General features: G+C 36.3%; 5 protein-coding genes across 6 annotated transcripts; 2 read left to right on the top strand and 3 right to left on the bottom strand.

Moving 5' to 3' along the window:
* The first annotated feature begins 572 nt into the window (after positions 1-572).
* On the top strand, positions 573-2,401 carry LOC140781942 (uncharacterized). The gene is made up of 3 exons (XM_073128254.1): positions 573-929; positions 1,104-1,397; positions 2,048-2,401. Exons 1-3 carry the CDS (start codon positions 573-575, stop codon positions 2,399-2,401), a joined length of 1,005 nt encoding a protein of 334 aa, XP_072984355.1.
* A 9,082-nt stretch (positions 2,402-11,483) lies between these two features.
* Positions 11,484-13,845, bottom strand: LOC140782358 (beta-1,2-xylosyltransferease XAX1-like). The gene is made up of 4 exons (XM_073128881.1): positions 13,376-13,845; positions 13,204-13,278; positions 12,995-13,117; positions 11,484-12,887 (listed from the first exon to the last, which is right to left on the bottom strand). Exons 1-4 carry the CDS (start codon positions 13,569-13,571, stop codon positions 11,701-11,703), a joined length of 1,581 nt encoding a protein of 526 aa, XP_072984982.1. The 5' UTR covers positions 13,572-13,845; the 3' UTR covers positions 11,484-11,700.
* Positions 13,846-16,249: 2,404 nt separating this feature from the next.
* On the bottom strand, positions 16,250-18,910 carry LOC140782487 (beta-1,2-xylosyltransferase XYXT1-like). Its single transcript, XM_073129074.1, has 5 exons — positions 18,410-18,910; positions 18,264-18,320; positions 18,022-18,159; positions 17,721-17,834; positions 16,250-17,622 (listed from the first exon to the last, which is right to left on the bottom strand). Exons 1-5 carry the CDS (start codon positions 18,552-18,554, stop codon positions 16,445-16,447), a joined length of 1,632 nt encoding a protein of 543 aa, XP_072985175.1. The 5' UTR covers positions 18,555-18,910; the 3' UTR covers positions 16,250-16,444.
* Positions 18,911-20,578: 1,668 nt separating this feature from the next.
* Positions 20,579-24,201, bottom strand: LOC140781740 (beta-1,2-xylosyltransferase XYXT1-like). The gene is made up of 4 exons (XM_073127904.1): positions 23,824-24,201; positions 23,563-23,658; positions 22,017-22,166; positions 20,579-21,920 (listed from the first exon to the last, which is right to left on the bottom strand). The coding sequence occupies exons 1-4, from the start codon at positions 23,960-23,962 to the stop codon at positions 20,770-20,772; spliced, it is 1,536 nt and encodes a 511-aa protein (XP_072984005.1). The 5' UTR covers positions 23,963-24,201; the 3' UTR covers positions 20,579-20,769.
* A 37,627-nt stretch (positions 24,202-61,828) lies between these two features.
* LOC140782127 (beta-1,2-xylosyltransferase XYXT1-like) lies at positions 61,829-66,273 on the top strand. 2 transcript variants are annotated; one of them, XM_073128530.1, is made up of 3 exons: positions 61,829-62,017; positions 62,155-62,232; positions 64,765-66,273. In XM_073128530.1, exons 1-3 carry the CDS (start codon positions 61,879-61,881, stop codon positions 66,153-66,155), a joined length of 1,608 nt encoding a protein of 535 aa, XP_072984631.1. In that variant the 5' UTR covers positions 61,829-61,878; the 3' UTR covers positions 66,156-66,273. The 2 variants fall into 2 exon arrangements, with proteins under 2 accessions (XP_072984631.1, XP_072984630.1); XM_073128529.1 differs by having other exon boundaries at positions 64,750-66,273.
* Positions 66,274-71,376: the final 5,103 nt, after the last annotated feature.

The following is a 71,376-nucleotide window of genomic DNA, read 5'->3' as shown; positions in this document are numbered from 1 at the left end:
ATGTTAATGGGAGACAAATGACATTCACTGTAGAATGAGACTACATAAATTTCATAGATCTGTTGGATTATATTTTTGATCAAACAAAGATGGATAGGCAAGTTGCCTTACGTATATGTTATAGGAGACCGGGTCCAAGGGAAGCATATAATACGGTATTTTCAGATCATGATGTTCTTAGAATGATTGATTTATGTAAATCTGAAGATCATATTGATATGTTTGTAGTTGGTACTGAGATCCGTGGCATAAATTCATCAAAAGCCTTAGGAGAAGGACCTTCAAAGTCAGTGGCAAACAATCCAAATATATCTCTGGATAATGTTGGAGATGATGCTGGAGATAATGTTGAAGATAATGTTGGAGAAACAGATATTGTAGGTATTTTGGGAGATGATGTTGAATTTCCCACAAGTGCTTCAGAATTCTCTACTAGTAGTGATAGTGATGAAGATGCTGCCATAAACGAGGAAGAAGTTAATAATATTTTATCTTCTGAGGATGATGTTGAATAATTTAGAATCCACACATATGAGCGAGAGGCGGAGGATTCATCACTTGCTGCAGGGAGCATGTTTGACAATGTTTACATGTTTAGGGATGCCCTTAGAGACTATGCAATCAAACACCATTTTCAAATGATCTATCTTCATAATGAGAAGCATAGGGTAATTGTTAAATGTGCCAAAGAAGAGTGTTCTTGGAGATTGCATGCTTCAATTGTATATGGTGGCACACTAATTCAGGTAAAAACAGTGAAAGGGGAGCATACATGTGAGGCTGTCAATATTTGTGGAAATAAGATGGCCAAAGCTAGTTGGATATGCAACAAGATAATTGATTGGATTAGGGTTGAGCCAGACATTTCTACTAAAGTTATCAAGGCTCGTTTAAATGATGCATATCAAGTTGAGCTCGGGTATTGGAAAGTATGGAGGGGAAGAGAGATGGCTTTGGAGAAAATATATGAAAATATAGAAAAATCATTTCAGTTTTTTCCTGCACTACAAAAAGAGTTAAATGAAAGAAACTCGGGCAGTATAATCAAACTTCATGTTGATAATTTAGACGGATCATTTGTCAAATTTTTTGTATGTTTCAAGGCATGTTCAGATGGGTTTAAGGCAGGTTGCAGGCCATATCTTGGACTTGATGGTTGCCACTTAAAGGGAAAGTATTTTGGTGATTTATTGGCTGCAACAGCATGGGATGCAAACTATGGGATATTTCTAGTGGCATTTGCAATAGTAAATATTGAAAGTGGGTATACATGGAGGTGGTTTTTGGAATGCTTAAAAGAAGGTATTGGAAATATAGAGAATCTCACATTCATGTCGGATCGTCAAAAAAGATTAGATGTTGATGTCAATGGGGTGTTTCCAGGAGTGGAGCATAGAGTGTGCTTTAAACATTTTTATGAGAACTTTAGGTGAAAGTTCACTGGTAAGGTATACAATAAGCCTATGTGTGAGGCTGCTAAAGCCTATGTCTCTCCAGTTTGGGAGGATTGCATGAAATTACTAGAAGATTTATCCCAACCAACTAGAGATTGGGTGAAAGCTCAAAATGAAGGTATACTGCATGTGAAGCCAAAGTTTAGTGATGTATTGATATTGTTTTATTACTATTATGATGTATTAACCTTTTTAGAAGTTTACTTCACTCACTATTATGATGTATCTAACTTCTTCATTTTATCGTAGACTTGGATAAGGAGAGAGTATCAAGAGGGTGCCAAAGTCCACTACTATACTAACTGCGGTGCAGAGTCATTTAATAAGTTTATTTTAGAGGATCGAGCAAAGTCATATATTGATCTTATAGACAGCATCAGAAAGAAACTAATGGTTAAGATGGACCACCGCAGAAGGCATGCTGAGATGTGGCATGACAAACTAACACCAGTATTAGCTAAATATGTTCAATGGGTGAGTAAAGAGGCTAGTGGTGTTGGTAGCATCTTTCGATCTGGAAATGAGGAAGCAGAAGTGTAAGGGGCAAATGAGAGATGCACTGTTAAATTGGATGAACAAACATGCTCTTGTAGAAATGTGGGTTTCGTTGTATTCATGCTGCTGCAGTTATTCTATCTTTTCGTCGAAAAGTGGTTGATTATGTCAATGATTATTTCACTGTTGAAAGATATATGCTAACTTATAAAGGAAAAATAGCAGCATTGCCAGATAAAAAGTATTGGAAAAGACCCACAAATGATTTAATTGTCAATGCTCCTAAGAGAGGTCGACCTAGGGGAAGACCAAGAAAAAAGAGGACAAGAGGTGTTAATGAGGAGCGGATGCCAAATGGGGTGATGAAGCCAGTCAAAAGTTGTGGACGTTGTGGTGGGAAAGGCCACAACAAGCGAAGTTGTAAAGAGTCAATAGGACAAGGGCAAGGGTAAGGGCAAGGGCAAGGGCAAGGGCAAGTAGCTGAAAATTTTACAAATATTAATATTAGACAGAGTAGAAGGAGAGGTACAAGGGAAACTTCATCCATTCTACTTCTTGTGTCAAGTAATTGACTGGCTAATGAGATACCCAACTAATTCATCACAAAGAAAGTTTACTATCAGGCTGTGTAATTTGGCTAGTAAATTGGAGGTCTCATATGAACATTGTCATTGCAAAGTCATAACTTTCAGCACTAAGATCATGTATCCAAAGAATATACCAAGTAAGTTTATAGCCACTAGAGGTCTCATATGAAAATAATGTCATTGTAAAGTCATAACTTTCAGCAGTAAGATCATGTATCCAAAGAATATATCGAGTAGATTTATAAAGTTCAGTTTAGTTATTATAAAGTTCAGTTTAGTTATTGTAAAGTTCAGTTTAGTTTTGTATGTTTAGTTTAGTTTTGATAGTAGTTGTTTAGTTCAGGTTTTTGCACAAAACTACTATCAACTACAACAACAACAACTACTATCAATAGTTAGTTTTACAATAGCAACAACTGCTATCAATTTACAAATTTTATTCAAAACACAAAAATTTTCAAATTGATACATAACACAATCATCAGTTGATTTCACTAAGATTGTCATTGATACATTACTCATCAATTATTTACACTAAGATTGCCACATATACACTTAATACTATTACACCAAGGCAAATGCACATAAAGAGCCATCCCATCTTCTTCTCTAGCATATCCATCTTCAACTCAATTCTAGTTAGCTGGTATTTCAGATCTATCGGGCGAAAATTGACATCGTCGCACCATGCGAAATAATCGCAACGATCATCCTGCATTGAGACTGTTAATACTTCAATCAAACATCAGTAGAATATCAATTAAATTGCAAATCATATCTTATGTCCAGGGCAAGAGTAAAATCTTCTATTTTTGTTCTTCGTATTAGAAACTCGAATTTTGCAAACACCCCTACCACAAGGGAAACTAAAATTTTCGCCCACATCATTGCAACTCAAATTTGAGCTCATTGATGATGACATTAATCCTCTTGGGAGCTACATAAAAAGTAAATTGAGCTCATTAATTATCTAATAGCTATGCCATTTCTGAAATCCATACTTTAACATTTCGAATAGGATGTAGGTTTAGGATTTGATCAGTGAAATTGTTGTAAAAACTAAAACCCAAGCTGTGCCATTTTCAAAAATCGAAGCTATGCCATTTTCCAAATCTAAAGCGAAATCTAAAAAAATATCAAACCCAAGATAGAGGAGGAGAAGAGAGAGTTGTTAGAAGAGAAAATCCTACCTTTTCTTGATGGGAAGAAGCTATAGGGTTCTGCCCTAAAAAAGAGGAAGAGAGAAGAAGTAGAAATATGGAGGAAGAAGAAGAAGTATAAGGGTATTTTCATCATTTAAGAAAACTAATTATAAATTTGACGGAATATTCTCATCTACCCAAACAGTGTTAGTTAAAATCTAATCCATGATGTTTTTTGCAAATATTAATTGAATCATAGGGCTCGATCTGCAAATAGTGAAAACGTAGGGTGTAAATACAAATTTAGCTAAAAGGCAGAGTGTTATATACAAATTTCTCTCAAAAAAATATAGAAATTAGAAACTAGCAGAAAGCAAACTACAAGTGCGTCAAGTCTAAAATCATTCAAATACAATTTGAACAAAACTTACAGTATTTGAGAATTTATTCATCGGCAAAAAGATAGTAATGGTGCAAAAAGAAAACAAAAGAAATTATAGACCTTAAACAAACAAAATGTGTATAAACCAATGATTGTGAATTAGAAGTATCTTTACTATATCATACTAACCCGAAGTTTTCCCGATCGTCCAGATCTGAGAGGAGGCATAGCAAGAGAATTCATGCATCCCTCCATCAAATTATTACTGCATGTGCTGTTTATTACAGAACCCTGAATGAAAAACATTAAGTTATTAACTTATTATATCTCAAATTAAAAAAAATCACATAATTTGGCTATTAGGTATTCAAATCCATAATTTAAATGGATATGAATGATAGTACCTGACTAGTGGAGTGGAGGGAGGGCTGGTGGAGGAGGGAGGACCTATGGAGGGAGGGCCGGTGGAGGAGGGCTGAGCTCGACGAGGGAGGGCCGAAGGAGGGAGGGTGATGATGGCGATGATGGATTTTAGATAGAGGCGGCGGGCGGTGAGGGTGGTGATGGCGATGTGGATCGAGGACCCGTGGAGTGAGGCTGGTGGAGGAGAGCCGAGCTCAACGAGGGAGGGCCAGAGGAGGGAGGGCGGTGATGGCGATGATGGATTTTAGATGGAGGCGGCAGGTAGTGAGGGCAGTGATGGCGATGTGGATGGAGGACCCGTGGAATAAGGCCGATGGAGGAGAGCCGAGCTTGACGAGGGAGGGCCGGAGGAGGGAGGGCGGTGATGGCGATGATGGATTTTAGATGGAGGCGATGGGCGGTGATGGCGATGATGGATTTTAGATGGAGGCGATGGGCGGTGATGGAGATGTGGATCGAGGAGATTTAGGGGAGATGGTGAGTAGATGAGAGATAGAGGGTAGGGTTTAGTTGGGTATTTATCAAGTGGGTAAATAGATATTCGTTATCCGAATCTGTATCCGATAAAATTAACTATACCCGTATCCGTATCTGGATTCGAATTTTTTTGTAAAAGGCTATCCGTATCCGGATCCGGATTCAGACATTTTTGTAAATGGCTATCCGTATCCGTATCTGAATCTGGATCGGATAGAATTTTCCTATCCTTATCCGATCCGATCCTGATCGGATAGCGAGTCGGGTCAGACTTAATCCGACCCATTTTCACCCCTACATGTCCATCTATGCCATTATCATTGAGGGTCTACCTATCATTGATTAGAGAGTGTGCAACATCTTAGGCAACAAGAAAATTATCTTGGTTATTCCTACCCACCACGAATGACATCTCCTCTGTCCCGACAAAATTAAGAAGTCGTGGTTTCAACCTGCCAACCAGAACTTTGGTTGTTATCTTATAGGCAACATTACATAGGGAAATAACTCAGTAGTCTTTGACATGAGTGGAATTTTCTTTACACAATATATGCATGGCACCCTACAAGAACATAAGCATGGCACCCTACAAGAAAAAATAAGCAACAATATCACACAAGCTCCTACTCATCATATTCCAATATTACTTGTCCAACTTGACTTGCAAACTATCCAAGCCCAGAGCCTTGCTTTGGGCAAGCTCCAAAAGGCAGCTTTGATCTCCTCACAAAAATTAATGCATGCAAGCTATAACTGCAAATTTATGTAATGACAAGTTGGTGGGTGCAAAACAATCTATAATATAGTGTACAATCTAGTCTTAATGTTAAATCAAGATATATGATTTATGAAAGAATGCTCATGTGAAGAAGAAAACTAAAATCAAGTCAATATAGTGTGGTACATACTCGGGCACAAAATTTGCAGTGAGTCTATCTATAATTCAAAATTGGTTACCCTCCTAGTAAGTCTGGTGCGTACCTATCAGTCTAATAAGAAAATAGAAACTTCTCATGGGATTTTCCTAGTACAAAATAGAGATGTTCCTCATCTATATTTAAGTGAACTAAAGACATAGGGAAAGGCATCCATCCAAGAGAGAATGCAAGGCAATTCAAGTTTAACTTAAAAGAGTTTTCTAATTCTCTTTAGGAACTTAATTTTCTATTATTGATTGAGGAGAGGTGGATTCTCGCCGTCGGTCGCCTCGTGTAGCTAGGCTTCCCCTCAGCAGGCTTTTGCTTGTCGAGGGGAGCATGTAGCCAGCCTGAGTGTCGGTGAGGAAGGAAAGGGGGTGTTTGTAGCTCGGGCTAGGTGTAGCCAGCCTAAGTGCCGGGTCGGGTTAGGTATAGCCCAACCTGAGTAATTACCCTCTGATTATCCCTTTAAACTACTTAAATCATTTTTAATTATTTTTAGTGCTGGTAATCGTGAGCCTTAATTAATCATGTATCTTCTTTAGCTAATAGAGTGTTCGCTACATTAATTATTTAATAAATTAATTTTAATGAATTAGACTATGGTTTGAGAGTGCCGTTACGAATAACACATAATAGGAACTAGCTCTGATTGGATATTAACATTTGCTTATTATAATTGTTGATTAATTCAATTTTATCAAATGAGTTGATGGTCTATGTGTATTTATATTAATTGCTCATATCGGAGAATTAATACAGATCACTGTAGAAAAATAATATTAAGCAAGTTGCATTATTTAACGAAGCTTATAAATTAAATGTTGTCTCTACAATCTTCTCTAAATTTGATAATAGCGATTTGGGCGATAATTTGAGTAGAATATTTTATTTTATGTTTAATAACACGTCAGGCCTTGGTATAGCTATGCCAACTCTACCTGATTAATAAAGATAGGAAATTGTGAGATGGACCTACCCAAGCTTGTAATAAACGTCTGTAAGATTATTTAGTTAATTAGTTATATGAATATTGTGCTTATATTTTTTATTTACTTTCCTTATTGAGATGGACTCCGTATCATACGAGGATAATACCACGGCGTAGTTGCAGCTAGTATTAAAAAAACAATTCGGGAAAGTGAAACGCCTATAATCTAGCAATAGTGTAGAGAATAAAATAACTTACTTTATGACATCATCACATTCATAACATGCATGTGCATACATTTTTCTTACCATTATTATTGCACGTCATGTATGATAATTTTATATTGTTGTTCGATAAGATTTCGCATTTCATAATTTCTACTCATATTTATTAGGCATGAACATATGTGTTAGCACGCGAAATATGATAATGACGTGCATTACATTATGCTTGTGTTGTATAATATTATGTCACTTGCACATGTGCACAACCATAAAGGGGGTGACCACTGCATCTCGATAACACCCGATACCTCCCCAGCCAGAGTTAGGGGCGAGGGATACTATTATACTTATACACATATTATGGCCCATGCCTGAGGTCTTAGTTTGTTGATCACAGACAATCAGGTAGTTGTTTCGTCGGGTGATAAATAATTTACTATCGACTATGAGAGTATTTAAGATACTATTATATCTTAAATACCCTTTAGAGAGAATGGTAGGATGATGTAGATCTAGCAGTACCGGATGATGTAGGATGAGGGCATCTATGAGCGATGGCTCATGATTTCAGCACACTGGTACGATGATGTGGAGCAGAGGGCTCGGATGGTAGTATCGGTATGCAATATTGACCTATATTATGGGCTTACGACTGAGATCTTTAGTCTACGGTGGCGAACAATTAGTCATATTGTTTACCGGGTGATGGGCTCAGATTCTACCGCTAGGATCTACCCTCCCTTGGGGGTATGCATGTGGTCAGTTGTGAGATGATATTGTGGCTTGAGGGCATAGCTCTACTAAAACCTAAGTTACAGACTTGATAGTATGAGAGGATGCATGTTATGTAGTGTAGTATTGACATGGCCTCTAGGCGGAGCTCAATGCGAGCTCGAGTTTGGCATGCATGGTAGGTTATCGATTACTAATACATGTGCACATTTGATGAGCATGGCGAATATGTGGTACTAATGTATTCTATTTGATCATGATGCGCATATTCATATTTACATATTGTTGGATTTTATATTGCACCACTTTTAAACTATAGTAGTGGATACTTGCTGGGCTTTATGCTCACCATCGTCTGGTGAAATTATTTTCAAATTAGTAGATGGCCCTAAGCCCGTGAAGGATCTGGCGAAGACTGGCTTTTAGTCTTCTAATTCTTATTTTTATTCTATTCATATAAATTAAGCTAGATGGCTTGTAGCTCCTACGTGGTTTTGACTTATATTTTTATGGATATGTATTTTGGGCTTATTGTGGCTTTGGTGGTATGGGCTTCTTTATCGATTTTATTTATAAAAATATGGATTTTTCGTTTGTATATTATATTAAAACATTTCACGTTGGTTCTACCCACACGAGGGGTTCATGTATTTATTAAATCATATAGCTCAATTTATAAATAATAAAAATATAAAATATAAACTATAATTTCTTTAAAAAAAAAGAAGCAAAGTGTTACAATGCAAAGTTCCTCAATTTATATCCTGCCATCTCATGCGGTGGAGCAGTTTGTATGCACAAGTCCTCTTTTTCATGGAAATTAGAGCAGTTTGTATCCACCCCTACTTTGCTCGAGAAAGAGTAGAATAGCGTTGATCTTGGCATCTTGTTCACGGCCACAAGTCCGGAAGTGGGAATCTTTTGCAGCCACAAAATGCTAATTTACCCTCCTCAGATAAGAACAAAGCTTCTTGCGTAATTGCTGCAATTATTCAGGACGCATATCATTGACTCTGATCGCTCTGAGATACAAGCAAGCATTTGGTGTCACAGCATGGGAATATGAGAGAATAAGATTATGCTCCCTCTGTCGGTTATCTACCAAAAAGATTGGCTTCCAGTGGGACTAACATTCCATTACTACAAAGTGCAAGGTTATTTTCTTCCTATCACTTTCATAGCATTGTTTTGGAAGCTTTTTATTATAAGGCTAAGAGCTTTTTATGTGATGGTCCAAGAGTGCAAATATGTCACAAAGAGGGATGCTTCCTGCAAAAAGAAGATTAGCGCAAAACATGAATAGGAAAGAATTTATTGGTGCAGTCATGCAGTTGGTTTATATAAAATGTATGAAGTTGCAAAAGAACAAAACTCATGGATTAATCAACAAATTACTTTCCTAATTGAGAAGTAAACACTTTTTTTTTTTTCTTTTTGGCACTGGAAACATCAATCATCCACTACAGCTCGACAAAGAGAATCCAACATGTTCTTCCACGCAACTTTTTTTTTATTTTAAATTTTTAAATAAAAGTCTTCCATGCAACTTAATTAGAACAACTTTTGACTCTTTAAAATAAATAAAAAGCTTCTCCAATTGGGATGGAGGTTTGCTGAGAGGAATATGACAGCCTACTAAAAAACTATTGCCTTATATCATCTCATTTAACTTTGTGATACTTTTATTTTCTCTGGCTAATATATATCTCTCTGATAGTATTGATGAAAAAGTATTCATCTTATCCTTAATTTCTTTTTTCTTTTTCTTTCTTCTAATTCAGATAAAATAGTTCCTGAAGTTCTAGAACTAATGATCAATATGCTACCATAAATAGGTCAAGAGGGCATAGATAGAATTAATTATTCCTTGTTCTCATGTTGTGATGTTAACACTGCACTTGCATGGCTGCCACTCTTTCTTGGATCCATCAATCATACAAACTCTAAAATAATTAGCTCCTGATAAAATAATTAGCATGGCTACAAAGAGGTGAACAAGTAAAGCCACAACACAAGACAAAGTCCCTTCAATCATAGCAATCCAAAGTTTAATTTATGGCCTTAAAACTTTGGGCAAAGTACCAACTTGGCCATGTGAGAATCCAAGTGATAATTAAATGAGACGCAGATAGTCAGATACCCTGCTACCCTTCTTCATTTTTTATTGTAGGGTAAATTGGTAAACTCCTTTTTGTGCATCAAAATCCGTGATCTTTACTTATTAATACTAATTCACATTAACTACCACAACAAATTCCGCCTAAGGTAAAGTTTTGACGAGATTTTGACCAAACTTGCTCTCTTCTAAATATTATAATACCCAAAATGATATTTTTCACTGTAATTATTCGGAAAATAATAAATTTATCAACATTTTATCTAAGAAAAGAAAAGGCTAATAAGTTGTCAACAAAATTACCATTTTATTTTGTTAATTTACAGATATAAATACTAAATTTTCTATTTAAAAATAAATAAAATTTTAATAAGATCAGTGTTTTAGTGACAGCTTTAGGTCTGAAAGACTGAAACACTCACTTTGGTATTAAATTTAGGGAATAGTTTGAGAGAGGGGTAGTCTGGTAAAAAACTCAACTTCGGACTACTATCAATGGTGTATATATATATATATATATTTTTTTTATTTTTTTTTTATTTTTTTTATTATAAGAAACTTCCAAACGGCAGTGGCACGTCCCAAGAAGGGTTTATTATATGTTGGAAGTTAATGCAGGACACAACCATGCATTGGGAACATAATGGGCTGCTAGCCACGTTTCGTTTATCGTCTTAATCATATTTAACTTTGTTTCTTTTTTTGTCACTATGGATATTAAAATATGCTTAGGAGAAATTAATTCGCATTTATTTTATAAAAAACAAGACCACCAAATGAGAAGTTAGATCAAAACATAGAAGAAAGTATTGTTATAAATGAAGGTACTAAAACTGGTGGTATTTTTATATATATTAATTTGATGTTAGCTATGGCATGTGCATATGCATGTGCATGTCCATGTCTATTTCCATGTGCATGTTTACAAGGAGAGGGTAAAATTTCCATTGACTTAGTACACGTTTAATTACAAAATATTGTTCCCATTTATACTATGTAAAATGATTCTAAGTTCTAGGTCAATCCAGTTTAGGTGCATTGCTGAATGACCGTTGAGCGTAATTAACAATCTCGATCACGTTTAATGTTAAATATAAAGAATCATAAGATTAGAGTGAGTACGATCGTATTTTATACTGTAAAAAAGAAAAAGAAAAGATTTTTAAAAAATTCTTTTAATATGGTTGGTAAGATGAGTTTGTTGCATTCTGACGAAGTAAAGTAGTTATTAAGTAGGTAGGGATGGAGACTAGCTACCTCTCTCGTCTAACCATTAGAAATACAACCTGGAAGACCAGCTCTAAAAGTGCTGACACCAATAGGAAGTGCTATACTTGTATTTGACTCTAATTACGTTTGTTATAGAGCACACTAGTGAATGATTGAAACAAAAGAATGGATCTTGATTCCTCCCAATGCACCGAGTTATATTCTACTTGTACTTTTGGGGATTAATGGCGTATTTGGCAAATTGGCGTTTAGTAAATTAGAAGCAAAGGGGAGGCATAATATAACAGCATTAATTCAATAGGTAGAAGAGGGAGGAGATGAACTCGTGAAGCTTACATTAACTTTACGGATGCCAACATAAAGAAATTAAAGAGACATCCAAACCTCCATCTTTTATGGATTTGATCTAAATAATGATGATGATAATAATAATACGGTTTTTAAGAAACTTTCGAAATGGCCGGGCACCCATCCAGCCGGGGGAAAAATTTTTGAGTAAAATGAGTGCTCGATCGTATCAAACAACAAATAATTAAACAACGAGAGAGATGATCCAACTCGATCAATCTATGTACTGCTACTACGTACTACTACTCCTGGAGAAGATTGAGAGCTTCAAGAAGAGAAGGCTTAAACCGCCACAGGTTGATCTTCACATCCTGCTTCATAATCGTATCGGCTATCGCCGTCCACCCTTGGCCATGGACGGCTAACGGATTGGTGAACAAGAGGTGGTCTTTTGGGTACTTTTCGATGAGAGTGCTCTCCTCCTTCTCGATGTAGTACTCCACGTACCGCAGCTTCATGTCCCTCGCCGGTTGCCCGTAAAAATTCGTGGCCATCCAGTCCATCTTCCCCCACGGAACAATCTGGATCATGACGGCCTGAGTCGGTAGGAAGATTTGGTTGGTAATCCCGGCGCCGTGCACGGCGAGCATCGCGTCGGCGGAGTTCACGAGCTTTGCGAACTGAGCCACGTCGCCGCCGGCCTCCGACACCACCACCTCGAAGCCGAGTTCCTCGGACACGGCGATGACCTCGTTGAGGTTTAGTAGCTTCCTCGTTCCGGTCCGCGAGATGATCAGCATCCGCGGCTTCTTAGCCGGCTGAAGGCCGAGGGCCACCGGAGAATCTCTGGGTAGCCCGTAGGCGCCGCGGAGGAATCTGGTGAAGTCGACCATGGAATAGTTCCTAGGATTCCTTGTGGCGTGCGGGTAGATGATGAGGTCGCGGTCTCTTATTAAGCCCAGGAATGCATGGGGGAAGCAATGCACACGGTCGTCGGAATCGAAGTTGATCACCTCGTAGTTCGAGAGCTTCTTTAGTACGGGGGAGTACTTTTGGATCCACCAAGGCTTGTAGTTGGTGACGAAGTACTGCACTTCTCCTTTAAAGTGGGAGGAGGTGAGGAACAGGGGGATGAGCACGTCCGCCATGTCGTGGAAAAAGTTGCCGGTATAGCCCGCCACCGAGAAGATCACGGCGGGGACGTTGTAGTTTACGGCGCAGACGGGGGCTTCGGCGGCGCCGGCCGGCACCGTTTTCAAGACGACCTCGTGGACGCCCGGCAGGAGGAAGTTGTCCTTCCGGGCGTACGGCCGGACGCGACGCTCTGGTTGGCCGTCGCCAGGGCTTTTCGGCTCGACGAAGAAGACCGAGGATGTTTTCGGGCTGATTCGGACTTCGCCGGTCATCTCGCAGACGACCGGCCGGGCGTAGGGGAAGCCTTCGTCTACACTGTTCTCATCACAAGTGAGCTTGTTCTCCAACTTCTCGTCTGTATTAAAATTAAATTAAAAAGAAAAGGAATGAATTCTAGGTAAATTAAACATCTTTATCTTGCAAAAAATTAGTCTAAACTTAATGCAAAGATTGTTTCTTCACCTAATTGCGGAATATCCTTTTTCTCTAATTCGTTTGAGGAGATCTCTTCCATTTTGACGAAGTCATTCCTCTCCGCAAGATCCGTTATAGTCTCTTCCTCTTCTGAATTCACCTTGGTCTCAACTGTTCCATAGAAGACGAAACCAATTATTGGAACAATTCAAATCACAAAATTTATACTAGTTCTCAATCGCATGAACAATTCCAACCTCGCGACTCAAGATTCGATGTCGTATCATTCTTCGGAACGATTAAAGTCTCCGACAAGGTTATTGTGCTACTAGCTGAATAAAGAACGAGAATTGTAAGAAGAAATCAGGATCAACAAGAAAGAGAAGAGTCATGAATAAGGAGTTCAGGGGAGGGAAAAAAAAAACTCACCAAAAACAGGGGAATAGATGGTGAAGAGCTTTGCCAGAGAGATATAGGTGAGCAAAACAAAGCAACACCCTGCAACCAATCCAAGGCCAAGCTTCTTGGGCTCAATCTTGCTTAAATTCTTCACCAATTTGCCGTCATACCTCGATTTCCTCTCCCCGGATGTCTTTGGAACTCGCGCGTAAGCAGTAGAAGACATACTTTGCAGCAGAGGAATGCTCAGGGGGGGAGGGAGAGGGAGAGGGAGGGGGAGAGAGAAGACAAACTAACCGCCTACTCCGCATTCATTTGTAGCTCATTACTCCTCACCAATCTCATATTATTCAATACATACCATATAACTAGATTAAACCTTCCCTCCCTGCCCCCCCGCCAACCTTTTGACTCTTCTAATTTACAAGACTAATTACTCCTCCATAATCCCTCTAAATTACTTTGGTAATTCTATTATTTTAAGAAGTCATAGAAGACTTAAAGAGTTGGCCACTTGGACACTCTACCTCGGCTGCAGCTCCTCTCCAAGGCTGAGCTGGAAAATATATTCTATCCTGGGGTGTTAGTTGAGAGGGAAAAGAATAATAATAATAGTAATACTAACAATAATAATTGAACTGGTATCTATCTATCCATCTACAATGGTGGGCCTAGCACAAGGAAGATGTCAAAGAACAAGTGGTTTGGGATTACAAGGGAAAAAGAACAAATATCTCATGAGCAACTAATGAGAGAGATTAATTTGAGCATATATCACTGTCTACGGGAAATGGTCTATTCTGGTGGTAGGGAGGGGTGAAGTCATGGCCTCAACTGCACCACTTTGAAGCCCATCAGTTTTAAATAAATTGACACCTCACCTTCCATGAGAGCAATCGGCCATGTTCGATTAGGTGATGGGTGCAAAGTGGTGAAGGATTGGAAGTTTATACGAGAGTTATGGAGTATTGGGGTTGTAAGAAAAATGAGAAAAAGAAGGGGGCAAATGGATTTGGTCAAACAAGGCGAAATTTCGCTTGGAAAACCGTGTACTGGGTGGGTGTTTTCGTGACAGTATGAATAAAAATTCATTCTAGATGTTAATAAATTTGTTAGAGTGAAATCAAATGGATAAGAATGGAGTTTCTTGGATGCTGGGTCTGAAGACACCACGACTTTGCCCGAGAGTATTTTTTTTTTTTAAAAAAAAAAAAGTTGACCGTTACATCCTTGGAAGGGGTTCCTCTATAGCTCAGGTTGTAGGAACTTAATTGCTAGATTTACCACACTGGTCCTATTGGAATCCCTTTTGGTGGAACTTGATTGATTTGGAATTCTATTTTCTTCAATTTGTTGTTTAGAAATGAGGAGTGATGTGAATTTAATTGATTTCATTGGATTTGGATGGATTCCAAACGACAAGATCGGATAAATTTCATTATTTATCGAAAGATAGAATTCATTCATTTTTAACTGAAATCAATTTATTTATCATAGAGAGTTAATTAGTTCTTTTGTCTCACCTATAAATAGTCTATATGCTGCTCATTATTTATCAAAGTTAAAAAAATATATTAGTCTAATAAAAACTAGTTTGGTTATTGAATTGAAGCTTCTCTTAGAAGCACAAAAAGGCAAGGTTTCTTGTACAAGCTATGGGCTATGTATTTTTCTTTTGTTAAAGATACTATTGATAAAGTTTATGCGTTACTAAAGATGATGTCTTCTCTTCAACTACAATACTAAAAAGTTCCGGAAGAATATAAAGTGTCGGCGAAAATGATCAAAGAGAGTAGAAAAAACTACACCATGAACTATATATTTCTTCTATTTAGCACACCTTTCGTTCTTATAATGATAAATATAATGCTGAAAATGGAGTTACTTTGCTTATAAAAAATATTTCTATAAAGTTTTCGATCACGATATGATCCACATCAAATCAGATGAAACATCATCTCAGACATTTCTTGATCCAGTCATCCAACACAGCTAAGCTTTTTTAAGTTTTAAGTTGTTATGCATATCAAAGCATGCTTTGGTTATGGTCCTGGCCAATGCTGGTAGAGATTCCAAAGAGGGCCAAACAATTGAAATTTCCAGCTTTTAAAGTTGACAACTTTCTCTTTATATATATATATATATATATATATATATATATATATATATTACAAAAAGCCTGTAGCCATAACTTCATCCGCTTAATAAACAATATAAATGGAGAAGATTTTAACACAAGCTTCATACTTAGTTACGCCAGTCGAAAACACGGTCATGCAAAGTTTTGGAAGACCGGAGATGATAATCTCCAACAAAGAATCCTATGCTGCTAACTCTCACCTAATCCTATCTAAGATCTTGCCAGTTCTAGGCAAGATTCTCCTAATTAGTAGCCTGCCGTAGATCATGACATGCCAAACTAATCTGAAATCTCCTTGATTAAGTCAAAGCTTCTTTACTACATTCTAGTTCCTCCTACTTGATCACTTAGAATTGAAGCATCTTCTGTCACTTAATTGGCTGCTGAAAATTCTGATTCAGAGCTGCCAGAAGTGTTAATCTTAGAATTCCAAGTCCAGATCCAGATATGAAGGCCAGATGATATACAATCATCAGTAGCAACTTCAATGGTCTAATGTGATTGTAAGTGTGACTAGAATTAGCTGAGTTATATTTTCTTCTGATAAGCTGCCAATTTGCTTCAAAATATCATCCATATTTGCTTTACAAATTAACAAGAAGATATTCTTGTGTTCTTTTTCTCTGCGAAAAAAATTGTGATCAATATTCCTCCAAAAAGATGAAAAAAGAAACAAAACACACATACCTGCTGAAAATTGCTTTCCAGCTTTGAGTGGGGGGAAAGGAGATAAAACAATAACATATATAAATAACCCCAAACTATAGCCCTCAAGGATTGCATCTCATATAAATCTTCCTGACCAATGTGAGTATTTGACATCGTAAGGATCAAGTGCTTGTCTGTTACTGACTATACAGTACAAGAAGGAATCACAGTGAAAAAAAAAAAAAAATCAGATGAACAAAATTTGAAAAGAACAGGCAAAACAATCCTACAATTAACCATTCCTCCATGCTCTATTGGAGATTCTCAAGTGCTTTCAGGAGGACAGGTGCAAACCTTCTTGTATCAATCTTGATGTCTTGCTTTCCTAGGTAAAACTCCCCCACTTTTTCCCAACCACTTTGGTGAATTGCAGCTGGATCCTTGATGATAGGATGATCTTTTCCAAACATATCCATCAGTGTGCTCTCCTCTGCACTTATGCTATACTCCAAGTACCGCAACTGCATGTCAATGGCAGGGTCTCCAAAATCCATCTTAGCCATGTGCTCCAACTTACCGTAAGGGACTACTTGGATCATCACAGCATTCGTCGGCAGGAAGACGCAGTTCGTAAGCCCAGCTCCATGCACACCTATCATCACGTCGCATGAGTTCACAATCTTCGCAAATTCAGAAATTTCTGCATCAAACTTGGCATCTGAAACTATCACTTCGAAGCCCAACCTTTCTGCAGACTGAACAATCTCTGGAACATTAGTGAACCTACGACTGAGAGCTCTTGCTACTATCAAAAGCTTTGGCTTCCTGCCAGGATTCTCTCTCAGCTTAATTGGATATTCTCTATCCAGTGAGAAGGTGGTCCTTAAGAATTTTCTGAAATCAACCATAGAGTAGCCTTTTGGAGTTCTTGAAGGATCAATGCTGAACTCCTTATGGATCGGTATGCCGACGATCACATGTGGGTAACAACGGATCTGACTGTCTTTATCGAAATCGATTATTTCATAGCGTGACAACTTCTTGAGGATCGTACTATACTTGCCCATCCACCAAGACTGGATGTTGGTTATGAGAAACTGGACTTCGCCATTGAATTGATGAGAATCCACAAAGAGAGGGATCAACACATCAGTAAAGTCATGCCAGTAATTCCCCGTGAGCCCCCCGAGGGCAAAAACAACTGCAGGAATGTGATTCTTAATTGAACAAGGAGGAGCTTCATGGGGACCCCTCAGTAATTTTACAGTAACTTCCTTAAAGTCTGGCAAGTATTTGCGAGAATAAGGCTTAATTTTCCATTCATGAGCATCTGAATCACTTATCTGATTTGGAGGTACTAACAACACCGCAGAAGAGGTTCCGATTGTTCGAACATCACCTTTTATATCACAGATATCAGATTTGGGGTCTGATGTATCGCAAATTGGCTTTGTTTCAGGTGCTCGATAAAAGTTCTCAGTTCTTCCACCTACATAGAGAGACAAGTAAGCCTTACTTGTACTGCAGTTGAATACATTTAGTTGCAAAAAAGATCTAGATCAAATTGCAGAGAAGAAAACAACATACCAAATTGCCCAAAATCGACCGCGTCTTTCTTCGGAGTATCATCTTTCATCAGTCGGGTAGTTTCTTGTTGGAAATTCTTGCTTTCATCCTTTTCCTGTCCATTTCTTTCAAATCCTACCATCGAAAAGAAGAAAGTATTTTAAGTTAGTCACTGCTAGATATGATCATCTCCTCTGAAACCGACTAGGAGCAGTGAATACTAATATTTGTATCATTAATCATTCAATCTTTCTGCAATAATCCAGAATTGGGTGCGTTCTGAGTTGTTAATCTAACAAGCTATAAAATAGTTTTCTCTCACCTAATTCTTGAGTGTCATCAAATTTCACAGGTGGATCATTTTCCTTCACTCTGATCACTTCTTCCTTATTGGAAGGCTTTGATTTGATGCCGGCATCATCAGTTCTTGGCTTGTTGTCGTGAGGAGCATCATCCAATCCTGCAAGTTCTCATGATCAAATTATTCATTCAATCACAAGACCCAAAAAGGAGGGCAAAATAATAAATTAAAGTAACCCCTCAGATTACTCAAAATCATCTTACTTTGAGTCGATGGACTAGTCTTCTCAGCTTCATATTTTGGGGAAGTTGCCGGAAAAGCTACAGAACCAATAATCTCATGACTCCTGAATCCTTTTCTCTAAAACTTAGGATAAAAAAACAAAATAACAAATTAAAGGAGGAGGTACCATTTGAGGCATTCATTGCAAATTGTTCTGACATGGTGAAGTATGTCAGTAAGACCAGCAAGAAAACAACCACTAATCCAAACCCAAGACGACTTTGAGATAAAATCCTCGCTAGATTCTTGATCACCTTCACCTCAGAGCCCATCTTGTTCTTTTTGCTATCTCCCCACCTCCTGAAACTCAGTTCTCCTTAAGCTTAAGAGCTCCTAAACTCCCATGGGAGGAGTCTGCTACTACTTATCTGGTGGAATTCACAACCCACGTTTTTGCACTCCTTCCATCTCTTCTTTGATTAAAAGAAGGATTAGATCGAAATGCTAACCTCTCTTCTATTGGCTACTGAACTTTGAACTATTCTAATGAATAAAGCAGATAAGAAGACTTTATCTTCTTCTTCTTCTCTTTTTTTTTTTTTTCATTTTTGAATTATAAAAGCAGCTGGGAAACTTGGAATATTGAAATGAGTTTATAAGTTTGACTTGCTAATATCTAAAGAGCAGCATCTCAATTATGTACGTCCATCCATATGCTATCAGACTAGGAATTGGACTCTCATCACATGTTCCACTAGCATTCAAATGGACAATATTTTATTTCCAATATTGGGAGTGGGCGTAATAACTCTCTTCGTCATTTCGGGAGTCCAGAACTCCAGATATTACAGAATTAAAAAACAGAGAAAATTATAACTAACACCCTTTATTTTGACTATATTATAAGTGCAGCCTTCTCTTCTTCTTCTTTTTAATAACAAATACTTGCACATATATGTTAAAAAGACACCGACACACACCCTATAATCTCTTTATTTATAATTTAAATTAGCATTATTTTAATTCTTTAACATAACAATTTGAGGTAAAATAAAGGTAGTTCTAGAAGCTTTAATCTTAGAGGATTCAATCCTTGGATGTGTTTTAAGTGTTTTGAAAGGCTTAATTTAGTTCTCTTTGGATAAAACTAGATGTTTCGGTTTATCTCCAAACTGTGGTGAAGCTTGAGTTAATTCTATAGTTAAGATGACCTGACTCTCGGATTAGATTATATTTATTTATTAAACGAAAAGGGGTGGCCTAGTGTAGTTGACTTTATTTGTAATATAGTGTTATTTATAATTTTCTCTTAAACTATTAAGATTAATTTAATTTAATTTTTTGTGGGCCGGAGTTGCCCATCAAGACTTCTTTGACATGCATACTAGCTCAGGATAGGGATAGGATCCCAAATGTTGATGATTATAATTTTGGGCCTCTGGCCCTTTAATTCATTGAATTAGTTTTCTTATTTTTGGGGGGGAAAAGAGGGTGATATAATGTGGATTCTTGCACTTTGAAAATATACCAAACCTTATATAAGGGATACACCAAGTACTGTATTAAATATTTGTTGTATTTTTACGTCTCTTTTTGTGATTAATTAAAATTTTCTTTTAACAAAAAAAGAACCTCTATCGGTAGATCTATGTTTGGGTGGGATGGCAAACAAGGCTTATATTAGGTAATTATATGTTATTCCTATGGGTTAATTACAAATTAAGCCCATTTAGCTTTTTCGAAATTTATGGGTATCACTTTGCTCCTTTCTATTCATTATTTGAGCAATTATAAATAATTTCTATTCATTTTTTTAAGATAAGTATTTTATTCAATGATCATGTATTTAAAAGAAGATAAATTTTGACAAAGAGATAATAGCCAAGGTTTGGTGGTTATAATCTAGGTAGGAGATTATATAAAGGAGGAAAATGCAGTTGTAAGTTTGAAGAATGTGATCTAATGAGTATATATATATATATATATATATATATATATATAATAAAAGGAGGAAGATAATTCCCATAATTTGATGCCCATTTTGGCTTAAAATATTCTCCAATTTTTTTTAAAATAATTTATGGTACCTTTCTTTGTTAAGTTTTAATAGAAAATATAATAATTTTACATTAGTTTAGACCATACAAGAGAAGACCACTACATACATGATTTTAGACATAATAAAATGGGATAATTTGTAATTGATCATATTTCTATAATAACAGCAATTAGTATCTAGAATGTCAGAATTAATTGGTTTTCTTAGGTGCCTTCCCGCCACTTTATGGGTCAGATAATCTTCATGAGTTCACTTGGACTACTACTTACTTATACACGAAATATAACTCAACTGAGATTGAATTACAACAATTTCTTTAATTTCCTCTGAAGATGTTTACATATATATGTAGTAATACCTACTAATTAAAAAGAATACCAAGTCATATATATGCCTATCAATATTTATTGATCAATATATTCTGCGAATTAATTAAGAAGAAGAAGAAGAAGAAGAAGAAGAAGAAAAAGGTGATCAATGGAGTATTTTTACTCTTTTAGAAGCTCCAGAGCTTTCACCAGCACAGGTTGAAATCTGTTGATATCCAGCCTCACGTCCTGGTTCCACATGTAGTAATCCCCCACCGCCTTCCACCCGGCCTTGTGAACCGACTCCGGATCCTTAACGATCGGATCATCCCTCCCGTACTTGTCCAGCAACGAGCTCTCCTCCACCGCGATGCTGTACTGCAAGTACTTCATCCCCATCCCTTTCGCCGGGTCGCCGATGAACCCCTCCGCCATGCCTTCCAGCTTCCCGTATGGCACCACTTGGATCATCACCGCCTTCATCCGGAGGAACACCATGTTCGTCATCCCCGCACCGTGCACGCCCATGAACACGTCCGACGAGTTCACCTTCTTCGCAAACTCGCTCATGTTGTGGTCGCCCTTGGGGTCGACCACTGCCACCTCGAACCCCAACCTCTCCGCCAATTCGACTACCTCCGGGACGTTGGTTATCTTGCGGGAGCCGCCCCTCGCGATTAGCATTAGCATCGGCTTCTTGTCCTTCTCCAGCTTGACCGGCGTGTCCGGGCCGAGGGCGTAGGCGTTCCTTACGAGTCTCCGGAAGTCGACCAAGGTGTAGCCGTTGGGAGATCTCTTGGGGTCGATCCACAGGTCGCCGTGGCTCCGCAGCGCGACGGTGACGCGCGGAAAGCAGCGGATCGCGTCGTCCCTGTCGAAGTCGATGAAGTCGAAGCGCGAGAGCGACTTGAGGATGGGCGCGTACTTGACGACAAACCACTGGCGCATGACGACGTCGGCGATCAGGAACTGCACGTCACCGTTGAATTCTCGGGAGGTGATGAAGAGGGGGACGATGACGTCGCTGAAGTCGTGCCAGAAGTTGCCGGTGAGGGCACCGACGGAGAAGATGACGGCGGGAACAGAGTGGTTGGCGGAGCAGGGAGGGGCTTCGTGCGGGCCGTGCAATTGTTTTACGGTCACTTCCTCGGTGCCCACGTACTTGCGAGATTGGGTCTTAATCTTCCACTCTTGGGCTTCTGAATTGGGTGAGCTTGGGACGAAGAGCACGGTGGAGAACTTTGCCAGGACCCGGGCGTCTCCGGTCATATCGCAGACGTCGTACCGGAAGTCCCGTAGGTCGCAGATCGGCTCCGTCGGGAGTTCACCAGCTGCGTGCATGCGTACGTAGAAAGAAGCAGGAGGTCAGAAGAAATAAAATATAGAATGATTTCAATAGTAGTCAGCTAGGGAGAATAAAGATCCACCTGGTTGTTTGACACCATTATCTTCTTTAGGAGGAGGAGGAGGAGGAGGAGGAGGAGGAGGAGGAAGAAGAGGAGGAGGAAGAGGAGAAAGCTCGGGTGGCTTCTTCGCTTGACCTTTTTCTTGTCCCTCCTCTGCCTTTGTTTCGTTTCCTGAGGTAGAAGGGAAGAGCTTAATTTAGCATCAATAATGCGAGAAAAGGATGCAAATGTAATGGCGATAGAGGTGTATAATTTAATATGATTCATGCTCCACAGAATTAAAAGAGAAGATACATTCAAGATGCAGTTCGTACGCTAGATCCTCAAGTTTTTGGGGCTGCATTGGTTTCCAATAAATATTGGAATCATCGATGTATTATGATTGTAATTGAAGTAAAATTGTGACTCCTAACCGGTTATGATCTACTCTTTGCAATCTTCCATTGACACTATGAACATTATTTATCATATAGACAATTTTTCGGGCTGAATTCGGGTAGGCTGCAATTGAATCGGTCCAATTTCGAGCCGAGCTATAATGTGGAGCAGTCCGAGATGATTAAGGCCGGGTTTATTTGTCTTCCATAACATAACACTAATATGTGAAAAAATAAACTTCCCACAGAATCACAATACTAAAATTCTCTATCTATAGTATATTTAATAATCCAATACACAGGACAATGGTGGGTGTAACTTATAAAGGGCAAAAAATAGAAGTTATCATTTATTACTCATTCTCTTTTTCCGGATCATTTATGATTCTAGCTAGTTACGAGGGACCCAAGAATTGTTACTTGAAAAGGTCAAGCATTTGTTTCCAAATTGGACTCGATGAGGAAAAATAATAAAAGAAGATGGAACCCAGAAACTTCTCATGAAACATGGCACCTCTGCATCGACCCTAAAGTCTATGGCAGTACTATTTTACAAGGCAAATTATTTTACTTGTACTCTACTCTACCCCCTTTGGCACTTGGCAGTAGTAATAGTTAAAGGACATTGGATTCCTAAAACTGGTTAGGAGTAGAATAGTCTAATTACTCTGACCATCTAGGGAGCCAAACATTGGACTTTTCTTGAGGTTAAATACTAGAACCTTGTCCTTCATTCATAAAGTAATCACAGGGATGTCATTCTTTTTATAGCTCCTGTTTCATAATGTCCATGTAATTAAGGAGGCACTACTGCACCATTTTTCACTTAAATATCCCTGACTGACCTGGTAACATGGCTTAGAGTCAGCCCCTAAATCTGCCAATTTGCTAGAAACTAAGTTCAAGAGTTTAGTCTAGCCCTGCATGAGATTAGATTTCCTCCAAAGAATTTTCCCTAAATTTTCCCAAATATAAAGACAGATCTATAGTTTGATTCTTGTCTGCATCATGTGATATGACATAGGTGAAGGTTTTTTTTTTTGACACCTTGCTTTCATCTTACACCCTTTAATGGACATGAAATACTCACATACAAACTTTTTGGGCATTTTTCTGAAAGTATTAAGCATTCATATTCAACTTCCAAGATCATATATTCATGGCCAAGATAAAAAAAGGACTATTATTACCTGGCTGCGGTGGAGAATTCAGCTTCTCTTGCAGAGATGGAGTGGTACTATTATTATTATTATTGTCTGGATTTGCAGGTGATGATCCTGAAAAAACTGTGAAAGAAAGAAGAAAAGAAATTATAAACTCTAGCAGATGCTTCCATTGACTTATTGTACCATTACACTCTCTCTTAGTTCCAATTGCAGTAGTTACACCATGAACTCTTAAACATAGGATCAAAAGCAAGCAAGAAGATGAGAAGAGAAGAGAAGACTAACCGCTCGGGAGGCGAATATCAAACTGCTCCGACACGGTGAAGTAGGTCAGCAAGATCAAGAAGAATCCGACGAGCAACACGCCGCCGATGTGAACCTGGGTGAAGGTCCTGGTCAGGTTCTTGATCACCTCAGACCCCATCCTCTTTCAATCCTCCTCCAGAGATGTAAAGAGAACTTTTGAGAAGATGGGTGATGTACAGCCCTCATAAAACCTTGTACTTCTTCTGCTTATTAATTATTAATTGCTACATGAACTCTCTACGGAAGTTGTCAAAAGTATCGTGCATGAGCTTAGTTTACTGGGTCTTATGACCATTTCTAATACATGGTGCGCATCACTGACTATTTAATGATACAACTACAAATTGATGTACAAATAATGGAAGGGATCATATGCCATTATTATTTATACTGGTCAACTTTGAAACCTATAAAGTTTTTATAAAAAAAAAAAACTTTGAAACCTAAAGTACGAATCAATTCGGGACCTGGCAGATTCCTGATCGTAGAGTTAAGGCAGGCTAAAGACGAAAAATTCAAGTATGATGCAAGCAAGATTCCTGCAAATACTACGAATTAGGGAAAAATATATATATATATAGGCTAAATTTTTAAATTTTTTATAGTTTTACATCGTAAGTAACTGTTTAATAAATATTAATTTCAGAATAAAAAAGATTAAAATGTCTTTTTTTGTTTTATATTTAATTAGAAAATATATTTTTTGTGTAACAAATTTGTCTCATGCTTTGTAAATATTATTGTTTCTAATTTTATGGAGAGGCTAAGGTGAAACTCCTTATGGATCACAAATTTGATAAGCCCGAGAGGACCATAATTATTTATTTATTTATTTATTTTTTCTGAGAAAATGAAAACCACCATAGTGATTATTTGTTTTGTTTGGAAAGAAGATAGTGACATTAGAACATAATTAAATCACATATGACATTCACGTTCCTATTTCTTTAATAAAGAAACTATATGAATTGGACGTAATTGCGTCAACCTACCAATCACTAACTTACATGCAATTATCTTAGCTTTGGCTCATATGAGGGCTACAAAGAGACAGCTCCTCTTGGAGTTGTAGGTACTTTTCTTGACCAAAACCTTCCAAACTAGCCCTTGAGATGTACAATATATTTCTTCCAACTAGGGTTTTTGTGCAAATGGATTCCTATCTGTGGAACAAAATAATAATAATAATAATAATAATAATTTGAACAAATTTCAACTCTCCATTTTGGTTAGTTGTGGGGAAAAAGAAATTATTTTAGGTTAGTAGTCACTATGTTCCATAGTTTCTAGAGAATTTAATATATAGATATATACTAACAGATAAATGGAAAGATTAATTATAAGCTAATTAAATAAAAGATTAGTAATTTTTTATACATAGTTTATTTAATTTAGGTCAATTCTCTCAAATAAATGAGTCATAATAAATTTAAACCATATTCATTTAGCCAATTCACTTGTAGAGTAAATTTAATACTAGTATAGCCATGCTAATTATTAATATTATAATAAGACATGTCATTCTAGTATAAGTTGTTCTTGTGGTTTTCTATAAACTAGCATAATGTGCAATAATTACACTTAATATGACGGTTGAAATGATAATTTGATAAACGACCAAATTTTTTTTTAATAGCCGGATAAGGAGACGATAGAATGGGCGAAAACGGGTCAGATTAACTTTGACCCGATTCAGATTGGATTCGGTGAAAAAATTCTACCTAACTTGGATACGAGTAGAATTTTTTTTTATAAAAACAAGCAGGATACAGATTCAAATACGGTTAGGTTTTTTTTTCAAAAATTCAGATATGGATAAGGGTCGGATATAATTTACGAATAGGGATATAGGATATTTATTATCTGCATATTTTTTAAAAAATTTATAGCTTTTAGTTTGCTTATTTAAATGAGGAATATTGATATTGTTACTAATAATATGTTCTATATTATTTATAGAAATTATTTTGCTAACTTTATATATAATTAACATGTAAGAAATTTATTTAATTTAAAACTCTTAATATTTTGTGTCAATTATCTTAAAAAATAAATATAATTTATTTAAAATTTGATCCACATATGTTTAAGATCTGATCCTCTATTAAAAATGTATTCATATATATGCAGCTATAATATGATTTTAAATTTTATTATCCATCCAATATCAATATTTGAATCTATATTGAAACCAAAATATCGCTATGGATGTGAATTGATTGCTATCTTATTCGTTATCACTCGTATCGTAAGAGAAAAAGAAACGAGAGAGAGAATAATTAAAATGATAATTAATTAAATTAATATATTTTAAAAGTATAATAGTAGTTTAGTAAATATAAAAATATTGAATTGAACAAGAGAGAAAGATATAAGAGAGAAATAGGTAATCCTATATTAATATTGAAATAAATAGTTATTTATTTGTTATATTAGTAAAAGGAGATAATATCAGAATAATAATATTTTTCATGAATGAGGCTTACATATTAACCCCAAATGAATGTAATAAGATTTTTGCCATGGGCTAGTTGGATTGAATCACTCAATGAAATATATATATATATATGTTCCTATTCCTTTTATATTTAATGACAAATGTGCTACTTTCTTTTCATTTATATAAGTAGTATAATATGTTTACCTTATTTTGGGTAGGACTAGGCCAAGTGTGATTTAATATTTTTAATAACTTGATAAGATGGTGGAATGTGACAGGTTAAAGACTTTAAAAGTAGCAGGAGCTGTTTAGAGACAAGACGTGAAAGTGATTAATATATATATATATATATATATATATATATATATATATATATATATATATTTTTACAGACCTCATCACGTGAGACTTTATATGTAACACATTAATAAAATGATAGATATGAGTATGAGCATCATGCACCTCGACAATATATCAAAGTAAATTGTAAAATTATAAATTAAATAGGGCTCAAAACTTTGGAATTTTTTTAGTGACTGTGATACTTGATTTTTTTTTTGTTAAGAAATTTAAGAAAAGAAATAATAAGAAGTAATTTGTGCCAATTAATTAGGTCAGAAGCAACATTGATCCTATGCATTTGTTGTCAAAGGTCCATTTCACAATTAAAAAAAAATTAAAAAATAAACTGCATTAATGTCAAACATCACCTTCTCTTGGCTGAGAAAAACCATAGATTAATAGCTAAAATGTTGTGACAATATTTTACTCTTTTATTCCAATTTTTTTTTTATTTGGATATATAAAAGTTATCTTTCTCTAGCAATTTAAGTTTTTAGCATAGTTAGATGAGTTATTAATAGTATCATATCAGAGGTTCTAAATTTAAATTAAAATAAATAAAATTATAAATATAAACTAAGCCCTCCTTTATTTATAGATTACCATTATCTCGTTATTTTAATATGAGTTTTGAGATTAAATAATAATAGTTTAGATCTGTACATCATTTCGATTCAGTATTAGATGTGATTTTAGTATTTGAGAGGCTTGATTTGATCATTTTCTTAGAAGTTGATAATTTGGATAGTTTAAACTATTTTAGAAGTTAAATTAACATTTTAATAATATTAAAATATAGCATATTATTTATAGTTTTCTTTTTAGAAAAGTAAAAACTTACGTCAACAAAGAAAAATTTATAGATAACCCTGATGCACGTTAAAATCGTTGATCAAAATTTGAACAATGTCAGGAATCAAATATATACAAGCCTATACAATCAACTTGATTAGCTTGTTTGCAAATGTGAGTAATTTTACAGTTTTAGAATTACTAGTTAACGTCCTAGAATGTTGATCAAAAAAGAAAAGAAGCTAATGGGGGTTCCAGGAAGATGATTCTTACTTAATAATAAAAAAATCTCTTATACCTAACCTTCTTAACTTATTAATTGGTGAAGGAGAGATAGGGAACAAGTTTATTTAGTACTTGGTATTGGTAAATTAAAAAGACAAAGTAGTTGCAAACCAGGAACTCAAAGCCGTGGATGGACTACCATATGTTACAATCCAAGGAACAAAGTCGTCTACATGAATTATAATCCTAATATATATAGTCAATCATTCAAGTTCATTGTTTTGTACCTGGATGGATGGATACTTGTTATTAACACCAAGCTAAACTTCTTTGCCATAGTTGGACGTAGTGGTATAAAAGAGCCAAGCTTGAGTGGGCCTGGATCGGTTCTAGTTTAGTTTGGAATTAATTTTGAGGCTACGTTTTTGCTCAAGCTCCCACTTAGTTAATTTTAAGCTGAGTTTGAACAAAGACTAATTTGAGATTGAATTTTAGATTAGCTCAATTAAACCTTTTATTTTAAGCCAAGCTCAATTCCAAGTCTAACTAGAGCTAGAGCTTAAACAAGCCCATTACAAGTATTAAAGAAATCCAATTCAAGTCTTATTCAAGAAAGTTGGATCAAGCTTGTGATATAATTTAGGTTTGACTGGATTGACACACGGAGATATTGGGCTTGATGGATCGAGTATATTTATATTTTAATTAATTCATGATGTAAACTCTTAAGACAAGTTTAGTTAAGTCATGTGAGTCTCTAAGATAAATTTAATTCAGTCATATAAGCCTTAATGCAAATCTACTTAAGTCAAGTAAGTTTTTAAGGCAAGTTTAATTAAGTAGTATAAGCTGTTAAGCCAAATCCAAATTCGAGTCATATAAGTATTTAATGCTAGTTCTAGTAAGACTCACTATACCCGACCTCTATATATAGAGGGGTTCATCCCAGCATTAAGAAATTATTGAGTTTAACTTATTTATTATTATTCGCATTTACTGTTTTATCGTAGCCGGTAAATCATTTTTATCTTCATAGGAGTAGATCTTACCCATAAAACCCTTCAAGCTTACAAACTCTAGCCATCACCTTTCTCCACGATTCACCACCACCCATAGTTGTCTACTACCCTCCAACTATTGCTGCAATATCGAATTATTACCAATATGTTCAATTATGATCTTTTTCCACTATTTTAATTTTATTTTTTCATTTTGACCTTGAAATCAAGTGAAACAAAAGCTATTAGATCCATACTTTCGAGGCTTTCTCCCATAAAAATATCATAATTTGTTTACGTCTAGATTGTTCGATATCTGGTTTGAAATATTGGTATTAGAGCCGACATTCCTTAGACGATGGTTAACACAAGATCGAGGAAGATGAACGAGGAAGACACAACCATGGAGGATCAGGAACTCATCTCTATTCTTGGGAGTTTATCCGATGCCACCAACAGCCTCCAACGATGAACCACCCGCATGGGCGAATGCATTGATAAAGCCTGTCAACTAGTTGAGAGAATCATTAAAGGGAGAACTTGAAGGAGATGCAAACCTCCCTCAAGGATTTGATCTAGGTCTTGGTAGAGGCCCTACTAGCCTCTCTCCCCTATCTTGCATTGCTAGCCACAACCGAAACAAACCCCATGGAGAGCATAATTCAAACCATGAGGGAGAGGATGAACCGGCCCAAATTGTCCCCACAACCCTACCTTCGGCCATAATGGAGACCCTTCCAACCCTACAAACTAGCCTAACCACTAGAGGAACGCCAGAGCCACCTACAATAGTGGTTTTAGGGTCATCTTCCCTACTTGCAGTGGAAGCTAGGGCTGGAAATCCTAACTTTCCACTTGCGACAATCCAAGCCTCTATCGGCCCTAACCATCACGTCTGATACCTTCCTTGGACCACCCGTACTCGAATCGTGGCTATTATTCACGCCAGCATTGATCGAAAGACCACTATCGATGGCCACTATTGTTGCAGCCAACCTACAATTAGTGATTGCGGGTTCGATGCTTCTACAACCATTGACAGCCACATTTGGCTTTTTCGGGTCGACAGCCAGCCACTAGTGGCCGCCGTAGCCGTCAACGACTATCGGGTTGCCAAACCTGACATCGTTTTACCATCGATCTTAAAATGTAAATGCTAGCCAACCCACGTCATGTTCTTAGGCAGTCACAAAGAGAACCTAAGTCCACTAATTGGCATGATCAGCTCTACGAGTATAAGGACATCAAAGATTAGTCACCTTGAGGACAAGGTGTTGAAAGCGTGATAGATTGATACAATCCAGGACTGATTGAGTCGACTGAAGGGGACATAAGGCTCGATGTATCGAGTCTATTTATCTTTTATTTAATCCATAATGTAAGCTCTTTAAGACAAGTCTAGTTAAGCCATGTGAGCCCTTAAGGTAAGTCTAATTAAGTCATATAAGCTCTTAAAATAAGTCTAGTTAAGTCAAATAAGTCTTTAAGACAAGTTTAATTAAGTGATGTAAGCTCTTAAGGTAAATTCTAATTTGAGTCGTGCAAGCTTTTAGGGCTAGTCTTAATAAGACTCATTATACCTTACCTCTCTATATAAAAAGAGTAAGCTTCTTTATTTAATCATTCAAGCATTAAAAAATTATTGAGTTTAGCTAATTTATTATTATCACATTTATGTTTTATTGTAGTTGTTATATCATCTTGATCTTTATAGGAGTATATCTTATTCGTAGAACCGTTTTAAGCGTATAACCTTAGCCACTACCTTTCTTCATAATCCACCACCAACCCTTGGCAGTCCGCTATCGTTCAACGACTGCCGCAATGTCGGAATATTACCAATCTGTCTAGTTTTGATATTCATCCACTATTTTAATTTTGTCTTTCCACTCCTACCTCGGAATCATGTAAAAGAAAAGTCATTAGATTCGTGACTTCCGAGGCTTCCTCCCATAATAATATCATAATTTGAGGTTAAGATGAATAAAACTTAATCAAAGCTTGAACTTTAAAGTTTAACTTGTAAATTTATGGGATAACTATAGTTAGTCCCCTAAACTATTATTATTTTACACGTACTTTCTAGATCTGAACATTTTTTGTGGCATAGAGACTTCCCAAACTATTGAAAGTGTCTTGTTCCTCTTAACGTCATAGATGAAAAAACTAAAAGACCAAGATACCCCCAAGATCAAGGTATTTTTGTAAACTAAAAGTTCTCTTTTTTTCCTTCCGAAACATAAGGGTAAATATAGTCGTAGGATAGTTAAGTGGCTTAGCTTATATACTTATTTATTAAATTTCTTTATTGCCATCGTGCTCTAATCCCCCTTTCTCCTTTATAGATTCTTCATCTACTCTCTTCCTCTTATCTCTTCCTCTTCTCTCTCTATCGCGAGCACATCCCACACCGAGCTATTCTCATTTCTCATCTCCGCTACTTTGAGCAACATCCCCACCCCGTGCTGTCCTCCTCTCCTCTCTTTCTCTCTCTTCTCTCTCTGTTAACTTAAGATATGATGGAGATGGGAGGATAAAGATATGGGTTGGTAGTGCAGCTTGAAAGTGTTTCAGATTGAAGAATGAAAGGAAGTGAATTTTTAATAGAGGTGGGAGTTTGGAAAGACAAGAGAAGGTTGTGGGATGCAATAGAAATTTGAAGAGGATGGTGGAGTATTTAACAAGATAAGGGTACTTTTGTCATTATAAAATTTTCTCTTGAGTTGCACATAATTTGCACATGCATATGAGAAGTATTTTCATCATATTATTGTCACGTGACTATCACATGTAAACTTAAGAATGAATGATACGATTCGACCATAATGACATTGTAATCCCTTTCTAATTACATATTTCAACTCTCAAACTTATGGAGAGTATGAATCTGGTCCTAGAATTTGATTTCGATGAGTACTACAAAACCCAAATGTATTCGCAAATAATGGAGTTAAGGGCTAAGTAGAAATCTGACCATTGGAATCGGTTGATATTTAGGGGTTTAGTAGATTAGGAATGGAGGAGCTAATCTACTAGAATGAATTAGTGAGATGGTGGCCGAGTGGTGGAGGGTGAAACTCGGCTAGGATTAGTGGGGATGAAGGTGGTAATGGTGTGGAGGGTAGGTTCATACTCAAAGTAGAGAAGAGAAAGGGGGGAAGGGGGTCGTTTCTTAGGAACAAGACGAGTCAACCAAATTTGGGGGAAAGGACCTCGATCACCAATGGAGGTCGGTCAAGCTAGGTTGAAGGTATTTGAGGGAGAGAAGGAGGCGAAAGGGAAAGAAGATGGATCCAATAATCTAAGATGATTAATTAGGTGTGCACCATAATTATTTATAGGTGGCTACCTATGACCTAGTTGACCTCGCCAGAATGGCATGAATATGACTGACACAAATGACTTAACACTCATAAGCAAATAACAATATTGTCAAGGTCTAATCTGAAATAGATCATCTAAATAAGCAAAACAAGTGCAATAAGCAAATAGATAAATATCAATGTGTAAATCATAATCCCCTAACTCATGGGGCGCCGAACCCAATGTGACGTTGCTCTTCAAGTCATGCTGGTGCTAGTTGTTCCACATTAGCCACCCTAGGCTAGAATAGAGCTTGATCTGGTTGAAGCATATTAGTCCACTATGCTTTCCCCACCTTGTCCTCAAGGTACGAAATCGAGAAACGCTCTAAGTTGGTTTGATGCAAGCCTAACTCGGGCTACTGTATTGTCATTTCCATTGTGGCATCGGTAGAGCTGCTAGTAGCCAAGGCATCTCTAGCATGTCTTCCCCTGTCCAAGATGGCTGAGGCAGCCCCACCATTAGATGCAAGGTTGGGCTCAGTTGTGATCTCACTCCGTCAAACCGCACCACCATACCATCCAGCCGAAATATCATCCATATGCTGCTGAAATCAAATGTCACCGACCTTAGGCTCTACAACCATTGCATTACTAGGATCACATCAGCTGCCCATAAGGCTAACGGATACAAGTCTATAATAAAATTGTAGCCTTGCACTCGAATTCCCGCCCGACGGCATAAGCTATCCGTTAGCAGCCTAGTGTTGTCGCTGATCGTCACATCAAGTCCTACTATCAGACTTAGCATCCAATCTAATCTTTTGGACTATTGCTCATCAAATAAGTTATGCATACTTACCAAGTCAATTAGAATGTGTACACATTACTTCTTGATCAAGCCATTCATCTGAAGGGTTTTCAGCATGGCTGTGCCCGATTTACGCACGTAATAAAATTTCTGCATACACGTCCTCTTCTACATACCCATTTAGGGCCTTCTCTTAATGCTCCACTGAGCTCTCCTCCTCAACAACATTAACCTCTACATCGTCAAGGCCATATATAAGCACAACACTCCCTACTGGTTTGGCGCATCAATGGCTGGATGTAAAGCACTGGTTGCATCAAAAATATAATCGTTTTGCTCTTTGTTCCTCCACTTGAGCAGGTGTGAGAGTCTAGACATGAGTTCATATGCCTTCATTCACATCAGCAGAAGGAAATTTTTTTTTTGCGTGGTGGGGGCGCCACGTGCCCGCTGCCGCAGCCAACGGGCTACGGCCAGCTGGCCGCGGCGAGCCCCGGCGCCGCCGCAACCCCCTCCACCGCTTCCTCTCTCTCTCTTTCTCTCTCTCTATCTCTCTTTAAATCTCTCTCTCTCTATCTATTTATCTCTCTCGGTCTCTCTCTCACTCCACTCTCTCTCCACTATCTTCCGCACTCCTCGTCGCTGACGTCGGCCCGCCACCACCTTCCCGAAGCCACTGCCACCAGTGAGAAGCTCTCTCTCCCTCCCTCCCTCCCTCTCTCTCTCTCTCTCTCTCTCTCTCTCTCTCTCTCTCTCTTGCCCGACCTCATCGGAGCCGAGCCACCGGCGAGAGGCCGACCGCTGGCTGGCCAGCAGCGGCCGATGCCCTCCCCGCCGGCCCGGGTCCGTAAGCTCCTCCCTCACCTTCTCTCTTTCTTTTCTTCCTCTTCTTCTTCTTCTTCTTCTTCTTCCTCTTTCTTCTTCTTATTTCTTATTTCTATTTCTTCTTCCTTTCTTTTCCCTCAGCTCCCCTCCCCTTCTTCTTCTTCTCCTTCTCCTCCCTCCTCCTCCTTCTTCTTCTTCCTCTTTCTTCTTCTTATTTCTTATTTCTATTTCTTCTTCCTTTCTTTTCCCTCAGCTCCCCTCCCCTTCTTCTTCTTCTTCTCCTTCTCCTCCCTCCTCCTCCTCCTTCTTCTTCTTCTTCTTCTTCTTCTTCTTCTTCTTCTTCTTCTTCTTCTTCTTCTTCTTCTCCTCCTCCTCCTCCTCCTTTTCCTCCTCCTCCTTCTTCTTCTTCTTCTTCTTCTTCTTCTTCTTCTTCTTCTTCTTCTTCTTCTTCTTCTTCTTCTTTCCTTCTTTTTCTTCTTCCTCCTTGGCTTCTACTTCTTCTTTTTTCTTCTCTGCACAGTGCTGGGCTCAGCCCAGCACTTATGACAGATTTAATTAATTTATTAATTAATTATTTTATTTATGTTATTTATTTAGGTATTTTTCTTCTTAATTAATGCAAATAGATTATTTAGACATTAACTATTTTAATAATATTATATATTCTTCAATATAATTTTATTAATGATAATTTTATAATTAATGATTAATTAGGTATAAATATAGGTAATACTTATATTTATTTATTTATTTATATATCTATTAGATTAATAGATAGATTTGTAAATTATAATTATTAGATTTATATTCTAATACCCTCATCATATATATTTTAAGTATTTCTATTAATTTTATGATTATTCTGTAATAAATAAAATACTAAGCTTATTTAGTTATTTATTTATTATTTTATCGAGTAAAGACTGCATTGTCCCTAATTAGTCAAGATAGTGTATGAATTATAAAATTAATTATAATTAGACCTTGTCTATACTTATGTAGCCTTTATTTTATTTTATAATTATATATTTAGAAATACTCTCATATAAAAAGGAAACATGCCTCTTCTCCTTATGTTATAACTAACATTTTATAATAATAATAGAATTATAATATTTGAATCGTATCTATATTATAGACCTAGTTATGTAATCAAAAATAAAGAAAAGTGATTCTAAACCTAATAAATATTTATATTTTAATTGAATTAAATCTAATTAGATAAATGGCTAACATCATACTACTTAAATATTTTAGATCCGGAACCCCCTTATTTGAGATCCGTGGACCTTGCTAGCGATGAGTGTCACTCGGTTACCTGACGGACGTGAGAGATGCGTAGTTTGTGTCTTATGATCAGACGGTGAGTAGTCTTATCCCCTAGACGCCTTTCTCAAATTAGGATATATTATATCTTATGTACACGTATGTTTTGGCCTCCAACATGATTATATGATTTTATCTAGAGATGATTTGGGATATGAGTACATTGGTGATATATATAGAGATGATTAGAGATAATTCTATTGTTATGATTGTTTACCGAGTTGATCTGTAGCATGAGTATGTATGTAATAGATTAGCATGAGTATGCATGTGTTGACGATACAGTTGGAGACTACATTGCATCATTTTCTCTTGATTCCTATTCCACCTAAATTCCTGTTTTGCATTGACTTGTTATCGTACTGGATATATACATTTGATCTGTCATTTAGAAGGAAAGCATGAAATGTGATTGATAGGATAGTTGATAGAAAGCGTGAGGATACCCGAGTGGGCGCGAGGGTTATGATGCGCTTGGTGGATGATTGATCGCTCGACATAGTCGCGATCCTGTTAGCCTTACGTCTGAGGTCGTTAATCTGTGTGCGCAGCAGACATTCGGACACATGCCGTTCGCTAGGGCATATGTGGCGTGTTATCCTCACGAGATTTCTATCAGCTAGAAGGGTGCCCAGTCTGGATGGATGTTGATACCCTTAGCAGATGACAGGGTATGATTATATTTGAGATATTCTTTGTGGATGGCAGAGTATGCTCTAAGCCTTCGGGCATAATGTTGAGACTGGGTACCGGGTGTTGACTGTGCATAGTGGTATAGTATGTTGATATTATACCGAGATGTTGGTGATGATTGATTATTGTGATGTTGAGAAATGCATATGATTTTATTTTCATTTGGTTATCTGATTATCGAGTAATCAATATGCATTATATATGGTTGCATTTGATATCATAGCATGGTCATGGTCGGCATGCATCATGTGTCATATTTGAGAAAGAGTTATGATGATGGTATGACATGGAGATTTATTTATACATTGTCGAGGATTATATATTCTATCAGTTATGACTTGACATGTTATCTATTTTTCATTTATGTATTATTGAGGAACATTCATATACTCATTCATGACATAATGCTCTTTTTGATTCATGTTATCCAGTACATGATTTACTCTTTGTTTGACATCACTAATTCGGGGTAAGGTCTATTCACTGAGTATTTTGCTCATGACTCTCTTTATTTCTTTTCTAACCCCCTCAAGAAAATATTTTAGAGCGATGATGATGTGAGCTATAGATGTGAGATAGTATAGATGATAGTTTATATAGGAATTGAGTTGTACCAGTATTTGATATTTGTACTCTATTGTATTAGACGATGAATTGTATAATATAGGTCGAATCATAGTGTACTCTTATATTAGTCGTTTTAGTTGTATCTTGATGGTTTATTGTGGCCTGTGTGGGTCCTGCTAGATTATGTAGTGGTTTAATGTATATTATTATGGACTGGGATATTCATATGTTAACAGGTTTATTTGGTTAATAATATGATTTAATTAGTGATGGGTTATGTGATTATGGATATGCTAGCAGGTAGTATTTGATGATGTCATGATTGTATGTGTATAGGAGAGTATCTGTGCGTGACGGATCCCGCACGTCCTGTCGTGTGCGCCGTGCGTGCTGTGTGGGTGCGTGGGCGTGCACGTGCCCGTGCCTGTGCCCGTGCCAGGCGGGGCATTACAGTCCTCGATTTAGAAATTGCAGGTGCTAGTCCCAAATCCAACACATCACTCTCGAACACATTGGTTGGTTGAGATAGGTGTCGGCTATCTTGGTTGGTCCAAGTCATCCTCATAACTTGTTTCAGAGCCTTATGCTTCTGTTCCATTCTCACAGCCTTCTCGAAGGCCTCCTCAAGGGTGAGAGAGCTGAGAGCCTGCACATCCATTCAAATCTCCTCTCACCCATAAAATGAAGGTACTCCTCAACGTCATATTCGGCCACGGCAATATGCATTGACTACTCACCTTTTCAAACTTCACTTGGTACTTTGCCATCATGGTCTACTAGACTATCTTACTAAAGGTGGCACGGAAATCATCAAAATGCAGTGTCCCAAATCGCTTAGATATGCTCCTAAAAAAATTATCCTATCTATCAAATGTGGCTACAAATTATGGATTGATACCAATGGAGCATGGTAGCTTGAAGGTGAAAGCTTGCCATTCGTACCTTCATCTCCTCCATTGTCCTTTGACAGTCGAAGTATTGATCAGCTTGGAACGATCAATTAGTTAGGTCACCTCCTTTGAACTTTGACAAATCCAAACGCGCTCTTTGGTCCCTAACAAAGTTGTTGATGTTTAGAGTGACTCTAGGTTCAGGTTTGAAACTTGAGGATGTGGTTTAGCCCTTTGGTAGTCTCTCGCATGTTCAAGATCATCTCTGAACTGGTCAAGATCGTTCTTCAGTGTATCAAACTAGATTTATGAGATGAAATATTTTAGCAGTGGCTGGTTCTTCGATAGCTACTGGTGTAGTCTTGAAGTCAGTGGATGTGGGCAGCAATGGCTCCCGAACAACTGTGTTTGGCTCTCGAGATGGAGTTACCATCGGTGGTGGAACCGTCGGAAAGGCTCCTTGCAGTTTTGTGTTCCGACGAGGTGTAGCTAGCATGGAATGATTGAGGAGGATTTCTCACATCTCCTCTTGACTCTCTTGCATCTTCTCCATGCATCATAGCATTTGGGTCAGCAGCTAGTTGGTAGGTCCTAAGGCTGCCACAAATTCTCCACTTATTAGATCCAGCAAGCTAGATTCTTGTTGCCGCCTGTGGTCGCTCTTTTCCACAGCTTGGGGTAGTCTTGGGTGAGTTCTCCTCGATTGTGGTGAATGTGGTGGAGTTGTTAGATTGTCTCATAGCTTCCATAGACTGTGTTTGTGTTGTTAATGGTCGTCTAAGGTCTGATTGGCTCTAATAACAAATGATACGATCAAATCTCGATGATACCGTAATCCCTTTCTAATTATAGATTCTGACTCACAAAATTATGGAGAGTACGGATATGGTTTTAGAATTGAATTTCGATGAGTAATATGAAACCCATAAGTATTCACAAATAATGGGGTTAAGGGCTAAGTAGAGATTTGACTGTTGGAATTAGTTGATATTTGGGGGGATTTGGTAGATCACAGATAGAGGAGCTAATCTACCGAAACGAATGAGATGGTGGCTGAGTGGTGGAGGGTGGAACTTGGCTAGGATCGATGAGAATAAAGGTGGTAATGACGTGGAGGATAGGTTGTTGCTCAAAGCTTTTTAAAAGGCGGGGGAAGGGGGATCATTTCTTAGGGACAAGAGGGGTCGATGGGAAGGAAGATGATGTTATGAACCAGATCTGAATCGATTCGGATGTAAGAAAATTATAAAAATTTAGGTGGTATCATGAAATAGAGTTCCAATGTCTCTGGTTTCATATTAATCGGATGTATGAATGAAAAGATATAATTAAAATAGTAGAACAATGTCAAAATAAGGTAGAATGATAAATATCCGACATTGTGGCGACCGTCGAAGGGTACCGGATGGCGATGGGTGCCGGATGGCGATGGGTAGTGATGGAAGGTTATAAGGTAGGATGGCTCATAGAGGTGATGGAGTTATATCAGGGTATAAAATCATAAGCCCTTGACTCATGGTCGCCAAACCTAATTTGATGTGGTTCTCCAGTTTGTACTAGTGCTAGATAGTCCATATTAGCTCAACGTAGGCTCGAATAGGACTTGGTTTGGCTGAACCGTATCAATAGAAATATGTATTAAAACCTTAATAGAAGGGGTTAAGTGAGGTATTTCTAATAGTTTAGAGGGTCACTATGTACCAAAAAATAGTTCACGTGGTCGTTGTGAAAAAGACTGATAGTTTAGGGTGTGAAAAGAGAACTATTCATTTTTATTTTCTATAAATTGATAATGGGTGTTATTATTTTGAGATATACTAAAAACCCTTAATGCTTGCTGCTGCTATCAATTATTGTTCAAATCAAAGTTCAATTTTGCGAGTTGCACCTTGTTTCAAACATCTTACCTCTGCTGATGAGGCTTTGTTTATTATTTGTAATCACAAGTAGTGGCCAACAAATTTATTTAATAGATAAATTCACTTTTGATTGATTGTTGCAAGAGCTTAGTCATTGTGACTTCTTTCATCTCTATTGTATTATTTAGTTTTTACTATTTTCTTGAACAAATTTTTACTTAGTAATTTCAAATGACTATTTTGAATATTACATTTTCATTCACGCTATTATATGACAAACTCGATCTATTTGATGGAAACAACTATAACTGATAGAAATAAAAATTGCAGTTTGTCTTTACGATCTTAAGCGAGAAGTCAAGTCCACTATAGAAGAAAGAAATTATAAAACCAAAATGGGACAAGGATAACGTCTTCAAGTCTTATGTCATTGTACTGTTTTTGAATCTCTGACCAACCACTTGTTTGATATATTTACTTTCATATAAAGACTGCGAAAAAAATTTGGTTAACTTTGAAGATTAAGTACAAAATAGAAGACTCTAGTAAGAAAAACTATCTTATCTCTAATTACTTTAATTTTTAAATAGTTGACGATAAGCCTATTATTTTATAAGTCTATGATTTACATCATATTATGCAACATAAATATTATGAGGGTATTTTTGCAGAAGAGAAACTTTAAGTTGATGCTTCATTTGCTAAATTACCGTAAAGTTTGAAGGACTACTCCATGTTTCTTACGAGAAAATGTGATAATTTTACAATTGAGTCTCTTCAACGTTAACTTAAAATTAAGGAATAGTCAAGACTTTGAGATAACACCGCGAAAACTGTAGAAATGATAAAAGTTATACATATTGTTAAAACACATAATAAAAAGAGAAAGTAATCTCGATTTAAAAATCATTCTAGTGAGAAGAAGAATAAAAAGAGTATAATATACGTTACTGTAATACAAAAATGAGTATTGTATTCTTAAAAGAAAAACAACAATAATCCAACGAAATTGACGAAAGTCTTATTATTACTAGTATATCCCAAGCAAATGTAAGTCACTAGTACTTATTACTGAATGGATACGAGTACGAGTTATCATATTTGGTAATCAATTTGTAATTAATTTTGGGAGATGCAAGTGGAGAAGTTCCTCTCTTCCTGCCACACTCCAAGACCCACGACTTTGAAACAAGATTCGGATCAAACTTCCAAGTTAGAATCACAAGGGGAGGAACTTCCAAGGAACCTATTTTTGTATTATATATATATATCTCGATATATGTAGCCCACGCCGTTTCACTCCTTCACCTTCTCCTCTTCTTTTGTTTTATGTTAGAGAGTGGATCGAATAAACTACCTCGCTTCATTTACTGGCTACAAAAAATATTAGTTTGATGAGTTATCAAGAGAGCAAGAGTTTCTCTTTGAGCCGGTAACCCAAAGTCTGCATTGAGACGAGGAAACAAGAGGCCTTCATGGGTAGCTCGAAATAAAAAGAAATTTACTCCACTGGGCCGGGCTTAGGCTTAATTACAACTCTAATAATTTGACTCGAATTGGCCCAACATAATTAATACAATATAGTATAATGAACTCTATAAATTCATATTATACTATCTTTATTGCATACTTTCCCATGTTAATAATTGATATTAAATTATATGCCTCATTGTTACAAAATGAACAAACACCTAGACACACGTATGTATCTAAACCCTAGGCAATGATATCACTTGTTTGCTTAAATAAAATTGGAAGAAATATTAAAAAAACGAATGCAGAGATGAACGCAAAGATTTTAACGTAGAAAAACCCGAATGGGAAAAAAATACAAATACAAATCCAAATTCGGATCAAAACCAATCACTAGGATAGTAGCAGTTACAAGACTGACTCACAAAACAACCCGTCGATCTAAACGATTTTGTTCCTCTTAGTTTTGCTTGTTAGAACCTATGATTCACTACTTCTCGTGATTGATGTCCAACCTCAGTAGGCCTCGAGATTATTCTTTCGTCCCTTAAGACGAAAGAATTAGCTTTGTAGATGAGAAGGATCTTGTTGGTTGAAGAAACGATGTAGCCTCAAGAAGTCTCCTTCAAAATTGCTTCACTAACCACCCTAGAGTTAGGGCATCACTATACTTATCTAAGATCTATAAGATAAAGTCAAATTCAAGTCTTATCCGAACTCACAAAAGTCCAAAAATTGCAAACTTCCTAGGTGCGTTTGAACGCGGCCCGGGTGCATTTGAACGGCCTGACTTAATCTCAGGTGCGTTCAAACGGGCTCAAGTGCATTCGAACGCGGCAGCTTGATTTTCATAGGTTGCATTCGAACGGCCTAGGCTGCGTTCGAACACATGCAGAAACAACATTTACTGTTTGTGTGAACGCATGTACCTACGTTCGAATGCGCTTGTGAACGTGGTATTTCTGTCTGTGCGAACACATGTACCCGTGTTCAAACGCGCTTGTGAACGCAGTGTTTCTGTCTGTGCGAACGCATATACCTGCGTTCGAACGCGCTTGTGAACGTAGTGTTTCTGTCTGTGCAAATGCATATACCTACGTTCGAACGCACTTGTGAACGCTGCTCTCTGTCTATATGAACGCCTTGTGAACGCGGTGTGAACGCAATGTGAACGCAGTGTGAACGCAATGTGAACTCATAAACTCTTCTCCAATAATCTTGTAATTCTTCAAAACAGATACTTTCTATACTTGTATAAAAGCTCATATATATGTATAAATACACTTATAATATTTTGTACACAATTGCGAACAATAAAAACCTAACAATCTCCCCCTTTGGCAATTTGTGACAAAACATCTAGTTTACAATTATTACAAAGAATCCTAAATGAGCATTCAACAAGTCTAAAAGATTTAGCACTTCAATCCCTGCAAATAAAAAAATACCAATCCAAGATCAAGTGAAAATAACTTGAAATTAAAAATAATTCAAACACAAGTTATCAAGCAAACACAAGTTCTCAAACAAACACAAGTTCACAAATTCTCAAGCAAACAAAAGTTATCAACCATTAAACTCCCACAAAAACTCCTAAACTCACTCCCCTTACATGATCTAACTCCTCCCCTTTTTGACACAAATTTCTAAAGACTAATAACTAGGAGAAAACTGACGATGAATGATCAATCAGTGAACTGTGGTAACTCCCCCTAAGGGTGATATGAATCATCGTTAGAGCTGTCGCAGAAACTGTCGCGGTTTGATTAACGTCCAATGCCAGAAGACGATTGATCATGAGCTTGACTCCTCTTAATAGTGATCCAATTCAATGGTTTCTGGTGCGTAAGCGGAGCTTCTATGGCATCCACTCTCACCCCACTCTGCGTGCACAGTTTGGTAATGAAAATACCAAATGACAAACCTTCACAAGGAGCTTCTTTTTTAGCAGCTGTCAAAATAAAATCATAGATTACAGCAGCCCAATCAATAGAAACCCCTGATAGTATCGCATGAAGGAGGAAGGCCCGATCCTGACTAATATTAGAATGCCAATCTTTGGAGTGACGTTGTAGAGACAAATGAGATGTAATATGAGAGCCATGAAAGTCACTTTCGCATATGGCATCATGTTACCTATCCAACATTCCCCTTGTATTAACACATTACCGGCATAATCATGAACAGAAGGAAGAGGATCAGAAGAGGGATAATGGTACTCGCCATTAGGAAGTTGGAATTCAGCACGGATGACCTCAGAGTCCAAGTATATAGACACCCCACGGACGGTGGATCATATACAACGTTCCAAAACAGTGACATTGCTGAAAAACTCCCGGACAACCTCCACATATGCTGTCCCATCCATCCGACACACTAACAACCATCCTCGCTCTGTAAATATCTTTTCTATCCCCAAGGCGGCAAAATCAGAAATAACAACTGGTCTTTCACAAATTATTGGTCGCGTGTCAAAATTATGTTTGTATCTCCCTGCAGCAGTTCATGAAAAAAACTTGGGAGCCGAAGATGGTGAGGAAGGCGGCCTTGGCTTCTTGGAAACTGTAGTTTTTTTAGGCACTCTAGAGAGAGAAACAAAGTGCAAGATTCAACACATGCCCAAAGCAGACAAAAAGTAATAAGAAAGCCAAAAAATCGTAGAAACTATGAAAGCCCTAAGTGAAATCATCTTCCACTAGAAAAAGCTAAGTTGTCACGTTCAATCGCTCAAGAAACATCAAGATATTAACTCTAACATGATCAAAACTCGAAAACGCATGAAATCAACCAAGATCACGAGGCTAATTTGAATAAAAAATAAGAAATTGTATGCACGATCATACCTCGCAAAAAGTGAAGGAAAACTTGAAGATTTGGCCGAAAGTTTCTAGATCCTGAGGAGAACTAGCTTTTAAAAGAGTTTGAAGTAAAAAATTTGATGTTAAACGTGAAGATCTTGAAGATTTGGGAGAGAGAGAACAAAGGGTTTCTAGAGTTTGAAAGAAGGAAGATTAAAATCCTTGGGTTCGGACGCAATATTTAAAGAACCCCCGAGTGCGTTCGAACGCACCAGTCTGCGCGTTCGAACGCGCTAGGCACCGTGTTTGAACTCAAGAATCTTGCGTTCAAACGCCTTTTTGTTTTAATGAGTAAAAAAAATCTAAAAAATATTTTTGGAGATGCACTATTAAAAATTTAAAATAGATTCAAGACATAGAATATGTCAATCAAAGAAAATAAGTCATACACAGATCAATCAAATCATCAAGAGCATATTATGATCAACTCTAATGCATCACTCACATTAAAAATTAATCTCGATTGATCATAACAATATGCATATGCAAGTTGAGCATAGACAACATGAAACAAACTTCTTAAATAAACTTTTCTATTTTAAACAATGATCCAACACAGTAGTCAAACCGACTTAGTATATAATTTTACACTTTTCGACTTATTCACCAGAACTTGACAGAAATTTTCCTTGTATATTTCTTTTTCTCGCACTGAACCCATATAGATGCAATGATGGCTTTTATACATGAGTAGATAGCCTATTTCTTGTAGTACATATCAAACAATGTGCAAATTGATATTCACATATATCACCCTTTTAAAAAAAAAATTTCAAGCAATGTACTGAGTCAAACTGGACTCTAAACAAGATGGCTTTCACACTAACTCATTGTAGCTCTTTCATTAATCTTTTATGAACACATTACTGATGACTAAGTATGAGGTCAAACTGTGCAAATCAAGGTCAATAGTGAGCTATCTAAGAAAATATTTCATGATGTCATGCTCACTCAAGAATATACACACATTATGAGGGCATTAAATTTAATTTAATTATTATGAAAGTCGAGAAAGTGAATAAATTAGAAATGACACAATATACTACGAGATGACAAAATTGACTATAATAACTCATAATCAAGAAAAAGTAATATTTATATGTCAAGAATATATTTTTGAATCTAGAAGTGCATCATTTTTTTTTTAAAAGAAACTCTCGACAAATCTAAAATTGAAACCTTAAAAAAATCAGAGTAAAAGAAAACCTATCAAAACAAAAAGAAATAAAAACACGCAAACCAAAACACAAATCCCGTAAGAAAAAATCAGTCCAAAGCACAAATCCCTAAAGAAGTACGAAGATAAATTTCTGCATATCCAAAGGTTTTTTAAACAAATCTTACAACTGTTTCTTCGTCTCAACATATTCTACTGCTATTATTTTGCCTTCAACTAACTCGCGTATAAAATGATGTCGGATATCAATGTATTTTGTACGCGAGTGTTGAACATGATTTTTTGATATATTAATAGCACTCATGTTGTCACAATAAAGCACCGCAGTATCTTGTTCAATGCCATAATCCTTGACCATCTGTTTCATCCACAATAATTGAGAACAACAACTCTCCGCTGCAATGTACTCAGCCTCCACAATAAATAAATATATCAAGTTTTGTTTTTTACTGTGCTAAGCAACCAGATTGTTTCCAACATAAAAATATCTATTTGAGGTACTTTTTCTGTCATCACATGAACCTACCCAATTAGAATTCGTGTATCCCGATATGATAACACCTGAGTCAGAAGTAAACTAGATACCTAAATCAAATGTACCACTGACATATTTTATGATACGTTTCACAGCAAATAAATGTGTCTCCTTAGGTTCAGACTGAAACCTAGCACACACACCGACGCTAAATACAATATCTGGTCTACTAGCAGTTAAGTACAAAAGACTACCAATCATGCTCCTATATAGTATCTGAATCAACACTTTTTCTGAAATGTTCTTACCTAGTTTGGTACTTGTACGCATAGGAAATCTAGCATGTTTTATATTTTCTAAATCGAATGGTCACAAGATCCTTAGCATACTTGGTTTAAGAGATAAAAATCCTTATCTCCAATTGAGTAATTTGAAGTCAAAAAAAAAACTTCAACTCACCCATCATGCTCATCTCAAAATGACTGTGCATGAGATCTGCAAACTCCTTAGGTAAAGATTGACTCGTTGCCCCGAAGATAATGTCATCCACATATATTTGTGCCACAACTAAACTCTTGTTCTCACGTCTAATGAATAATGTCTTGTCCACTCCTCCTCGAGTGAACCTCGCATCCATTAAGAAAGTGGTCAACTTCTCATACCAAGCTCTTTAAGCTTGTTTTAGCCTATAAATGGCCTTTTTCAATTTAAACACATGAGAAGGAAATTTACGATCTTCGAAACCCTTAGGTTGTTCCACATAAACATCTTCATTCAGGATACAATTCAAGAAAGTATTTTTAACATCCATTTAAAATAATTTAAATTTTAAATGAAAAGCAATAACAAACAGTATACGAATAGACTCTAATCTAGCAACAGGATCAAATGTCTCATCAAAATCTATACCCTCAACCTGAGTATATCCCTGTGCTACTAGTCTAGTTTTATTTCAAATATATTGTTATGTTCATCACTTTTATTCTTATATATCCATTTTGTTCTACAGACGTTCACATTCTTAGGTCTAGGAACTAAATACCAAACATCATTCCTAGAAAATTTTTAGGTTCAAAATAAGATGTATAACAAGTAAATGATACCTCACTTTGGATTTGTCGTTTTGTCTTCATTGGTTCATTCAAGTCTTCGGTCATTTGTGATAGTGGATTATTTAGTTTCACTCTAGCAGATGGTTCTAGTATGTTGCAGTCATCTTTGTTCATTTCAACATTGTCCTCGTCCTGTTTCTTAATTTCTAGATCAAGCTTATTTTCAATGTCTTCATCATGTGTACCTACACGAACAAAAATAGAAGAAGCTTCAGTTTTGTCAATAGTGGATTCATTTATAATAATATTAGCAGATTCCATAATAGTAGAAGTGCCAAGATTGAATACTCTATGGGCTCTACTATTATTAGAATACTCTAAGAAGATGCCCTCACTACTCCTAGTGTCAAATTTAATCAAATATTCTCAATCATGCAAGATATAGCGTTTACTACCAAATACTCAAAAATATTTAACGCTAGGTTTCTTACCTTTCCAAATTTTATATGCAGTCATTTTTGTACCTAGTATTAGATAAACACGATTTATCATATTTATCGCTGTATTGACCGCCTCAGCCCAAAACCTTTGAGGAACCTTTTTAGCGTGAAGCATAACCTTAGCCATTTCCTCCACAACACGGTTCTTTCTCTCCACAATCCCGTTCTGTTGTGGAGTTATAGGAGATGGAAATTCATACTGAATACCAAGAGAATCATAAAATATGAAAAGAATTTCATTTTTAAATTTTCTACCATAATTAGAACGAATCCTAACTAGGGTAGAAGATTTTTCATTCTGCAATTTCAAGCATAGTGATTTAAAAATTTTAAAGGTTTCAGACTTCTCACGTAAAAAGACAACCCAAGTATATCTGGAGTAATCATTGACCATTAAGAATGTATAGCGTTTACCTCCAAAACTTTCCATTTTAGTAGGACCAATTAAGTACATACGGACTAATTGTAACATACGGTCAGTGGTAGCTACATTTACTTTCTTATGTGAGATCCTAATTTGTTTTCCAATTTAACACGAATCGCACACTCTTTTTGACATTTCCTTCATATTAGGTATTCCTCTTACCACTTCTTGTTTGGATAGATTAAGCAATTCTTTCTGATTCACATGTCCAAGACGTTGATGTCAAAGATCTGCAATGTCAAAATAGGCACTGTTACATTTCAATTTATGTGAAGTTCCAACAACATAGCAATTATTAGATATTCTAGATCCAAAACATATAACATTACCATCATGATCTATAATAGTACAATCATTTTTGGAAAATTTTATCTCATAATTTTTATCACAAAATTGACTGATGCTGAGTAGATTTGCTTTCAAGCCCTTAATATAAAGAATATTTTTAAGAATAGGAACACCTGGAGTACTTATCTTTTCTTTACCTATTATCTTGGATGAATTACCATCTCCAAATGTCACAACTCCCCCTTCATGTTCTTCGAGATTAGAAAATAAGGATTTGTCGCCTGTCATATGTCTTGAACAACCATTGTCTAAATACTACAAATCGAATTTAAAGCTTTCAAGACAAGTATGTACAACATAATATTTCAAGTCACTTTTCTTGACCCATATGGCATTTGTCTTCAACCCATAAATGAAGGCACTCTTAGGTTTTTGTAAAAATTTGCAATAAGGTCGTATATGCCCTAAAATGCCATAATGAAAGCATGTCGGAACAAACCCTTTTTTAGTCACCTTTAGTTGAGGAGTATGTCTAAAGTTTACCTTTTGCACCGTTAAAGATTTACCAGATTGTTGATTCATCTTCAGTTTAGAGACATTTATCATGATAACACATCCCGATCATCTATACTATCAGAATTAATAACAGAGTCAGTATTAAAATGAGAGGAGACGAAAGCTACAAAGTTCTCTTGGTCTTTCTCAGAATCTTCATCAAAATCATCTAAGTCATCCCAAGTGACTTTCATAGCTTTACCCTTCCTCTTAAGACGATTAGGGCATTCTTGTGGATGTGTCCAAAACCAGAACATTCAAAACATCGAACTTTATTATCATAATTCTTTTTTTTTTGTTTCACATTGTTGTTGCTCACCCCAGTTATCGAAATCACAGCATTCTTATTTTTCACAAAGGCTTTATTTTTCTCAAGATTTTTAGCATTCAACTTGTTTGGCTTCTGAAAAAATTTATTGAACTTTTTGACAAACATGGCCAAGATCTCAACATCTAAATCACATTCATCATCTGACTTCTCTAAATTTTGTTAAACAGTGGATAGGGCCATCCCTTTGAACTTCCTCGGTTTTGAAAGGCTAGACTCAAATGTTTGTAGATTTCCTACTAATTGTTCAACCTTTATAGAATCAATGTCCTTACTTTCCTCAATAGCTGTAACTTTCGCCTTAAACCTTTCTAGGAGAGACCTAAGGATCTTACGAACAATTCTATTTTCAGGAATTTTCTCTAGGTTGAAACTGTAGTTGACTATATCACTCAGCTTTGCATAGAACTCATCAAATATCTCATTCTCTTCCATACGTAAAGTTTCAAAACTAGTAGTCAACCTCTGAAGTTTCGAAAGTTTTACAGCTATGGTTCCTTCGTGAGTAGTTTCTAAGATCGTCTAAGCTTCTTTTGCTATCTCACAAGTAGAAATTACATTTATTACCTTGCTATTCCATCCAACTTTTTCATAATCTGCCCTATCCAATGACTCTATCGATTTTTCAGTAAGCTTATCATCCACAATATACATTGGTGCACTCCAACCGTTCACTACGGCAATCCATACTCTCTCATCTATAGACTTCAAGTAAGCTCTCATCCTAGTTTTCCAATATTCATAATTTGATCAATCTAGAATATGAGGTCTAATAGACGATTGTCCATCTCTATGAAAATCCATGTGTATCTGATCTCTCTCAAAAGGTGAGAGAACCTGCTCTGATACCAATTGAAAAAACACCTAGACACACGTATGTATCTAAACCCTAGGCAATGATATCACTCATTTGCTTTAATAAAATTAGAAGAAATATTAAAAAATGAAAGCAGAGATGAACGCAAAGATTTTAACGTGGAAAAAACCCAAAGAGGAAAAAACCACGGATCCAAACTCGGATCAAAACCAATCACTAGGATAGTAGCAGTTACAAGACTAACTCACAAAATAACCCGTCAATCCAAACGACTTTGTTCATCTCAGTCTTGCTCGTTAGAACCCACGATTGGCTACTTCTCGTGATTGATGTCCAACCTCAGTAGCTCTCAAGATTGTTCTTTCGTCTAGATAGCCATTAAGACGAAAGATTTAGCTTTGTAGATGAGAAGGAACTTATTGGTTGAAGAAACGATGTAGCCTCAAGAAGTCTCCTTCAAAATTGCTTCACCAACCACCCTAGAGTTAGGGCATCACTATACTTATATAAGATCTCCAAGATAGAGTCAAATCCAAGTCTTATCCGAACTCATGAAAGTCCAAAAATTGCAAACTTCGTAAGTGCGTTTGAACGCGGCCCGGGTACGTTCGAACGGCCTGACTTGATCTCAGGTGCGTTCGAACGGGCCCAAGTGCATTCGAACGCAGTAGCTTGATTTTCATAGGTAGCGTTCGAACACGCACAGAAATAACACTTATTGTCTATGCGAACGCATGTACCTGCATTCGAACGCGCTTGTGAACGCGATATTTCTGTATGTGCGAACGCATGTACCCGCATTTGAATGCGCTTGTGAACACGGTGTTTCTGTCTGTGCGAACGCATATACCTACATTCTAATGCGCTTGTGAACGCGGTGTTTTCGTCTGTGCGAACGCATATACAAACGTTTGAACGCGCTTGTGAACGCTGCTCTTTGTCTGTGTGAACGCCTTGAGAACGCGCTGTGAACGAGGTGTGAACGCGATGTGAACTTATAAACTCTTCTCCAATAATCTTGCAATTCTTCAAAACGAATACTTTGTAGACTTGTATAAAAGCTCATATACATGTTTAAATACACTTAGAATATTTTGTACACAATTGCCAACAATAAAAACCTAATACAAAGATCCACAAAGCTTTATATTTAAGTGTTGGTGATGAATACCTTAGCATATTAACATTCCTCTTTAGGATTTTCCTACAAGCTAAGTAATGCCCTTTAGAGCAATTCCAACAGGGCTCCAAAATCTAAATTTGGAGCCCAGTTGAGCTCTAATGGGGTTTTAAAACTAGCTCCAATTTTGGAGTTAGTAATAATGGGGCTCCAAATTTGGAGCCCCACCATGAAAATGGAGCCCGGCTCCATTTGTCATTTCAACCTTTTGAAATACCAAAATTACCCAATAATTATTACATTCAAAAATTTTAATTTCATTTGTATTCTTTATTAAATAATTTAGTTAGTTAAACTGAGTATATAATTAGTTTTACTAATCAGTTTTTAACAAAAATAATACCATTGGAAATGTCTCATTGAGACCTTTAAAATGAGTCTAATATTAAATTATTTTTGAGTTAATTTAAATTTTTAATTTTAAAATTTTTATTATTTTTAAAAAATGAGTCTAATAAATTATGTGTCCTAAAATATAATTACTCAAAATTATTCCCAATGTAAATATTCAATATTAAAATACATTAGATATGAAATACATCAAATATGAAATACATTAAAAATGAAACCGGAATTGGGACCGGTGGCTACGGAGATGACTTACCAAAATATTAAACATCTATTTTTTTTATTATGTTTGGTTAATTTCTGCTTATTTTATGTAATGTAATTTTGATATTTTTAGTTAATGACATGTAATGTTTATTTCGATGTTTATTTCGTGTAATGTAATTTCGATGCGTTTAATTAAAAAATTAGTAATTTAAAATACTTCTGAAACTATAAAAATATTAGTCTTATTGTAAATATCTCGATGAGAGTTTTCTAACCATATATTTTTTATTAAAAAATAATAACGTTAAGATGACCTATTAAGTAATTTAAAATAGCTAATATAATAATATATATTATATTATTATTTTAATATATATGGAGCCCGGTGCGTTGGACTGCACCGGGCTCTTGCTCCATTTTTGGCTCCATATTTATAGCTTTTGGAGCCTTTGGGCTCCAAATATAGAGCGACGTTGGAGATGCTTTTATAACACTGACCACAGGATATGATGGGATGCTTCTATCATTAGCAGATGCATATGTTGTTCATTTTGAATTAAAATTTATTTGTTCTTATAGTCCATTAAATTGCAGAAAAAGTCTTCAATTTATTGTGCATAAATTACTTTTGCGAAAGTAAATTAGATACAATGGTTTAATAAATTGAGGAACTTGGATAAGAAAATCTAGTGCTTGGTTTTGCTTTGAACAACTATAATTAAGATAACCACTTTTCTATGCTAATCACAATAACTTTCCTATATTTGTAAGAATAAAATGAATTAACCGTAATAATTATTAAGTAAAATAAGTTATGACCAAGTGACAACCGTTTTCTAAATACGATTCTTAATTAACATTTTTGTAAACCCAGTAGGTTTTGATTTTCCAAATGAATTTAATTTAATTTTCCATATCTCTATATTCAGTCAAATTGGATGTCGCCATGAATCTAAAGAGAAAGAAGGTGTCTTAGTTTTTAGCTAATGAACAGTACTAAAATCATCGTAAAGTCCATACTTCCATATATAATCAACAGTGAAAACTCTCTAACATCTTGGTTGAATCAGACTTCTTTTTTTTTTTGCCTCATAAGAATAGCAACCTTAGAAAGATGCCATTTTAATCAGGACCTTCCAAAGTAATTCCAAGGCCTTGAAATGACTACATATGTCACTATTAATTTCTACACCAGACAGTCTTCCAAGTAGGGTTTTTATGTAAGGAGACACCACCTACCTGCCAAAAAATACTTCCAATAAATTTCAGATTGAGCTTTACATTTTTCATGTTAGTTGAGGGGGAAAGGAAATCATTTTTGGTTAGTTGTCATTCTGTAGACAACTTTTGTAGTAAGCTAATCATAGATTAGATAAACTGTTAGCCTTTTTTTTAATATAGATATTAAAATATTAAGAAAATCTTCCTAAGAAAATTAGCTTCAAATAATGCACGTCTAGTGTTTCATTCAAAAATCCATCAAATATCAATCCTAATATCTAGGTGAGTTATTAAATTAATGACGTCTATCATAGGTTTGACTTGACCAACTATAATGGTAGCCAAATTATCACAATATATACCCTTCCGTATAAGTTTAGTAATTTTTTAATGACTAAAATGCTATGATTACACCTAGAAATCCTAAAGCTTTGCTCATTTTTGTAACATCCTTACAAAAAACGAAAACAAAAAAATCACAACGTGCCTGTCTTCTTTTCTCCCTCCCTCTTTTTTTCCTTGTTTCTTTTTATCTTTTCCTTCTTTCCTTCCCTCCCTCCGCGTGGTCGTTTCCCGTTTTAGCTCCTCGCCGTGTTGGAGCGTCACGGTGCTTCTATCGCCGTTGAGATGCTCGTGAGTTCTCTCCCATCCCATTATGTGAAGTTATTTTTTACTTTAATTTAGCCCTATGGTGTTTTCTCCTCCCTCCTTCCTCTTTCGGTCTCGTCAATCGGTTGGTCCATCGAAAACCTCAAGTTGCCGCCACGTCGGTCCTGCGAGCTTCATCTCGTGAAGCTCTCATGATTGGGGCTCTTAGTGGGCTCTTCTCGCCTTTAGGAGAGGCCACACCAAGTGTCACCCATGTATCTAGATTAAGAGCACGAGTTGGTCCAGTTGAGCAGGTTGCGGCAAAACTACTTGAGCCTTGAATCAAAGACAACTGAGCTCACTTTAGAGAATGTCCTAGCATGAAGGAGGGTCAAATGTGATAGATGAATAGTCACAGAGGTGTTAGTGAGCTAGGCCAGTGAAACACAGGATCAAGCCACATGGGAACCCGAGGTGACATTGATGGACCGTTATTCTAGATTTGCATTTTGAGGATAAAGCGAACGGAAGTATAATAGAGTGATATGATTTGGACTTCACTAAGTTATTTTGTGCATAGATACGACCTATGGACTCTTTCCATGTTTTGGTTTTTTAAATTTCTTAAAGAATAAGAATTATAGCTATCGCATTCGAATGCTTGCATACGTTCGCACATATAAAGAACGTGAATTGCCCATTCGAATGCGGGGAGGTCACGTTTGAATGCTTGCATACGTTCACACATACAAAGAATGTGAATTGCATATATGAATGCGCTCGACCCAGTTTGAATGCTCTCGGCGAGAATGCACTCTTTCTAAGTTTATTTTTTGTTAATTTTGCTTGTTAGGTTAGCCTCTTAATATGTGGAAGGCAACCTTATTGGGATGAATTACCATCTCCGAATGTCACAACTCCCCCTTCATGTTTTTCAAGATTAGAAAATAACGATTTTTCACCCGACATATGTCTTGAACAGCCACTGTCTAAATACCACAAATCAGAATTTAAAGCTTTCAAAGCTGTATGCATAACATAACATTTCAAATCACTTTTCTTGACCCATATGGCCTTTATTTTCATCCCATAAATGAAAGCAGTTCTAGGCTTTTGCAAAAATTTGCAATGAGGTCGAATATGCCCTAGAATGCCGCAATGATAGCATGTCGGAACAAACTCTTTTCTACTAATCTTTTGTCGAGTTGTGTGACTAAAGTTTACTTTTGGTGCCGTTGACGATTCACCAATTTGTAGATTCACCTTCAGTTTAGAAGCATTCATCCAGGATTGCTTTGTAAATGCGATTGATGACTTCAAATATTTTTCCTTTTGTATACCTGTAGAAACGAAGACCGTTTTATTATTATTTGAATTACTAGTGTATCCAACACCATACCTGTCTTTTTGAGAGATCTGAGCCTTTAGAATCTCGTTAAATTTGTTCTTCCCTTTTAGAAATGTCACTTCCTTATTCAGTCGCTCTAGTTCAATTTCATCAGCCTTCATTTTATTTTTTGCATTGTGAAGTTGTTCAGAAAGGTCTTTGACACGTTCAAGTTCCAATTTGTACTTCTCCTCAAATTGAATTTTTTTAGTTCGATTACCTTGAGTCGTTGAAGTAGTCTAAGATTATTTTTCTTGAGTTTAAACGACTCCAGGTACAGGTTATTATATGCCTTTTGAATTTCAGATTCATCTTCCTCAGCTGGTAATATATCATGATCATCTGTACTATTAGTAACAACAATAGAATTGGTATTAAGTAGAGAAGAGGCAAAAGCTACAAAGTTTTCTTCGTCTTTTCCAGAATCATCATCAGATTCATCTGAGTCATCCCAAGTAACTTTCATAGCTTTACCCTTCTTCTTAAGGCAATTAGGGCATTCTTGTGCTATGTGTCCAAAACCAGAACATTCAAAACATCAAACTTTATTCTCAGAATTCTTATTTTTCTATTTAACACTATTGTTGCTCACACCTGTAAAGCTTTGCTATTCTCAAGATTTTCAGCATTCAACTTGCTTGGTTTCCGAAAGAATTTATTAAACTTTTTGACGAACATGGCCAACATCTCAACATCTAAATCACCTTCAACATCAGACTCCTCTATATTTTGTTCAACTGTGGATAAGGCAATCCCTTTGGACTTCCTCGGTTTTGAAAGATTGGACTCAAAAGTTTGTAGATTTCCTACTAATTGTTCAACTTTCATAGAATCGATGTCCTTACTTTCCTCAATAGCTGTAACTTTCGCCTGAAACCTCTCTGGAAGAGATCTAAGGATCTTACAAACAATTTTGTTTTTAAGAATTTTCTCTCCTAGGTTGAAGCTGGAGTTGACTATATCACTCAGCTTTGCATAGAACTCATCAAATGCCTCATTCTCCTCCATACGTAGAGTTTCAAAACTAGTAGTCAACCTCTGAAGTTTAGAAAGTTTTACAGTCATAGTTCCTTCATGAGTAGTTTCTAAGATCATCCAAGCTTTTTTTGCTATCTCACAAGTAGAAATTCTTCTAAATTCTTCCGAGGAAACATATCTAAAAATTGCACTTATTGCCTTGCTATTCCATCCAACTTTTTCATAGTCTGACCTATCCCATGACTCTATCAGTTTATCAGCAAGTTTATCATCCACCATGTACATTGTGGACTCCAACCGTTCAAAACAGCAAACCATACTCGTCATCTATAGACTTCAAGTAAGCTCTCATCCTAGCTTTCCAATATCCATAATTTGATCCATCTAGGATAGGAGGTCTAATAGATGATGGTCCATCTCTATAAAAATCCATGCCTATCTGATCTCTCTCAAAGGGTGAGAGAACCTGCTTTGATACCAATTGAAAAACCCTTAGACACAAGTATGTATCTAAATACTAGGCAATGATATCACTCGTTCGCTTAAGTAAAAGTCCGCAGAAATATTAAGAACGAAAGCAGAGATGAACGCCAAGATTTTAACATGAAAAAACCTAAACTTGAAAAAACCATGGATCCAAACTCGGATCAAAACCAATCACTAGAATAGTAGCAGTTACAAGACTGACTCACAAAACAACCCGTCGATCCAAATGACTTTGTTCCTCTCAATCTTTCTCGCTACCCACGATTCACTGCTTCTCGTGATTGAAGTCCAACTTCAGTAACCCTCGAGATTCATCTTTCATCTGGATAGCCTTTAAGACGAAAGATTAACTTTTGTAGATGAGTGAAACCTTGTTAGTTGAAGAACCGATGTAGCCTCAAGAAGTTTCCTTCAATAATGCTTCTTCAACACCCTAGAGATAGGGCATCACAATCCTTATATATGATCTCCAAGATAGAGCCAAATCCAAGTCTTATCCATACTCACGAAAGTCCAATTTTTTTCAAACTTCGTTGGTGCGTTCGAACGCGGCCCGGGTGCGTTCGAACGGCATGACTTGATCTTAGGTGCGTTCGAACAGGCTCGAGTGCGTTCGAACGTGACAACTTGAATTCTTCAGGTTGCGTTCGAACGCGTTTGTGAACGCAGCTCTCGATCTGTGTGAATGCAGTACCCGCGTTCCAACGCGTTTGTGAACGCAGCTCTCAATCTGTGTGAACACAAGTGCTCGCATTGGAATGCGTTTTTGAACGTAGCTCTCGGTCTGTGTGAACGCAAGTACTCGCGTTCAGACGCAGTGTGAACTCAACAACTTTTCTCTAATAATTTTGCAATTCTTCAAATCAGAGATATTCTAGACTTGTATAAAGCTCATATATATGTAAAAATACACTTAGAATATTTTGTACACAATTGCCAATAATTGAAAACCTAACAGTGCACTTGAATTCAGGCTTGTATTTTGTTGCCTAGATATGCCTTCTTGACCAATGTTACACCTACGATTTGGTTCAACCCACCCATGGTGTTAGACAAGAAGATCAACTATTTCCATACCTATTCATCTCAATCTCTCAAGTTTTGTTGGGTATTTTGAAGTTGGCTAATATATACCCAAGGTATTCCCATTAGGTTTCCCCTTATTGGAGGTCAGAGTGATTTGACATATCGTTTTTATGTTAATGATGTTTTGGTGCATACCATAGTCACTCAAGCTTTGGCTAGTTCTTTAGACCTGTTGAATCATTATTATCAACTCACCAACCAAAAGGTTAATAGTTGGAAATCAGCTGTCTACTTTTCTCCTTATAGAGTAAGATATTTGGTGAAATCTTTGCTTATCATTACACCTTTATGAGAGGGATTCTTTATTCAACTATCTTGGTACCAAGATCTTCTTTAGTAGGGTTAGGGTTGATTCTCACAAAGATTTTGCGACCAACATTGATAAAAAGCTGACCGGATGGAAGAGGGGTGCTCTGTCCATGACTAAGCAATTAACATTGGTAAACTCTACTCTATGATAGAATCATCCCAAATTTCTAGCTCTGTTCAGCTTGGATCTTAGATACTGTCTTAGATAAAGTGACATGTACTACCAAGAATTTCCTTTGGGAGACTAGAGCTAATAAAAGGGGATTGCATTTAATTCATTGGGAGACAAGTCTGACGGGTTTATAAAATTCACAACCTAAGATAGGCTAACGCTTTTCTTTTGGGTAAAAATGTTTTTAAACTACTTAATGGGACGAACTTTCTTTGGGTGCATATCATGAGGACTAAATATACTTTTTTTTTACCCTTGGGCTACTAAAGGTTGTGGGAAATGTTGTTTAGCTTTTTGGGCCATTTTGAAGATAGCTCAGGTATTTCGCCCTAGATTGAGATGCTTTGTAGGTGTAGTAACTAGATTAGCATTCTAGGGGCCTCTTGTCTCTCAAACCCACCCATGTGCTAGTTGCCCATCATGTGCATACCACTGCCCCTCTAAATCATTCTACCATAGATGATCTAATCAGAGCAAGGAGGTGAGGTAACAACCAAATTTCTTGTTTGTTAGGGTTAACCCTGGTGGTCCAAATCCTTGATGCTCTTATAGGGTCTGCCAACCCATATGGATCTTTGCATTCGAGCTCTACTCTTGAAAATGAACCTACAACGAAATTTTTTACTCATTCTTAGTTAGAGGTAAGCCTACTAGACGACAATGATGGACTAGTATTTGTAAAATATAGGTTAGCCCTCGAGATAATATATTCCTATGGAAGTTGATTCACGAGAGACTACCCACCAGGTTGTACCTCCAAAACCTTTTCCCTTTTTGACATCTCCTACTCTATGTATGGGTTATAATTGAAAACTCTTTTGCTTTTTTTTACAAATACATGTGAGATATATAATTTCTTTTAAGTGCTCGCGTAGAAACATTGTTCCTCCCTTTTTCATCTCCACATGGTTAGAGAATAGTTGCCCCCCCCCCTCCCTACCCAAAATAAAATAAAATAAAAACTTAAATAGGGGAGCTTATCTTTCTTTTTTGCTTATGGCCTCAAGGATTTTTATTTTGGAAGACCGAAGGCTTCTACATCTTCTACAGGTTCATAGAAAATGAGGCCTTAGTGGGCTCCTCTCCTACTAGTGACTGATTTTGTCCCCAAGCCTAACTGGGTCTCATGGGTAGCCCGCTTGAATGAACCAAACTAAATACTGATGGCTCATTTGATCTATTAGTCTAATTAGGAGGCATCAGCTACATCTTAAGGGACTCTTTAGGGGACAGGATCTATTGATGGCCTTCGGCAGTTGAGATTCTCTCCTTAAGATGGAGATGATGATAGTTTTGGGAAGGGTTGAAGATAGAAATAGAATCGTAAGTGGAGCATCTCATCGTTGAATCAAATTCCCTAAAAACTTAATTTCAACATTTTGTGCAAGATTGTAAATTTCTTTACACTTTTTTGTAAATGCTATTATAACTCACACTTATAGACAAGGGAATATGACAGCTAAATGAGCTACAAACCTATCTAAAATAGGGGGTGATTGGTTTTTGAGAATAGGTTTTGGGGGAATACCCGAGGCTCTTTAAGATTTTATTACCTTTGACAAATCCATTGTTGTTGTAGCATGGATTATGTAAACAAGCATTATTGTTCCTTTCTTAAAAAAAAAATGGAGGTTTGAGTGAGAGGAGAGATTTTGGGAGATAAATTTTGTGTAAAACCTTTTCCTTTTTATTTTTCAGGAGAATATCATAGGTAAGTAGTTTATTAACTCAATCAGAATGAAAGGAGAAATAGGGTGACAACTCTTGGACACGAACACTATAATTAGATATCACTACGAAAAAAATAAGGTATCAAATACAAGGGTATAGATAAAAAAAATAAAGAAATCATGACTCTAGTGAAAATTAGTAGACACAAAGACTTTAAATCAACCTACAACTCCATTGTGATCCAATACTTAAAGGCTCATAACTATGTAAAACTCCAAAGGCAAGAAAAGTATGAATCACTGGTTGACGTTGATAAATACCCCATTCCCAACTTATGGCAAACCTACAATGAGCAACAAAAGAAGATACAAAGCTCGGAGAGCATGCTCTTTTTGGTGAAGAACTGAGTGGGAGAGAGAGAGAGAAGAACACATACATTGTAGCCCAAGTTAGTGAGGTTCAGTGGTGCACTAACTTGAAGTGGGGATGGCGACAAAAATTTGCCCAAACCCACCGTGCAATACCCTCCCACCCAACACCCCACCTATCGCCCCCATGCTCATAGTAGTCGTTAGCTACAATACGAGACATGGAAAAGACAATAAAGGAAGAGAGCACGTCGATGATGACAATAGTGTGTTGGCAGCAATAGTAATAATGCGACTGTAGCAATGATGATGATGGCGACGACAACAGCGATGACGACGATGGTAGCGACGGTGATAATTAGAATGGTAGAGATAACAACATCGATGTTTAGCAAGAGAGAAGTATATTACAAAAATGGAAAAAAGGGAAAGAGGTGGAGCTAAGGAGAAGTCGCATGAGAGGAAAGAAGGAAAGGAAGGGAGCGAAAGAAGAGAAGACGAGAGGAAGTGAGAAAACCTCTTATTATAAAGGAGAGAAAAACTCGAACTAGGGAAGGAGAAAGGGAGTAGGTTTCTTGCAACGGAGAATCACAAGGGAAGAAAGAAAAGAGATAAAGAAATACCTTAGCAGACCTTAGAGCCAACATAACTTTTAGCACCTATCCGGATATCCTTCATATCTATCAAAAAATTTAATATAAAAATGTAACAACTATAACTAACTATTCAGATTTAGTCTTTTATCGCTGATATCTTTGTTAATATAAGATATAAAATCATTATTCTCTAGTGACTTAAATTTTTAGAATAATTAGTAAATTATCACGATAATAGAACATAAATCCTGAGTTCAAATTTAATAAGATTCATTAACTTTTAAAGTAAATTGATGGTTAAGTACTTTTACATGGAGGAGGGGAAATTGCGAGTAAAATTATTTGCATGAGCTTCTCTACTCAGCTTCTTATAAATTCAGAAAATTTAGCTAATTTTCTTATAGTAGTCCACCTCAAATTGTTTTATTCCATTTTATATACTATTTCAAGATTAACTATTAATTATTAAAAGTTATATTATTTAAAACATTGTCATCGCACTGGCGAGGGAAGAACTATCTTTCCTAAGTTTTGGCCTCATTTTATTTTATAGAATAAGATAATTCAAAGTCAGTATATAGAAGGTAGTTATCGTTATCAATTTAATATTTTAACTTGCAAAAATAAAATAGAAGATTTAATCGTCAGAGCGTTTTACGGGATAAATCTGAGATAAGTTTGATACGATAAATTTTATTTTCTTTCATGTTTTCGTTACAAAATCACCTAATTTCAATATTTTTAGACTAATTTTCCCTTGCTTTATTTTGAGAGAGAAAGTTCTGCTTTATATTTAATATAATTTGTCCTTTTCTAGATAGAAATATTACTTTTCTCAAATAAAATAGTACCTTTTTAAATTCAGTGAATTAAATATTATTTCTCTTCATTATTTTTCTTCATCTTTCTCTTCCATAATTCTATCTAAATAAACTTATCATTATTATCTTAATAAACTATATACAAGCTCATAAGCCTACTAATCAATTTTTCTATATTTATGTTATTTGGGTATTTGGCTAAAGATATATTGAACAAATTTCTTTAAAAATATACTTATATTCCAATGAATTTTTTAGCCACTGAAAATATCAAATTTGAAAATCTTTGGGACACATGAAATTATAGAGTATTGGATAATATTTTTCATGTATACAAAAAAAAAAAAAAAATACTAACAAAACAATGGACAAAAGTGGATTATGTTAGATATCAATGGGTCACATTATCTTGCAATTAAATTTTAGCCCAAATTCTTGAAATAGCTAATTTTTTGAATTTTCTATAATATTTCATAGTACTAGAAAAAAAATCTTTTTTTATGCAAGCAAAAATTATTGATAAAATTTTCTATACTATTTTCTATAGTATTTTATATACTATTAGAATGTGGAGTATTATCAATAATTTTGTCTTGCATAAAATAATTTCAAATTCTTGGTACTCTGATATTTGATTAACATTGGATAGTGTTTGAACTGTTTTAAACTATTTATATAAGGTCAAAATAGCCTTTTCCTAAATGTAAGGTTCTAATTATGGTTACTTAGATTTAATAAATATAATGATATTTTGAAGAATGAAGTGATAATTATGATATTTTAAAAGTTTTCAGTAACAATTATATAAAATTCTCAAGAGGAAGTATAAGAAACATGACAGATATATAGGTTATTTATTTCTTGAAACTTGACGAAAGTTCAATTAATTGTCTTATTAGGAGACAATCCCAATTAAGTTGACTGGTAGTTGGATATAGAACTTCTAACATACAAAATAAAACGACATTTAGGAGCTTCGCTGTCATTAGATTAAAGTGTCCACAACTTGAAGTGACAAAATAAGATCTAACACAAACAATTAAAAATCTCAGAATATACTTGTTCTGAACTTTCACCTTGAATCCAAATAATGAAACCACGAAAGTTTAATTAATCATATATTTACAGTTTACAATTTGCAATTTCAATATTTATAAATGATATTTTACTAAATATTTGTAGAATATTATCTTAGTTAGATTTACGTTAACATTGGTTGGGTATATAGCATAAAAGGAGATTATTTATCTTTATTTATCTTGTTCAAGTTATTCTTCTTTTTCCACGTTGGAATAGTAAGTGATTCCCACGTCAGGCATTTAACAGTTTACACTTTTTCTACGTTGGTCATAACCAAGAATTGTTTGCACAAAAAGAAGGCATTTATTTGATCAGACTAACAGCGTTGCAAAGTTGGCAACTCCCACAGAAATTACTAAAGACTAACTACCAAACTATAGCTAATGAGCTAGAGTTATATACATATATATATATATATATATATATATATATATATATATATATATATATATATATATATAAGCCTTCTTCCAAGGAAGAACAAAGTGCTTGATCCTTATATGGTGGAGGATCAAGAAGATGGGGTCCGAGGTGATCAAGAACTTCGGCCGGACCTTCACTCAGGCTCACGTCGGCGCCGCATTGCTCATCGGAATGTTCTTGGTTTTACTGACCTACTTCACGGCGTCGGACCAGTTCAATATTCGTGCTCTTACTGGTAAGTAAACTATAACCTCGCTCTCCTTCTCGCAATCTGGAGCTCCAGATTCTAGCAAACATTAATTAAGTCCATAGATCTCAACTCACACATACTTGAAGCATCTATAGAAGTTGGTTCTTTTTCTTATTTGCCAGGTTTCTCACCATTCTCGCCAGAAAATCCATCCAATACCAGTTTGCCGATGGAAGATAACCTGAATTCCTCGCAGCTAGGTAAGAGTTATACAACAATATATGAACTTTCTTTTTCTTGTATGATATGATCTTCTTGTAAATTTGACTCCCCTCGCCAGCAAAAAAATCGTTGAAAGTGAGTTGCCCCACGATATATATCATAATTGGTTCAACAACTTGAGAATTAAGGTGCACTTGTGTGAATTGAATCGTTTGAACAATTTCAATCATACCAACTACTTACTTATACATTCTCTACATTCTGAAGAAAGATGTGGTCATTAATTTGTTGCTGACGATAGCAAGACAATTTTTGGTAAGATGATCATGGATGGATAGATAGTAGAGAGATGCTTAGATAGGTAGATAGATAGAGAGAGAGAAAGAGAGATAAGAGAGACGTAACTTACAGTGAGTTTGGTACACCAGGATAATATCAATCAAATATCAACAGATATCACAAGATCTTTAATAGGGGTACGGGCTACCATTCATTCCTTTTGCTTACAGGGAAGGACCATTATCGTGACATTGATTCAAGTGGAACTTAAAGGAAACAGACATGCCTTCATTTATTATTATTATTATTATTATTATTATTATTATTATTATTATTGTTATAGAAACTATATTAGACAAGTATAATAATTATTGGAGAAATTGGATTAGCCAGATTTTAATCTTACTTACATTTACTTCAAACGTAAATAGTTAATTATTTGATGAAATGGGATAAAAGGGTTTATTCAGAACAAACCTCCATTTATCTTAGAAAATCTTGTCAAACAAGAGATAAAAAAAAACTGGCCTGGATAGAAAAACGAGATTAAGAGAATTTATCCGAATATGTTTATCCTAGCTTTTAAATGAAATAAAAAAATAGGATATCCCACCCTTTTAACCCAAATGACCATATTACTAATTTGACTCTCTCTAAAAGTTAAATTATTAAATTATAATATACCATTATAATGACAATAATATATTATAATATATTATTAAATTATAATATGATTGTAATATAATATATTATAATATTTGTGGGGAACACATTTTGACATGGGATATTAATTTGTGATGGGATCTATATTATATAAATTACACTAATTTGAGTTAAATTATTTTGAGCTAGAAATTCCAAAAATAATTATGTTATGATAATATAATTATTTTAAAATAAAATTATAGTTTCTATTTAGTTTTAGACATATTTCTTATCTTTCTATAATATCGATTTACATTAAATTAAGAAAAGATAATAAGATCAATTGATTATTTTTATTCTCTATCCGGACTATCACAATCAAACACTATCAATCCCATATTTTTATCCAACATTTTCCCAATTTTTCTAACTAAACACTAAAAATTAAAGGGATAATTTTACTTAGTCAACCCTATGAATTATCTCTGTTTTCTACATATACTATTTGAATTTTTTTGATTATCAACATACACTTGAATAAAAAATCTACATATACTCCCATGAAGAAAGAAAATAAAGTAATTATACGTATCTATAATAAAAAACATTTTGGTTCAGAAGTATCTATAATAAAAAAAAGTTGAGAAAATATATATGAAAATAGTGATAGTTTAGGCGGACTAAATAAAATTATCCCAAAACTAAATTGGGATAAAATAAATTAATTTATCTGAAATATCTTGGGATAAGTCCTCTTTTGATTCTAATTCCAATTTTTTCTTCTCCCGTTGCTAAACAAGCCTTTAATCCTCTGAATTTTAGACCAAGTTGTAACTATTTGTTAATTAAGATGTAAAAAAAACTTAATTATATATCCGTATAAAAATATAATTTGATTTATAGATGAACGGGTAGTTTAGTTATCTTGTTATTTATTCATGGGGAATGTTGGCAATGTTAGAAAATCTAATAGTTATAAATTGGTCAGGACAACAGTGATCAAATTAAAAATACTAGAGGGTAAGTTAAAATCAAGCTAAATCATATCAAAGTAAATTGTACTTTGCTCTTTGTTACTTATCATTTGACTTCTATATTTTACTTATATTACCTCACTCTGTAAGTATATATATATAAGCTAAATTAACTATATATGGGTTATGGCTGTTATACCTATGTGTAAGTTAGTCTGCCCCAACTCATTTTTACAACAATAAGAGTGGAAACAACTTTACTGAGAGGTACTTTAGAAAATTTATTTTATTTTATTTAAAAATAATAAACTATTCTCTATTTCCTCAGTTGCTATTAGTCTATAAGGTTAAATTCCATTTTTTTAAAATAATTTTTTATCACATATATTATTAATGAGTTATTCAAGAGATTAGCCCACCCTCGTATATAATAAACTTGGATTAATAACATCTCAGATATAAGATTGGATAACCAGACTTATAATGAATGACATGAGAGAGGTCCATGGTAGAACAGTGGTGATGATTGTTAAAAGGAGGATTAGATGTTAAGTATTTATCTGGGAAGAATAAAGTCTAACAATATATGATATATCTACTGCGATCCAATAGCTTTTTCTGGTATCAGGCAACACATTAACTTTAAACTCCTATTAGTTCCTTCTCGTGCAGGTGCAGGGACTAAGAATAGCAGCCAATCTCCTCCGCCCCCTCCTCCACCTCCTCCTTCTTCTAGTCCTCCTCCTCCTTCTTCTAGTCCTCCTCCACCTCCTCCTTCTTCTAGTCCTCCTCCTCCTCCTCCTCCTCCTCCTCCTTCTAGTCCTCCTCCACCTCCTCCTTCTTCTAGTCCTCCTCCTTCTCCTCCGCCACCGTCGCCTCCTTCTTCTCGTCCTCCATCTCCTCCTCAGCATCCTTCTCCAAAGCCGATTTGCGACCTAAGCGATCGACGGTACGACGTCTGCGACATGGTCGGGGACGCCCGCACGCTCGGGAACTTCTCCGTGGTGCTGTTCGTCCCTCCCCCTCAAACCCCTACCTTCAACTCCCAGGAATGGACGATCCGCACCCAGTCCCGCAAGGTCGTCCGCGGCATCAAAGAGGTAACTGTCAAGCACCTCCGTAGTTCCCAGGAGGCCCCTCGCTGCACCGTCAACCACACCGTCCCCGCCATCGTCTTCTCCGTCGGGGGCCTCATCGATAACTTCTGGCACTCCTTCACCGACCTCATCATCCCCCTCTTCATCAACTCCCGCGCCTTCGACGGCGAAGTCCAGTTCCTCCTTACCGACTTCCGCCCGCCGTGGGTCGCCAAGTTCGACGCGATCCTCAAGCAATTATCGCGATACGGAATCATAAATTTCGATAAAGACAAAGAGATCAGATGCTTCCCGAGGGTGACCGTCGGGCTACGCAGCCACCGCGACCTCGATATCGACCCTTCCCGAGCTCCAAACGGCTACACCATGGTCGACTTCAGGCTGTTCGTAAGGAAGACCTACTCTCTCGGCCCGGATGTACCAGTCAAGCTAGAGAAGGGCGAGAAGAGGAAGCCGAGGCTACTACTCATCTCAAGAAGGCGCACCCGTACGCTAACCAATCTTCCAGAGGTCGTTCGATCCGCGGAGAGGTCAGGGTTCGAAGTGGTGACCGTCGACCCCAAGTTCGACGACGACCTCGCCAGCTTAGCCAAGCTCGTCAACACGTTCGACGTGCTCATGGGCGTGCATGGCGCCGGGCTGACCAACATCGTCTTCCTCCGGACGAACGCGATATTCATTCAGATCGTGCCTTACGGTAAGTTGGAGCGCATGTGCATGGCATTCTTCGGGCAGCCGGCGAAGGATATGAAACTGCGGTACCTGGAGTACAGCATTGGTGCGGAGGAGACCTCGCTGCTGGAGAAGTACGGGAGGGATGATCCGATCGTGAAGGATCCGGATGCAATCCACAAGAGTGGGTGGAGGAAGGTGGGGGAGTACTACATGGCAGGCCAGAATGTGACCCTTGATGTGAAGAGGTTTGCTCCTGTGCTCCTGAATGCACTCGAGCTCCTGCGCCAATAATGAAAATCTAATTAGGCTTTTGTTGGTCTAATACTAGTGGCCAGAGACAGGATCTGTTTAGTTATAAGAACAAATATTAATCATATTTAAAATATAACATAAAGTTATTTTATGAAAATTATGATTTAAAGATATTTTTTATTTTCCAATTTTATCTTATATTTGGGTGATGGTTAGATTTTCTAACTCTTAACTGAATTTTTTTTAATTTATTTTTTTGAAATGTCTCGTATATTTGGATGATAGATACGACCTTTTTAGTGGGGAAATTAAGTGGAAACATATACGATTATTGGACACTTTGCTTCAGCCCATTACACCACAACTGGGCAAATATGGCCCATTTCGTTGGGACATGCTCGACAATCTGCAATAATTCTTTTAACCGAAATTTCTACTAGCTAGGACACAGCTCAGATATTGTGAACACTCAGAAATTTAGTAAAATTTTCAGGTCGGCTATTAATCTGATACCAGGCTTCTTAAAATTGTCAGATTTCCGTCGGTGAGAATAGTTTTTCTTAGTTGCATTTTGAGAACACATCTCCTCAAGCTCACTTCCTCATCTAACTCCCAATTTATAGCGTTTTGATGGCATTTTTCCTCCAACAAATCCTTCTCACCTACCTCCCCTCTTGCAGCTAGTTCAACTAACCACGATTGAGCCCTAGCCTCTGAAAGTCCTCTCTGCCAACAAAAAAGTCAAGACCTTTCTCTAGTTGACCATCTTAAACAGGATACACATTAAGAACATTTCTGCTAGGAAAGGGTTAGTAAGATCTTACCATTGCCCTCTGTGTTAAGAAGCTCTAGAATCCCTTAATTGCCTCCTATTGCTCTATGAGTTCATCTGGCCATTATGGGATTCCTTCCTCTTGTCAATGGGCATTGCCTCTCTTCCCTCATCAGTAGCGACTTACTAGGCTCATTGCAGGCGAACCTTTATCTCCTCTCATTGGAGGCATGGCCTTCATCTGGTCATTATGGGATTCCTTCCTCTCGTCAATGGTATAGCAAGATCTAACCACCTCCTGGGTTGCTGTGATGGGTCTTATGGTAGGAACAAAATTGTAGAATTTTCAAGAGAAAGACTATTACCATCTCCGACCTCCGAATCTCTCTTTGAGATTTGAGAGCAATGGAGGCTCTCTTTCCTACACCATTCGCCAGTGGGCTTTGTTGACATCTGGGTGCTCATCTCCTATTAGATTATTTGTTGAGGTGTGGAGACAAATCAAAATCTTCTTTAGTCCAACATTCAACCAGTTCTTAAAGTATTCGAACAGACTCCAATACTTCAAATTTTGGATGAGTTTGCTATTCAATGTGTTCCAATGGGCCTTTGAGCTTTCAAATGAGTGTTTCCATAGAGCAAACATTTTACAGATATTCAAATAGGCTTTGAATGTATTTTGCGGTACATAGATTTTTTATTTGGCATCTGAATGCCTTGGCAAATCCTGGTTGGTCAGGTTAGGTTTTCTTAAAAATCTATATATTATTTGTATCTCTAAAGGAGTCGTGACAACATTGTAAATTACCTAAGGAGCTTTGTAGAGAGGGAAAAGATTGAGAGGAACAATGCAAAATTTTTGGTTTTAGGTTGAGAGGACTTTCTCTACTTTGTAATCTCTTTTAGTTCATGTAGTTATAATTTGATGAGCCATATAAAATTTGTCTCCTTTGCTTGTGATTGTTTTTCTTTTCATTTACTTTCCTTGTTTCGTCTCACAACATTATTTACATTTTCATTTTAATTTTAGTTTTTATTTTTTTTCCTTTTTATTTCTCTTTTCTAATTTCTTTTTCTCCTTATTCTAATTCTATTTTAAATAAATATAACCAAACTCAGCCCGCTTCTATCAAAGAAAAAAGAACTCACCTCTAGAAGGTACTCCAATTAGAGAAATAGCTTAGACGAGCGAGATACATGACAACTTTTGTTATCATGTTTTATTTAATTTGTAAGTCGTATATATAGAGAAAGAGGATAGAAAGTGAAATTTAGGTTTGCTTTCACTAATAGCATGCATCTTCTTCTTTTTTTCTTAGACTACATACTAATGAAGTTAATAATTACACAAGAAGTCTAGTTCTAAGCCAGACTAGAGTTTACATAGTTTTTTTACTAAGGCAAACTGAGATAGCATGCGGGCATAGCCATTGCTTCCTCTACTATTGAATTTGAGGATGAAGGGATAAAACTTCTTTTGCTTCATAGATAAGAAAGTGAGTCTGTCGGTCAGCATTATCTATTAGTCCATTAACTATCTTTACGGTAACGTGCGGATCACTGAAAATCCGAATCGATTGTTGTCCATATAGCACAATGGCTTCCTTCAATCCAAGTAAGATATGGTCATAGATTCTCCATATATTTCTTTGGCTCAGGATTAGCATCGTCACAATATCCAATCTTTGATGGTCCCTCCACGAGTCCTCCATGCAACATTTCCTTCGTTAGCTACCCATGGGAGTTGATACAACCCTCAAAGACTGTTTGAGCTTCATCAATAGCTTTAGCAGAGGAGGCAGGGATACTGTGAAACTACAAAGCTTTACAGGCATTGCAAATGCTTTATAGCAAGCCATAATTAAACACCAGATCGTCAACTGAAGCATTGAGCTGAGGAAAATACCCAGCCATCTAAGCTTCTAGGCCAGAGTTGGTTCGACTGACTAGCTTACTGGCAAACCAAATAGCTTTTGCAAAAGGGCAAGCTATAAGGATGTAATTAGCAGTCTTAAGTTTGTCGCAACAAAAAGGGCAAGCATCATCAATTTGAGGGATAATTTTGTGAAGCCTTGAACAAACAAGGAGAATGTTGGAAATACTGTGCCAAATGAAAACTTTAATTCTCAGGATAGCAAGAGGGTTCTTCCAAATGAGCTTCCATAGCTTAGAAGGACGGCTAGAGGAGGGAGAAATTGCCCTATAACTATTAGATAAAATATTGTATGCTGATTTGAAGGTGAATGAACCGAAGTGTGAGGTAGTCCACGTTAACTTATCTTGCTGCTACTAAGTTTTGTATTATTGTGTCGGCCCTAGCAGACTGCTTTGCTAGTGTTTGTACTTTCCTCCTCCCCTCCACTGAGGTTTTTCTCGTTGGCAATCGTCGTCAGCATCTTTCTCCCTCTCCCCTCCTTGTTTTGCTTGACTAGGGTCATCGTTGTTAAGGCCACCGCAACTATGGGCGTTAAGGCTGTAGTCGCTACGGATGAGGTTGCTGCAACCATGACCATCTAGCCAACTGGCCGCAGCCGGATTGTTGCGGCCATGCTATGGGTTGGGTGGCACCCCCACGCCATGCCCAGCTGCATGGGCACGAGGCTGGCCACACTATGGCCGGCCACGTCGTGCCCATGCAAAACTTAAATATTTTTTTTAAAGCTAGGTTGTTTTAGTTGACCTAGTCAACGACTTTTACAAATAAATTGTTGAGTAGGTTAACGACTTGTATAGAAATTTTAAATATTCTAAAAAGTTTGTAAAGATTTAAGAAGAAATGTCTATATAAATCGCTTATTATGATTCAACCATGAGAGTCGAGTTAGTAAATTCGAGTCAAATCAAGTGAGTTAGTTAAGTTTATCTTATTATTTTAAATTTTAAATAAATGAGATAATCTTCATGCGAATTCGATCTACTATGACTATTTTCATCTTTATCTTTTATCGTAGCCATTAGATCGACTTTATCTTTTCTTTCATAGCCGTAGAACTCCTAAGTTTCCAAACCCTAATCATCATCTTCCCCTAGCAGCCACCCTACTTTACGACTATACATAATAATAAATAATAAAATAAATAATAATAATAATAAAATAATAATAATAACCTAGAAAAAAAATAACAAAAAAGAAAGAAATGAAAAAAAATATTTTGGTGTTGCATGGCACGAGCTCGTGCCATGCAACCTGGGTGCATGATGATTTAGAAGGTTTTAGATTTAGAAGGTTTAATATGATGTTAGTCGTTTATCTTTCTTTCTTTCTTTTTCTTCTCCTTCCTCGTTTTCTGCTTCTGCACAGTGCTGTGCTCGGCCCAGCACTGATGGCAGTTTTTTTTTAAATTAATTAATTATTTTATTGATGTTATTTATTTAGGTTTTTCCTTCTTAATTAATGCAAATAGGTTATTTAGACATTAATTATTTTAATAATAATCTATAATCTTCAATATGATTAGTATTAATTATAATTTGTATAATCAATGATTAATTAGGTATAAATATAAGTAATACTCATATTTATTTATTTATATTTCTAATAATTTATTATACATTATTATTTTGTAACAAATAAAATAATCAGCTTATGTATTTATTTATTATTTTATAAAGTAATTACTACATAGTCCCTAATTAATCAAGATATAATTTAATTATAATTAGGTTTTTATCTATATTTATATTTTTATTTATAATTAAAAATCTAGCCAGTTATGAAAATAAATAGAAATTCTAAAATCTAATAAATTATCATAGTTTACTCGAACGAATTATAATGGATAAACAACTAATTTTATGTTACTTGAACATTTTCAGATCCCGAACTCCTTATTTGAGGCCCCATGGACCTTGCTAGCGATGAGTGTCACTCGGTTGATGGGCGGATGTAAAGGATATGTATTTTGTATCTTCTAATCAGTGTAAGTAGTCTTATCCCCTAAACACCCTTCTCAAATTAGGTTATATTATGTATTAAGTACATGCATGTTTTGACCTCCAGCATGATTATATGACTTTATCTAGAGATGATTACAATCGAGCATATTTTTATCATGCATAGAATTATGTTGATCTTGGATATGAGTATGATGATAAATAGAGATAATTAGAGATGATTATACTATTATGATTTTGTGTTGGAGTGATTTCTAGTATGAGTGTGCACGTGATATACTAGTAGGAGTATGCATGTGTTAGATACATGATTGAAGTCTACATTGCATCATTTTTTTCTTGATTTCTGTTCCACCTAAATTCTTGCTATGCATTAACTCATTATCGTACTCGATATATGCATGTGATCTAGTATTTAGAAGGAAAGCATGAAATGTGATTGATAGGACAGTTGATAGAAAGCGAGAGGATACCCGAGTAGGCGCCAAAATTATGGGTGCCTGGAGTGATGATTATGGTCACTTATATGCGATATCTCGTGGCCCATGTCCGAGGTCAGTTGAGTCTATGCGCACAGATAATCAGACACATGCC

This window comes from Typha latifolia, chromosome 2 (assembly GCF_019914945.1).
Source record: "Typha latifolia isolate L0001 chromosome 2, TyphaL0001v2, whole genome shotgun sequence".
In the NCBI taxonomy this organism is placed as follows: domain Eukaryota; kingdom Viridiplantae; phylum Streptophyta; class Magnoliopsida; order Poales; family Typhaceae; genus Typha; species Typha latifolia.
The sequence above is the reverse complement of the archived record's forward strand: the minus strand, read 5'-3'. Positions and strand labels throughout refer to the sequence as shown.

Bases quoted from the DNA above. Each gene is read 5' to 3' on its own strand.
- LOC140781942 (XM_073128254.1), top strand. From the start codon at position 573: ATGTTTGACAATGTTTACATGTTTAGGGATGCCCTTAGAGACTATGCA. The intron at 930-1,103 runs GTATGGAGGGGA...GTATGTTTCAAG, and splicing joins TTGAGCTCGGGTATTGGAAA to GCATGTTCAGATGGGTTTAA. The intron at 1,398-2,047 runs GTGTGCTTTAAA...ATGCTCTTGTAG, and splicing joins TTCCAGGAGTGGAGCATAGA to AAATGTGGGTTTCGTTGTAT.
- LOC140781740 (XM_073127904.1), bottom strand. From the start codon at position 23,962: ATGGGGTCTGAGGTGATCAAGAACCTGACCAGGACCTTCACCCAGGTT. The intron at 23,659-23,823 runs GTTAGTCTTCTC...TTTCTTTCACAG, and splicing joins TGATATTCGCCTCCCGAGCG to TTTTTTCAGGATCATCACCT. The intron at 21,921-22,016 runs GTGGATCTTTAT...GCATGCACGCAG, and splicing joins TAATGGTGTCAAACAACCAG to CTGGTGAACTCCCGACGGAG.
- LOC140782487 (XM_073129074.1), bottom strand. From the start codon at position 18,554: ATGGGCTCTGAGGTGAAGGTGATCAAGAATCTAGCGAGGATTTTATCT. The intron at 18,321-18,409 runs GTACCTCCTCCT...TTGGTTCTGTAG, and splicing joins TGCAATGAATGCCTCAAATG to CTTTTCCGGCAACTTCCCCA. The intron at 17,623-17,720 runs GTATGTTGTTTT...CTCTCTATGTAG, and splicing joins GGTCGATTTTGGGCAATTTG to GTGGAAGAACTGAGAACTTT.
- LOC140782358 (XM_073128881.1), bottom strand. From the start codon at position 13,571: ATGTCTTCTACTGCTTACGCGCGAGTTCCAAAGACATCCGGGGAGAGG. The intron at 13,118-13,203 runs GTTGGAATTGTT...TCTATGGAACAG, and splicing joins ATCGAATCTTGAGTCGCGAG to TTGAGACCAAGGTGAATTCA. The intron at 12,888-12,994 runs GTGAAGAAACAA...ATTTTAATACAG, and splicing joins AAAGGATATTCCGCAATTAG to ACGAGAAGTTGGAGAACAAG.
- LOC140782127 (XM_073128529.1), top strand. From the start codon at position 61,879: ATGGGGTCCGAGGTGATCAAGAACTTCGGCCGGACCTTCACTCAGGCT. The intron at 62,018-62,154 runs GTAAGTAAACTA...CTTATTTGCCAG, and splicing joins CAATATTCGTGCTCTTACTG to GTTTCTCACCATTCTCGCCA. The intron at 62,233-64,749 runs GTAAGAGTTATA...AACTCCTATTAG, and splicing joins CCTGAATTCCTCGCAGCTAG to TTCCTTCTCGTGCAGGTGCA.